The sequence below is a fragment of the Malania oleifera genome, chromosome 9 (assembly GCF_029873635.1).
Source record: "Malania oleifera isolate guangnan ecotype guangnan chromosome 9, ASM2987363v1, whole genome shotgun sequence".
Taxonomy (NCBI): domain Eukaryota; kingdom Viridiplantae; phylum Streptophyta; class Magnoliopsida; order Santalales; family Ximeniaceae; genus Malania; species Malania oleifera.
This window is the reverse complement of record NC_080425.1, coordinates 86,014,742-86,086,830: the sequence shown is the minus strand read 5'-3', so window position 1 is coordinate 86,086,830 and position 72,089 is coordinate 86,014,742. Positions and strand designations below refer to the sequence as shown.

At 35.3% G+C, this 72,089-nt stretch overlaps 3 protein-coding genes across 5 annotated transcripts; 1 reads left to right on the top strand and 2 right to left on the bottom strand.

Moving 5' to 3' along the window:
* The first annotated feature begins 36,797 nt into the window (after positions 1 to 36,797).
* On the top strand, positions 36,798 to 38,099 carry LOC131164202 (transcription factor MYB3-like). Its single transcript, XM_058121218.1, has 3 exons — positions 36,798 to 37,022; positions 37,175 to 37,304; positions 37,682 to 38,099. The coding sequence occupies exons 1-3, from the start codon at positions 36,863 to 36,865 to the stop codon at positions 38,019 to 38,021; spliced, it is 630 nt and encodes a 209-aa protein (XP_057977201.1). The 5' UTR covers positions 36,798 to 36,862; the 3' UTR covers positions 38,022 to 38,099.
* Positions 38,100 to 49,270: 11,171 nt separating this feature from the next.
* On the bottom strand, positions 49,271 to 53,008 carry LOC131164250 (ubiquitin-like protein ATG12). 3 transcript variants are annotated; one of them, XR_009139235.1, is made up of 6 exons: positions 52,772 to 52,889; positions 52,590 to 52,648; positions 51,352 to 51,420; positions 51,203 to 51,265; positions 50,988 to 51,081; positions 49,610 to 49,734 (listed from the first exon to the last, which is right to left on the bottom strand). XR_009139235.1 is itself a non-coding variant. In XM_058121297.1 (5 exons), exons 1-5 carry the CDS (start codon positions 52,806 to 52,808, stop codon positions 49,675 to 49,677), a joined length of 288 nt encoding a protein of 95 aa, XP_057977280.1. In that variant the 5' UTR covers positions 52,809 to 53,008; the 3' UTR covers positions 49,271 to 49,674. The 3 variants fall into 3 exon arrangements, 2 of the variants coding, with proteins under 2 accessions (XP_057977280.1, XP_057977281.1); XM_058121297.1 differs by lacking the exon at positions 50,988 to 51,081 and having other exon boundaries at positions 49,271 to 49,734; positions 52,772 to 53,008; XM_058121298.1 differs by having other exon boundaries at positions 49,271 to 51,081; positions 52,772 to 52,924.
* A 7,898-nt stretch (positions 53,009 to 60,906) lies between these two features.
* LOC131163548 (transcription factor MYB1-like) lies at positions 60,907 to 64,716 on the bottom strand. Its single transcript, XM_058120141.1, has 2 exons — positions 64,616 to 64,716; positions 60,907 to 61,495 (listed from the first exon to the last, which is right to left on the bottom strand). Exons 1-2 carry the CDS (start codon positions 64,714 to 64,716, stop codon positions 60,907 to 60,909), a joined length of 690 nt encoding a protein of 229 aa, XP_057976124.1.
* Between the last annotated feature and the right edge of the window lie 7,373 nt (positions 64,717 to 72,089).

The following is a 72,089-nucleotide window of genomic DNA, read 5'->3' as shown; positions in this document are numbered from 1 at the left end:
CTACTGAGTCCGATTTCAAAAATAACCGATATAAACACAATTCCCTTTACCTTTTCCCCGAATAGTAAATCCTGAACTCTAAGGTCCCTAAACAGCGAACCGAGTTCCAAAACTTGCAAATCATAGTACATAATATACTCACAAGACTATTCCCTAAAAAACTATCGGATCATAATTGAAAATCGAGCCTTACCTCGATTTTTTGCCAAAACCCAAAAATCTTCGAAATGGGATTCCGATCCATAGAACTTGTAGAGAATCCTTCCACGATCCTCGTGATAACTTCAGATTCACGATTCTAGTGACGAACGACGAAGAAATCTAGAGAGATAGAGAGTAGGGAGAGTTTTGGAGAGAGAGAGAGAGAGAGAGAGAGAGAGAGAGAGAGAGATAGGATTTAGTTTTCTTAGCTTGGAAGTAATGAAAACTTCTATTTATAGCCCTTTGACCCGACCACTTCTTGTGGATGAATTGCGTCCTCGTCGATGAGGCTCTATAGTCTTCTCGTTGATGAGACCAAGACCTCATCGACGAGTCTGGGATCTCTAGTTTTTTTTGAAACCCCTCGGTTTCTCCTCGTCGACGAGCCTCCGAACTTTGTCAACTAGGCTTACATGGGCTTCGTTGACAAACTATGGCTTCATCGACGAATCTTGCTAAATTTCCAATTTGCCCCTCTCTTATTTATTTAAACCCATATATCACGGTTTGGGTTCTTACACATGAGCTTCAAGTAACAGAGCTGAGCCATTTCAAGGATACATCAATTTTTTTCTCTCAGCCGCACCATTTTGCTAAGGAGTTTGTGGGCATGTGGTCTTATGAATATGACCATGATGCTAAAAATAAGCACGAAATTGGTGGTTGACATATTCACCACCATTATTGGAGCGAAAAATCTCAACCTTCGCTGAGAATTGGATTTGAACCATTGTATGAAAAGACTGAAAAACACTTAGTACTTCATCTTTACATTTAAGTAAATAAAGCCAAGTCATGCGAGTACAATCATCAACAAAATATAACAAACCAATGGAAACCAGATATAGTTGAAATTGGGTAAGGACCCCATACATCAGAGTGAATTAAAGAAAAATGAACATCACTTTTATTCATACACAAAGGATATGTAGTTCTATGACTTTTAGCTAGAATGCAAGTGTCACATTTGAAGTTCAATTTTGACCTATTGGAAAACAAAGCAGGAAATAAATGTTTCATATAACCAAAAGATGGATGTCCTAATCGATGATGCCAAAGCCAAAGTTGTCGCTCTTGTTTGTCAATCAGAGGATGCATGTGATGTGCATGATCCACACTGAAAGCCTCCACATAATATAACTCCCCTCTCTCAGTAACACACCCAATGATCTCCTTGGTAAGAACATCTTCAACCAGACAAAAGGTAGGGTACATGAGTACAACACAATTCAAGGTTGTGGTAACTTAAATAACAAATAGCAAATTATGGGAAAGAGAGGGAACAAGCAAAGTATGGGATAGTGATAAAGTGGGTGATAGCTTCATTATGCTAGCCCATGTGACTGGAGACAGAAACCCATTGGCATTTGCAATGCTAGTGCACCGTGGAGAGGAAGTTTGTGTGAAATTAGCAGCATCAAAGGTCATGTGGTCGGTTGCTCTAGAGTCTAGTAGCCAAGCACTGTCATTAACATATTAAGAAGAACTACAGAGGGGGTAGTACCATATTTACCTGGATTGATGATAGGTAAATCTCCCTGAGAGGTATCGACGTGAGGGGATAAAGAGAGACTTGGTTCTGTTGTGGCTTCTGCAACCTTACCTAGTCCTCCATCATGGTGTTTTCAAGCTTGAAGGTCATTCCACCAGTCAGGATACCCATGTAGTTTGAAGCAGGTGTCACGAGTATGTTTCAGATTACCACAATGGGAACACTTGGCTCCATAAAATGAGGTTCGCAGTTTGGGGGGCATACCTGATTTTCCATTGTCCATAGAGAGAGACTCAGTAGAGAGCGAAGTGGACTGCCTTGGTGTCAAACTTTTTTTAGGTAGAAAATGCACCCAGAGTGTTCGTGTGAGCACTAGTGGTCATGATAGTTTGCCGGATAGCTTCTCAGCGAACATGAGCATACGCCTGCTTAATCGTGGGAAACGGTTGCATTTGTAGTACATCACCTCGAACCTTATCAAGTTGATCATCAATGACATTCAATAATACATATAATTGGTCTTCCTAAAGCATGTCGTTGTAGTGTTGAATATTAGAAATGCACTCCATGGCGTTTGGACAACAAAAATTAATTTCACGCCATAATCCTTGGAGGTCAGTAAAATATTTTTCAAGAGAACCATCAACTTATTTTAGGTGCATCACACGTTGCCGGAGGTCATATACTTGAGAAGTATCACTTCCATCAGAGTAGGTAGTAGCAATTGGATCCCACACCTGTTTCGCAGTCGGGAATCGAATGAAGTTGCTGATCAGCAATGGGTCATGGAATTAATCAACTATTCCTTGACAATGGCATTGTTTGTGTGTCAATTTTGAAAGGATGGGTCGGTTTGTGGAGGTTGGTGGAAATCGCCATTGATGTATCCCAACTTATCTTTGCTAGAGATGTACATCTTAATCACTTGGGACGAAAGAGCATAGTTGGTGTCGTCCAACTTGATGTTGTTTGGAAGAGTGAAAGTTTCAGTGGTCTGGGTTGGGGCTAAAGCTTTGGTCAAGACTTTTATCATTCTGTTGGTCAATTCGGTGATAATGGATGTTGGTTAGTGTTGGTTTTGGGGTTCAATGGTTTGATTGATGTCGCCGGTAGTTGCCATGAGAAGAGATGAGGCGAAGGAAAAGAAAGAAGGAATAACAAAAGAAGGTCGGCTAGGTTAAGGCAGGTATGACTAGAGAAGGGCAGTAGGGCGTATGATCAGAACCTACTCTAATACCATGTTTCAATTCATGGAAAAAATATTTTCCTTTCTTCTTGTATATTTTGTACATGACTTAGTATGTATATATAGCAAAGAATTCTGTCTATTCTAGGCTATACTTAATTCTATGTTAGAATTAAGGTTGACCCTTATGTCAAAGTATTTACAATTTGAATTAACTCTATAATCTCTCTAACGACAACTCACGCCAACATATATTGCACCGAAAAAAAATAAAAATAAAACACCATACATAATGAGTCCAAGTGTGAAGGGAAAAACAAGTGCAACACGTGCACTGCATGTGGACAAAACTAGTTTAATAAAAAGAAGCAAATCTTTTATGAGATTTCAAAAATTTTGTAAACATTTTATTACTAGATCATTTATACCTTCTTATTCCACATTAACAAAAATCAAAGTTCCCCTAATTTATTGTATATTTGTATTCACTAGTCCATGTTTTTAAAAATAAAACAATAAGTTAAAAATAAAGAATAATCTAGAAAATACTAAAGGTATCAGTCATTGTAATTTAATAAATATATGCACATGAAAATATAAAATATTATTTATATTTAGGGCAAAAGATTCTCTACCTCCCCTGAAATAAAAGACGGACACTTCTCTTGAGGTTTCAAAAATATCAAACATTTTCTCAAGTTTCAAAAATATCACATACCTCCTCTAAGATTTATGAAAAGGACGCATACCTCCTATCGAAAAACTTGTTTCTTTATACAAAATATAAGGGGAGGTTTGTGCCATTTTAAGGTTCTTGTGGAATCTTAAGGGAGGTTAGAGTTTTTGCCCTTATATTTAAATTTTTCATTTTGGTTTTCTTGTAAAGGCTAAACTCATGAAATTGAAAAATTGAATTGACAGGTTTTCTTTTTTTAAATACTTTTTTCCTTAAATATTTTTGAACGAAGAATAATTTTTTTACGAGTCATTGCGAAGCCTCTGAAGGATGTAAGTGTACTTTTTTGGCTTGTGCTGGCCTCTATCACAGGCTGCTGAGCCGACAACTTTCCAGCAAAGGCCCATTAACATCGTCTTAGCAAGAAGCCCATGATGTAAAGCCCATAAAACCTAGCGCCCATTCTCTGTAGTAGGCTGAACTGGTAGAGGCGTAACTTGGGCTGAGTTTGTAGACTTAGGATTTGGGCATGGGCTTACATTCCCCAGCTGACCCTGTGACCCAGTCTCCAGCTGGTCTCTTACACAGTTATTAAATTAGAAATATATAATTGCCGTTTATAACTGATAATTTTTAATTTTTTTTAAAAATTAAATTTATTTTATTATCTCAATTTATTTTTAATTTTTTTTACTAAAGCCTGTAGTATTTTTGAGGTAGACTTTTATTTTTGGGTTCAATATTCACATTCAATAAACATTAAAATATTAAAAATATAAAATTCAGTACGATTTAAGAATGTCTAGTATGACTTCCAAAGAAAGAGAATCTTATTAGATAAACCCTCATTAGAACGGTTCTAAGTGAGGCTGAATGGAATCTTAATAGATAAACCTCTCTCAAAGTGATTATCTTTACCCTTTATTTTATCACCGAGACACACGTGCACATGCAAACAAAGCACGATATACACAAATATTAAATATACAAAATGATTATGCTAATACATCAAATTTAAGTAAAAAGGATCTTCAAAACATTCCCAGATTTTCAAAAAAAAAAAAAATTCATAAATTTTTTTTGAAATTCTTATTTATTTTTGATATTTTATTTTATTTTTTCACTTTTTTGGTTCCCTGCGTAAAAAATGACTCAAAGAATTTTATTTTATTTTTCTTGATTTTTTTCTAATTTTTCCTAATTTTTTTAAAATTTTTTTATTATTGTTTCCATTTTTTTAATTAAAACTGAATTTATAAAACTTAAAAAAAAAAAACAAGATGTTGAGGATGGGTTTGTCACCCATTAATTACATGAGGTGCTATATGGCAACAACTGGACATTTTTTTTTTTAATTTCTATTTTTTTGAAATTAAGAAATAACACATGATAGGGTGGCGTCAACGTGATGTCACTTGCCACGTGACAGAGGGTGATGGGTACAGGGAGTCAGAAACGGATCGCTAACATAGTATTGATCCAACTGTTCATAGAAAACACAATTTAGACAATCATGATCGTGCCAAGTTATCATTTGAAACTGCAGTTTTGATGATGCCACGTGTCATACGGTATCACATGTCTCACAAACGATTTTTTTTTTCCCCCCTGAAGATTGAATGGAGAATTATGTTAATACTCAAATTGATATTAACCAATATTTTAAAAATCATTCCAATTTTACAAATCAAACACATTCTGAAAATTCTGCAAGTATATTTTGTTACACATTTCTCCTTATTTCTCAATCATTTCATATCATTTGCTTAATCAAACCCAACTTTAATAAAAAAGATTAGAATCATATGCATAGATGAGAAATTAAGGGTATTTATCCCTTAGACTTTTTCCTCTCCATCCATCCATCCATCCATCGGCGCCCTCCATTCCTACCTCTTAGACTTTTTCCTCTCCAGCCATCATCTTTATGAGCGCCCTCCTTTCCTTTGAAGAGCTCTATTTATAAGTCAGGGAGAGAAGTACCAATTAATTTTGATTGATTAATTAATCTTTATTAAAATTTAAACAACTCAGCTTTTTATTTTTTTCAAATTAAAATTTATTAGTCTTACAAAAAATGAAAAGAAAAGAAAAGAAAAAGAAAACCCATCTCTCGTTTCATATCACATCTCCTCCATCTGAACTCAAAAATGTATGCACTAAACTAAGTCTGCTCTTTTCTAATAAAGAGGCTTGTGGATGTGACAGTGAGAGACTTTCTTAATGAATGTGCGAAAGACGAGCGCCTACAACATTACAAATTTTCCCAAGGCAGTGGCAAATTTCAATTTCGTTGTGCCAACACCACACTTGGGTGGACCCAAGTTTTCACAGAAATTTTAAGCCCAAACAAAATCCAAAGTTCTTAGGAAAAAGACAAAAGAAAAAAATTAAAATCACATGAATTAATTCTAGGGATTTGTGCAGGCATATTATTGTGACTTTATTATTATTATTAAAAAATATTATCTTCTATATATGTTCATTTACTTTTTCGATATTGTTGATTAATTCTGCGATGGTGATATTTTCATATTTTTTGAAGACTGAAATTTTTTTAATAATTTTTATAAAATATTAGGAAAAATTTAAAAAATAATTGAATTAGTTCCTTTCGATTTAGTATGTTTGCTTACGTAAGATGTTTGTTTTTACTGCATATCTTTATTAGGTACTAAACAAATGATAATAGATTCGAACTATTAGTCTTCGAGCATGTTTGTTTTTACTGCATATTTTTGTTAGGTACTAAATAAATGATAATAGATTTGAACTATTAGTCTTTGAGCGAACAATGTTCTGATTTAATATATCTCCTCGGATGAAAATTTTCTATGAATTTGTACAAAATAGCATCATGACAAAGAGAAATTTTTCAAAGAAACAAATACTAAATAAGTGTTGGTAAGTTTTGTTTCATCATTTTTTGTTATATTCAACTGTGTCATGCTGACTTATTTATTTTTATAATGGATAAAGGAAGGTTAAAATGCTGTAATAACTGTGAGGATGAAATATTTCAAGGATTTCTATGGCATGCTAGGAAGATTCTAAGAACTTAACAAGACAAAGCCTTATTAAATCATTTAATTTTTTTTTGTTTTGTCGCCATCAAAGTTGGATGACTACTGTATTCTTACTTGGCTTTTAAATCATTCAATGAAGTCAAAGAAAATACAGGAACGTGCGTTAGGAATGATTGAGGAGAAGTCTTGTATAGTTGATTGAAATATAAAAAAGTTATGGGGCATATTAAGATTGAAATATTTAAAAAAATTTCTTTGTAAGATCTCATTTTTTTTTTTTTTTAAATTTCGTTCTCTTATGTATCAATATATATATATATATATATACTAGTTTGAAAACGAGTTATCGAGACACTAAATCTTTTTTTATGCATAATTGTGCTTTCAATTAAACTTTAACAATGTAAATTGAAATTTTTTACTAACCTAGTCGAGCTTAATAATTCATTAAATATGACAGTTAGTTAGGCAATGCTTATGAAATTTTTATTGAATTGATTATGTGGACATTAATACAAGTTGGTTGAGGGCTATCAAGTGAGGTGATGTAAAGATCCAAAGAATTATGATATTTAAATAATAAAAAAGGGAGAAAAAAGAAATTGTAAAGGGGCTCACAGCAGCGTTCGTCGACGAAGTGACTTATTGGAATCGTCAATGTGGACACGTGTCTCGTCGACATGAAGATACCGAGAGATTATTTTCAGCTCTGAATTTTGTCGACGAGTAATAAGCGTTTGTCGACGAACTTTCTTTGTGGCCTCGTCGACGAAGTGACGTGGCTCATCGATGAGTGTAGGTGTATAAATAGTTTAAATTCGATTTTTTTGCAAAAAAAATTCACGAAAAATCATACACACACACACTCTCTCTCTCTCTCTCTCTCTCTCTCTCTCTCTCTCTCTCTCTCTCTCGCGCTCTCACTCTTGTTCATCCCTTCCTCCTTCTTTCTAAGATTTTAGGTCGGATTCTTACCCGTTTGATGATCTGAGATCACCACGACATTTTTGGGAAAGTTCTCTTCAAATTTGTTGGAGTGAATCTGTAATAACCCCAAAAAGGGATATAAAAGATTAGCGGAGTGGTTCAAAAAAAAATAATTAATTAATTAATTAATCGAATTTATAAAAAAAAAATTAAAATTTATTTTTATTTTTATTAATAAAATATATTATTATTAATATTAATTAAATACATTATTATTATTATTATTATTATTATTATTATTATTATTATTATCTTGAAGTTAGAAGCTTCAGGAGATTTGTTTTTGTTTCTTTTGGTTTTTTTTTTTCTTTCTTTCTTCTTCTTCTTCTTCTTCTTCTGTTTTCCTTTGCGCACAGACTCTCTCCCTCCTCTCATTCTCTCTCCCTATTTCCTCGATTTCGTGACGAATTTTTGCCCGATCAAAAATCAAAAGATACCATTGGACTCCATTTTCCGCTGCTGTCATTTCTACCGGAGCGGATCGGTGGTAGGAGCGGCGTAAACGTATCTTCTAGGGCAAGCCAATTTTACATTTTTCTTTAATTTCTTACAAATTATAAGCCCAATCGACGAACAGACACCACTACGAGAATTTATGGATGATTCTTTACAAGTCTAACGGGACGGAATTCTCGTGGAGTCATCGTGGGCAAAACCCCAAATTTGGGGTACGAGGGTTATTAAGAGACTTATTTTTAATTAATTAATATTAATTTAGAAATGTTAAAATGTTGAACATTTGGAGTTGAAGTAGAATTTTCAGAATTTAGGGCCTGGGTGAGCATCGTGGGTGTAATTTTGGGTCTCGCAGGTAAAATTCAGAAAATTAAGTGGGGATATCAAATATTAGTTTAAATGTTAATTTGAGGTATATGGAGCCTAGGGAAGGTTAGATAGGAATTATTTTTGAGAAATAAATTAATTAATCTGGAAAAAATGTAAATTTCAGGAGTTGAATTTCAAGCCCTAAGGACGTGAGATTTTGGGTCCTAATGAGACTCTCAGTAAATCAGGTAAGTGGAATAAATTATAACAGTATTTTTAAAATTACTGTTTAAATTAATATGTGAAAATGTGCTTATGGTATTTTGTTTGGAAATTATTACGATATAAACATCAGATAAATTGTGTGGTAGTTGAGTGATTTTAAATTGTGATATTTTGGAGTGTGAAAATAATATGTTATGAATATTAGATGAAAACTGTGTGACACATAACATGTGTTGAAAAATGTGAAATATAACGATGGGTATTTTTTGAGAAAATATTGAAATGAGAATAATTGATGTGATCAGTGAAAAATAATGAAATGTCATATTTATATGTGAGTGAAAATTATTTGCATGAGAAATGAGTTTGTACAAATTACTAGTATGAGTATTTTGGAAAAATGTGAAAATACGTGAAATATGATATATATTATTATGAGATGATGAAATGTGCATAGAAAATGATGAGAATATTTATGTTGAACTGAATTGTGATATATTAAAATATGATTGATGAAATGTCAATACCGCATAATGATTGCAGGTATGTGGTAGTGGACCCTGATGGATGGTTATGATATTGAGCACGGTACCATTGCTAGTGGTGTTAGTGCAACCACACGGACTCTTGGAGTGTGTGGCGTGACAGTCAACTAAGCCATTTTGTAGGATTGTTGGGCCCCCTGAGTCCGGATCAGGGTTATAGGCCGGCCAATCGTACTACAAACGCGATATGTGATGTGATACTTTAATCTAACCGGGTCGACCAACTGCGGTTAGATCTAACCTTCGGGCCGCACAAACTTGACCATGGGGGGAAGCATGGCGTGGATAGAAAGATCCTCAGGGTGACCATGAGTTACAGACGCGATGTTAGTATTTGATACCAAAGATACTCATGAGCTGGAAAGTAAAATGAAAATGGAAAGTGAAAGAATAATAAAATTGGCTAAAATGAGAAATGAAAGAAAGAATGGAAATTGAGAAATAAAGAATGTTAAATATGAGAAATAAACTGTGTAAGTTAATGACATAAATAATTGAGATGAAGTAAAACTCTCCGCCTGAGGAGTTACTGAGTAAGGTGAGTACCCTAATAGGTATCAGATGTGGCCATACCCAGCTGTATAACGTGTTAGGGCAGAGGGAAGCTACCTATATGGGTAGGTAATCTTCCATATTTTCAGGAATTTCGTGGATAATTATGTGTTGGAAATCATTGAATTTGAGAAATGGTTTTAAAGCTTATAAAAGCTTGTATTGTATATCTATATGATTATGAGAATGTAAATATCAGTATATTTTCTCAGATGAAATGTTGTTTTGAAAAGTAAAACATGTTATAACTGAACTTAGATGGCCACCCACTGTAAATAATTTATTCCTTCTTACTGAGATGTGTCTCACCCAATTTATCTAAATTTTTCAGGAAACAGAGATCAACTGGGTGATAGAGCTCTGTGATAGTAAGGAGCTGGAACCCTGATATACAGGGTGAGTTTAGACTAGGGAGGTGTGATTCCCTAGGGTTGTATTGTTTTTGGGTATGAGATAGTATTGTGTATATGTGTATATTGATACTATGGGTATTATATTCTGACTGATATGTATATACTGTCTTCCACTGTTAGGTTATATAAATAAAATGACCTTTTACCCAATACCCAATGCGAGTCGGGTTGTATGAATGGTAATAGGGTTGTTGATGTGGCCGATTTGTGGATGTTGTCGATGACGTGTAAATTATTTATTTATTATTGAAAAAAAACTATTGTACAAAAATTGAGGCGTCACAGGATCATTGGTGGGGCTGACTTAAACTCCATCCCAAATTAAAGGTAAGACTTTTTATTTGATATTTGGCTTTATCACAGTTGTAGGAAATATAGTACTCGAAGAAATACTGAACTTTTGTTCAGGGAGATATTATTTTCAGGATGTTGAACGAAAAGTCTTGCTAGTGTATGATTAGACACTGTAGGGGCTTTTCAGCAGTCAGGTAAGAGAGTAAACTAAAGGAGTAATTTTTCACGAAAATTATCATTGTTTACTAGTAGATTTATGTTTAGAAAATATATATTATATATAAGCATATTTGTAAAAATGTATATTTGGAAAAATATTGCTGTTATACAGGAATATGTATTTTTAGTATGAAATGTCAAAAAATATGATTTCAAAACAGAATTCATGATTTTATTCAGTATTGTGTGACATGAATATTATTTTACGTATATCGTATTATGTTAAGCCAATTTTACAAGAAAAAACATGTTTAATTATTTTCAAGAATAACATGATAATACAGTAAACCATGATTTCAAAATATATGATAAATAATACATTTATTCAAATCAGTATGTATGTTATGTTCGGCGCAAGATCGTGATCGATGGCCGGCACAAGGCCGCATTTATGAATGTATTCGGCGCAAGACCGTAATTATTTATGTTATTACAGAAATAAGAAAATGCTATCAATCTATTTATGTTTAAACAATATATTATCATGTATTATATGTTATTAGAACCTGGATGATAGTTCAGATCAGTTATCAGGAGCACGGTACCGTAGTTATACAATTCAGTTCAGTTCAGACTTGTGCTAACCGCCCCTACTAGTAGAGAGGGTGGGAGATGGATAGTCGATGTGATTTTCAGTATAGAGTTGTAGACATCCACCTGACAGTCCAGACCGAGGTGTGGCGGGCCCATCGTACTTACAGACATTTTTGACTTGACAGTGGTCAGCCAACCAATGTCAGGTCCCGCCTTCGAACTGCACAACCCGTAATACATGACATCCATTAGCTATTCATCTTAGGTAAATTTTAGAATTACTAGTTATATCAAATGATTTTATGAACAGTTAGATACAATATGTGTAGTAACATAGAAAATAAATAAATAAATAAATATTAATTATTAATTAATTGATTAAATATTATTAAGAAAATTAATTAAATTAAGAAATCTGTGGGTTATGTGTGTGTGTGAATATATATAGACTTAAGTATATATAAGGATAAATTATTATATATATATATATATATATATATATATATATATATATATATGTAAAAGTATAAAGTAAGGGATAAAGGAAAAAAAAGAAGAAGAAAGCTTAGTGCCTAAGCATCCTAGAACAAAGCAGGAAGAGGAAAGAAAAAAAAAAAAAAAAAAAACTTGTTATCACGCAACATAACAAAAAAAAAAAAAAAAAACTCTCATGCTCTCCACTTCTCTCTCTATGATTTCACGGCGGATTCCCGCCCAATTGAAAATCCGAAAATACCATTGGACTCTATTCTTCGCCACCGAAATTTTTACCGAAGTGGATTTGTCATAGGAGTAACGTAAGCATATCTCCTGAGATAAGACAAATTCTCACTCTTACCTCAATTTTTCTTAAATTTTAAGCTAAATTGACGATTGGACACTGCCATGAGAATCTAGGGATGATTTTCTATAAGTCTAGTAGAGCGGATTTCTCGTGAGGTCGTTGTAAGCATAGCCCCAAAATTAGGATAAATTGGTTATTTAGAAATTAATTATTATTTAATTATTGTAAATTAGGAAAGATTAAAATAATATTTTATTGTGGTTGATTTGATTGAATCAGGATTCAGGTAAGCGCTGTTGGTATAATTTTGAGAACCCTACAGGCGTGGTTCAGGAAATCAGGTAAGGGGGAATAAAATTATATTAGTATTTTATTAAGGTGAATTGATTATTTACGAGCATATAAAATTTATTATTTATCTATATGATTTTTTTTTTAGAACAACTTGAGTACTGGAAAATGATGATTTTGTTTAAGGTTTATATTTGGAATAATTGCATATGATATTAAATTCGTGTGACATGGGAACAAATTCTCCTAATAAATTGAATATGAATTACTGTGGTATTTGAGTTTGCATGTGGGGATGTTTGGAATGATTATGACATGATGAATGAGTTGTTGTGTTTGACTAATGTGCGGAAATGTATTAATCTGTTGGATACCTGTGTGGTAATGCATTGATGTGTCTGTGTGAACTAACTGATATGATTGTTCATATGCATGTCAATATAACGTTGACATGAGGAGATTGTTATATTGCCTAGATATAAGTCATGATATGACGTTGGCAGGTCGAGGAGCTCGTCATATTGTCATTTATATAGGGTAAGACATTGGCAGGTGAAGGAGCTTGTTCTACTGATGTACTACGGGTAGGTCATGGGGATTGGATATTGGTGAATAGTGGTGCCTGTGTGGGCCACGTGTGGCGGAAGCTGGAGTGTTGCCTGTGTGGGCCACGTTATATCCTGTGTGGATAATGGCGTCTGTGTGTGCCATGTTATGTATCATACGTGGATGGTGTGCCTGCGTGGGCCATGTTATGTACCATGTGTGGGTAGTGATGCCTGTGTGGGCCATGTCGCGACGTCTTGGAGCGCGTGTATCCCAGAGTCGGCGAAATAAAATGTGATTTAATATTTTCGAGGAAAACAAGGAATATCAGAGTCGTCACTAACCTTTTAGTGTGGTTAGAACACATGATTACTACCCCGTTAGGAGTAGAATGGGTCTATGTTACCAGAGATGGGCTCGGGAGTTCGGTTACGCGAGGGGAAGGTACGAGCACCCCCTACGCGCCCGTTCTTATGAACGGTACCTTATTAATTCGGAATTATCCCTAAGTTAATCTAATAAGTCTTTCAAATTACCCCTCCATTAGTAGACTTACAAATGTATATGCAGTATAAATAAATAAATAAATGGATAAATAAATAAATAAATAATACAAAAATATATGCAATATAAGAATATTTACATATTCCCTCATAACTAAGGGTAAGTGGAGCCCGAAGGCTCATACCCTAACATTAAAATCATAGGGATAAACATACATGAAAATAAATAATACTATAAAATAATAAAAATAAATATCATAATACATGATACAAAATATAAATATACTCAAGGAACAAAAATACTAAAAATATTTAACATTAGTAATAATTAAAAGTGATGACAATATTGACAATAATATCACTATAATAGTAGTTCTATACTAATAATATCATATTAATATTGCGACGCTACACTATAATAGTAGTATATAATATCATAATAATACCATACTAATATACGAAGTAAATATAATAGTAATAACAACGAATAAATAATAATAGTAAATAATAAATATGATAATAATAGTAAGTAATAAATGATAAGGATAATAATAAATAATGATAGGAATAATAACAATATTTATGGTAATAATAATATACATATTTTATTTACCTTAATATTGACACCCAGTTAAAAATTCAATACACAAGTATATCAGCAATTAATTAATGAAAAAAATTAGATTAAAGACAAACAAATAATGAACTTATGGAAACCTATTCAAGCTATTACCAATATGTAAATAATGAGTATGGTAACTTCTAGACTTATAGTAATAAATCAAATCAAATTCGATATACAATCCTAAATAGTTAACATGATAATAATACAATATTATATGTTCAATCATTACATTACGTACAATACAAAATAATGAATTATATCATATACATGATAATAGAAACAAAATAATAAACCTTAATATACCTAAATTATATATGCATAACAACCTTATAACCTAATAAACCATAATAATAAAAATACTATGAAATAATATATTACCATATTACCTAAATATATACATGACAAAAATACCAATAAACAACAATATTACAACATACCCTAAAGAGCTATGGCTTAAATAACACAAATTCAATAATAATATTTAAACATCAAGCAAACATCCAATATGAACAAAAATCCTGTACCCAAGAAAAATAAACCAATTAGTATTTGATATGCTTAAACAAAAACAATAAAAATTTAAATATGAACAAAAATCCTGCACCCAAAAAGAATAAATCAATTAGTATTTAATATGCATAAATAAAAATAATAAAATTTTAAATTTGAACAAAAATCCTGCACCCAAGAAGAATAAATGAATTAGTATTTACCATTGAAAAAATGATATTAAAGATAATATTAATATATTGATTATCTAACAAGTATAACAAGTAAAATAAAAAGAATAAATAATAACAATAAAAACTTAACTAAATAATAATAAATAAAGGTCACTGTGTGCATATACAGCATGCATAAAAATAAAAATAAATAAAAATAAAAATTTCAACTTTATAAAACAAACTGAACCTATATATATTCATGTGTGTGTGTGTATGCAGATACAGCAAGGGCTTACCACCGGAGGTGATGGGAGTGTTCACAGGAGGGGAGCAGTGCCTCGGCTGGCTGCTGCTGTTGGGCGAGCTGTGGTTGTCGTCGAAGATACTGGAGGCTGGCCGGAGGTTTTGGGTTGTCTAGTGTGTGGTCGGAGAGAGGAGTTGCGGCAGAGTCGCTGGGATGCCCGGAGTTGTTGCAGACGTGGAGACTCTCGGGTGTTCTGGAGCAGGAAATGGGTGGTTGGGTTCAGTTGTGGTTGCAAGGACGCAGGGGATTGCTGGACTAGATCTGGGAATGGTGTGGTGGCTGGAGGCTTTGCAGGCAGCCGTGAAGATGGCTGGGTTGTCACTAGAGTGAATGGTTTGGAGTGGGTGTGAGGTTGGGAGCGAGAGTCCTCTCTGCGTGTATGGCTGGAACTGGAAGGCTTGTGGGGAGGTGGCTGCTGAGTGAGGTTGGCCGTGGGGCACCGCCGGAATTAGAAAGAGAGATTAGCTAAGGTTTTTTTTTTTTCTCTGCCCTCTTGGCTCTCTGCGCCCCCCCTCCGTGCTGTGTGCTTTGGCCTCCTATTTATAAAAACACAACCCTAAAAATCCCTCTTTTCTTTTCGTTTTTCTTTTTATTCTTTTTATACTTTTATGGTAATAATAGATACAGTAATAATGATAATAAAAATAATAATAATTAGTAAATAAAGTAATAATACTAATATTAAAAGCAATAATTAATTATAATAATAATAATAGCAAAATAATAGTAATAATAATAAAGTACTAATAATAATGTAGGAAAATAATAATAATAATAATAATAGTGAAAATAATAATAATAATAATAATAATAATAATAATAATAATAATAATAATAATAATAATGTATTGAGCCTTGGGCAAAAATAGGGTGTCTACAAGCCATATATAGATAAGAAGTGCCTAGGTGCCTGTGTGGGTCACGTACGGATATGTACGCAATTGCTCTGTGTGGGCCACGTACTAAGGACATTAGAAGACGAAGTATAAGTTGCATGATTCCTGTGTGGATGTGTTGTGCATGTGAATCTAATTATAGCATACTAATAATGATATGACATATTGTGAATGCATGTGTGTGCATGCAGCGAGGTAAACATACCGCCGGGGGCTTGCTGAGAAAGGCGAATGCTCTACTAGGTAATTTCTTGGTATCAGTGTAAAGGGATGTTACTTGTATTGGTGGGTAGACATCCCGATTCCCAGAAACCTTCGCCTTTAAAATAATAAAGATGTGTATACCGGCAGCGAGGTAATTCTTCACCTGAGGGCTTACTGAGTAAGGTGAGTGCTTTGGTAGGTTTTAGTACCAGAGCAGAGGGAAGCTACTTATATGGGCGGGTAATCTTCTTTATCCTCGGGGACTTTTGCTTATTTAAAAATTATGTACTTGTGCATTTTGGATGTGTGTATGATATCAGATGTCAGTGATGTTATTAATGATACATTTTCTCAGTTGTTATTAATATTATATAAGAAGCAGTTTATTTTGATATATAAATATTAAAACTCATTTGTCACATACTATTATAATTTATTCCACCATTACTGAGAAGTGTCTTACCTTAGTGGATTAACAACTTTTCAAGTTCTTTTGGAGATCGGGTTTGAAGGCCTAGGCTAGGATTATTTTTGGTAGTTTCTTTTTGGGATATTGTGAGATACAGATATATTTGTACTGGACTATGTTTTAAATGCTGGTCGTGGATATGGATATCTGGATGTTGCAGTGTTTGTTTTTGGGTTGTTATATAGAACTTTGGTATTTATTTGAGGTTATTTATTTATATTCTGCTACGTGTATGTTAATTATGGTATCAGATATAAGTGATTGGAACACGTGGCACCCGGACCCCACTTGGCAGGTTCAGGGCGTCACATTGTGGTATCAGAGCATTAGGTTATAGGTTCTTCAGACTTTATGATTGATTAATACTAGAGTATAGGTATGAATGAGGATAAGGATAGGAATGGGTAGATTAAGATGTTTAGGAGATTTTGAGTTTTGTTTTGTAGCTTAGAGGCAAAAATCCCTTGATGGACTTCTGTGAGTTTTTGAATCTGGTCAGTTTTTGAAAACTACGGTAAGTCCATTGACGATGATGTTTCTGAGTAGAGAGACTGAAACTCAGAATTAGAACTTGATGGTTAGGTTAATTTGGGGATAAGCTGGTTGTTTGATGTTTTAATTGAGGATTTAAGTGTTAATGTAACGACCTGCTTAATTAACTGATTTGATTTTTTGATTTTTTTTTTATACTGCAACAATTAACATACTCTGATACCACAACACTAACCTAAGCAGCGAGAAGCAGAATCATATAAACATATCCATAAACATTATATACAATGCAAAAACCGATACCACACAATACCAGAGTACTACATGTTTTCCAAAATATATATATACATACATCTCTTCCCCAAAAATACCCTCAACTAACTAGGGTAAATGCAAAAATCCTCCATTGTACTCACTTTGCTGACAGGGCACTATAGATGCCCCTCTATCTGCAAGCCTCGTTTGCTCGCCTACTTGGATCACCTGAAAAATATTTCAACACTAGGATGAGCCATCGCTCAGTAAGAAGAAATATGCTATTACTAGTGTGTGGAAAATGAGCTACTATATATATCATGAAATTTGTTTCATATAAACATGAATAACTAAGTACCCAAGAACAAATAATAAAGTACACCACTCCTTTTTCCCTATTGTTGAACATATTTGTATTATGGTTATAATTCAAAATACTTCTAGTGTACATAAGTAGGATCTCTGTTTCTGTAAATCAATACATAAGTAATAGTAACTGAAACTGTTCCCTATGGCTATCTGTGTCATGACATGCCCCTCATGACGAGATTGTGCGGCCCATAGGCTGGATTTACCTTGACTGGCCAATCAGGAATAAATCACTGAACTCTATCAGTCGACCTGCTCACCTTAACCCATATCTGGATGGGGAGCCTAACCTCTTCAAGGGCTTAGGTGGTTGACCGTACCACGTATTATCTGAATAGGTGGTTGCACTCATGAAGTTATATAGTATCTGTAGCGACGGTACCGTGCTCTGTAACTGCAAGTCCGATAGGGTCTGATATCATATAATATATTTCTATACATATCTATCTGATTTACCATGATTTTGTAGTAATCATAATAACCATGATGCTGCATAACGTACTGAAATTTGAATAATCATAACATGGAACTACATTTTCGTAATATTGGAATTCGTATAATCATGGTACTGAGAGTCGTACAATCATGGTACTAAAATCCCTAAAATCATGGTACTGAAGTTCACATAATCATAGTTCTTAAATTCGTAAAATCATGGTACTGAAATTCATAAAAATCATGAAACTACAATACGTAAAACATATCCCCGTACTACATACATATACACAAGTCACACCATAGTTTAATACATAATTTTCGTAAATAAATACACTGTACAATATTTAAAAATTTCCTAACATAGCATATTTCCCTTACCTGACTAGTGGAAAGCCCCTTTGGAACAATAGCCTAACCCCCGCAGGGCCTCCTACACAACATCCTGAAACCAACATATGCCAGAACATAATATAAGTATTTTTCTGTCTACATCATTTCCTATAACTATTAGGAAGTCAATAACTGGATAAAAGTCCTTATCCTGAATTTGGGATGAAATCCACCTTTATTTTCCTGACGATCCGCTCCGGCCGTCTTGCAGAAAACTCTGCCAGGAGCGTCGTGGTAACCTCGGATCGTCGATCTGGTGACTGGTGGGGCCGAAAACAAAGAGAGAAGGGAGGGAGAGTCGTAGGAGAGAGAGAGAGAGAGAGAGAGAGAGAGAAAGAGAGAGAGGAGAGAGAAAGAGCGACGAGAGAAATGAGAAATATCCCGGTTTTTCTCCTTATATACTGCCAGATTCGTCGATGAGACACATCATCTCGGCGACTAGTCCTTCATTAAATTCGTCGACGAAGCCCTGTATTCGTCGATGAAATTCAGGCTGCCTCGGAACCCCTCTCGGTACTTTCTCATCGACGACACCCTGTGTTCGTCGACGAAATTCTTAAACCTTCGTCGATGAAACTCTATGCTCGTCGACGAAGCCTGGAAATTTCCTTAAAATTAAATTAAATTATTTTATTCTTCAAAATGCAATGTCGTCGACAAAGTCTACGGCCTCCTTCCGTTTCTGTTTCTATTTTCTCTCCCTTTTAATTATTAAAACGCTATTATTCTTCGGGTCACTACAGTTAAACTAATTCGTTGTTCTATAACTATACCTAATGTGATATGAAGGTTCTAAATTCACTTTTGTCCTGTCTACAGGATGGATTCCAGGGGAAAGAACGTTGATGCTGGAGAAGAGAATGATGTAGGAGCAACTAGTGTGGGAGAGATCGATACCTCCACTTTACTATGAGGTTCAGCTCGGCAGGTTCGGGAAGAAATTAGGTGAGATTATAAAGGCATAATTGCCCAATTGTGAACCAGAGCTGTTCAATTGACCAATTTACTCGCCTGAAACCTTTTGCATTTGCGGGCGGTGCTGACCCACTCGTAGCGGTGAGCTCGGTGCAAGAAATAGAGAAAATGTTGGCAATGTTATCTTGCTCTGAGGCGCAGAAGGTTCTCTTCGCTACCTTTAAGCTAATAAGGGAGGCCGAGCATTGGTGGCAAGCAATGAAGCTGCTAGAGGAACAGAGGGCAGTACCCACAGATATGACCTGGAATCGATTTAAGGAGTTTTTCTACGATTGGTACTTCCCTGCCACCACCAGCGCTACAAAGGCAGAGGAATTCTTCCACTAGACTCAGGGGCAACTTACTGTGTAGCAGTACGCTGCAAAGTTCGTGGAGCTTTCCCGTTTTGCACCTTTTATGGTTCCAGATGAATTATAGAAGGTGAGGTGGTTTGAGAGGGGATTGAAACCGAGAATTCATGAACAAGTGGCTGTCCTGAAGGTACAGAGCTTTCAGAGCTAGTAGATAGAGCCACCGTGGCAAAATTGAGTTTGCAGAGGAGTGCAGAGATGGATGAGCAGAGGAAAAGGCCTATGCCTCCCAGTTTTTTTGATGATGCCAGATAGGGCTCGTGGAAGAGGGAGAGATATGTTGGGAGACAGAGATATGATAGAGGCGATCGAGGACATCAGAGCGATTTGTCACCTCCCTATTGTGCTCGTTGTAACTTGAGGCATTGAGGAGAATGCCTAGCTAGGAACATTAAGTGCTATCGGTGCAGCAAATATTACCACATGGCCCGAGATTGTCGGAGACTGCCGAACAACACACCCACTCCTGATCAGCATTAGAGGAATGAGCTACTGCCTCGTGGTGGTTCGGCGCGTGTGTATACTATGGTTCCGGCTGATAAGGATATTGTTCCTGGTGCAGGAGCAAGTATGATTTTATATTAAAGATTGATTTGATTTTAGATTCATTTGCTTACTTAGAATTGTGGAGTATATTGAATTTGTGGTATAATGATGATTAAGTAATTTTAGAGTTTTGTGAAAGGATTGATTAGCGAATTTCGAGGATGAAATTCTTTAAAGGAAGGGAGAATGTAGTAACCTTGAAAAAAAATAATAAAATAAATAAATAAATAAATATTAATTATTAATTAATTAATTAATTAAACATTATTAAGGAAGTTAATTAAAATAAGAAACATGTGGGTTATGTGTTTATATATATATATATATATATATATATATATATATGTAAAAGTATAAAGTAAGGGATAAAGGAAAAAAAAAATAGAAGAAAGCTTAGTACCTAAGCTTCCTAGAACAAAGCAAGAAGAGGAAAAAAAAAAAAACTTCTTCTCACGCAACAGAACAAAAAGGAAGGCAAGGGAAAAAAAAAAAAACTCTTACGCTCTCTACTCCTCTTGTAGCGTCTTGCTTAACTTATCACATAATAAACATAAATAATAATAATATCGACCTAAACCCGTGGGTAGCAGGGATAGCTTGACATACACAGCGGAAATCTAAGCAGCAGTATTCCATCCATTACCAGAGTCTACTTCTTTCTCAAAATACATAATTTATATACAACCTCCAAAATATCAAAATAATTCTAGGATCATACAACAAAATCTACTGATCCTAGTACAAAATCTTACCCTCCTAGTGGGGTATATCACAAAGCTCAACGGCAGCCACGACCCGCCGGTCACTTAGGGTCTCCTGAAAAATCATTTAATATTTGGGGGTGAGACACTTCTCAGTAAGGGAAAATAAACTAAATACAGCTGTGTGGCAACATGAATATTTAATGATAATATAGATATACAGTACATTTCATATATCTGTGAACATTCATCATAATATATTGAATCATCATATGATTTCATATATTTGCTAATGAATCATATCGTTCATAAAACATTTATTATAACTGATAATACTGAAAACATACCCAAGATGAATAGCTAACTGATGTCATATATTACCCCCCATGACGGGTTGTGCAGCCCATAGGCGGGACTCGACAATGGCTAGCCGACCACTGCTGAGTCAAAAATGTCTGTAAGTACGATGGGTCCACCACACCTTGGTCCAGATTGCCAGGTAGACGTCTACAACTCTACAATGAAAGCCACATCAACCATCCATCTCCCACCTCCTCGTGGGGTGGTTAGCACAAGTTTGAATATAGATATCTGATCTATATGTATAGCTACGATACCGTGCTCCTGAACTGAACTAAACTAACATCCGAGTTCTGATAACATATAGTACATGATAATATAGCATCTTTCATGATTTCATAAATACGGCCTCGTGCCAAAATCATTTTATATATACATAGCCTCGCGCTGGAATCATATGTATATATACACGGCCTCGCACCAGAATCATATATATACACGGCCTCGGCCCCAGAATCATACATATACATAGCCTCACGCCGGAATCATACATATACATGGCCTCGCGCTGAAGTCATACATAAATACAGGATCGCGCCGAATACGTCATTCTGAAAATAATCATTTAATCATGTATTTGTCAGAACCATAATGTACCGTATACTTTCATAATTTCTCAAATCATACTGCTTTCATATCATTATCATATCAAAATATTTCTCCACGTAAAATAATATTCATGCCACACATTTACTGTATAAAACCATATATTGGATTCTAAAAATCATGATTTCTAGCATCTCATACATATATACACATTTCAACATAATAGTAGTAGTTTTCCCAAACGTGCATTTATTCCATAATATTCAAATATTGTAAGTATTTTCAGGAAATCAATTTGCTTGTAAATAATAGTAATTTATGTGAAAAATAACTGCTTTATTTTATTCCCTTACCTGACTATTGAGAAAGCCCATAAAATATTCTGGTCTAATCCCCGTAGGATTTCCTGATCAATACCCTTAAACTGAAAATTTTGAGTATTAAACTTCAGTATTTTCGCGTGTATATCATTTCCTATAACTACCACAAGACCAAATTTGGCTTAAAAGGCCTTACCTCAACTCAGGGATGATTTCCAACTAGCTTTCACCAACGATCCGCTCTGGCAGATTTGGAGAGAACTTCCCTAGGAGCGTCGTGGTGGCTTTAGATTGTCGAACTGGCGTAAATTTAGCTCGAAATCGAAGAGAGAGAGAGAGAGAGAGAGAGAGAGAGAGAAAACAGTAGGGAGGAGAGAGATGAGAGAGTTTGCTTAACTGTGAAGTAAAAATCAAGATTTTAGTATTTATAGAAGTGGATTTGTCGATGAGCCACGTCATTCGTCGACGAGTCCTTTAATAATTTCGTCAACGAAATCCAATCCTCGTTTACAAAATTTAGTCTGCTAAAAAACCTCTCTCGGTATTTCCTCGTTGATGAATCCTGTTTTCGTCGATGAATTCTCTTATATCCTCATCGATGAATCCCATGTATTCGTCGATGAAGCCCTGATGATTCCCTCGGTTATTCCTTTCAAAGTGCAGTGTCGTCGACAAACTCCTCCTTTTGTTACTATTTTCCATTTCTCTTCCTTTTTACTATTTAAATTCCATTTTTATTCGGGTTATCACACCTCTCTCTATGATTTCACGGCGGATTCTTGCCCAATTGAAAATTTGAAAATACCACTGGACTCCATTATCCACCACTGACATTTCTACTGAAGTGGATTTGTCCTAGGAGTAATATAGGCATATCTCCTAGGGTTAGGCAAATTCTCTTTCTTACCTCATTTTTTCTTAAATTTTAAGTCAAATTAAAAATCGGGCACCACCACGAAAATTTAGGGATGATTCTCTACAAGTCTAGCGGAGCGAATTTCTCGTGGGGTCGTTGTAGGCATAGCCCCAAAATTAGGATAAATGGGTTATTTAGAAATTAATTATTATTTAATTATTGTAAATTAGGAAAGGTTAAAATAATATTTTATTGGGGTTGATTTGATTGAATTAGGGTTCGGGTGAGCGCCGCGAGTATAATTTTGAGAACCCTGCAGGCGTAGTTCAAGAAATTAGGTAAGGGGGAATAAAGTTATATCAGTATTTTATTAAGGTGAACTTGTTATTTACAAGCATATTAAATTTATTATTTATCTATATAATTTTTTTTAGAATAGCTTGAGTACTGAAAAATAATGATTTTGTTTAAGATTTATATTTGGGATAATTGCATATGATATTAAATTCGTGTGACATGGGAACAAATTCTCCTAATAAATTGAATATGAATTACTGTGGTATTTGGGTTTGCATGTGGGGATGTTTGGAATTATTATGACATGATGAATGAATTATTATGTTTGACTCAAGTGTGGAAATGTATTGATAAGTTGGATTACTGTGTGGGAATGTAATGATCTATTGGATATGTTACGCCCCAAACCCGCAGATGGGTTCCAGGTGTGAATATAGTAACCTAACCTATCTTTGTATCAATTGAAACATACATGATATAATACAATAAGAGGGTCCGACCCCGTGGGGTACACGGATGCCCTATACATATACACATATACATCCATAATCATCAGTTACGCAGCGGAAAATGTTTCATCTATCTATATAACATACCATACCAGAGTTTGTACAAAATTAGGATACATGAACCCATACAATACTAAGGTATACAATCCCATAAATACCGTACATACTCCAGGTGTCAACAAAACCCATCATGAAAACCCAGTTACAAAACTCGTACATAAGCAAGCACAAACGGCAGCTAACGACACCCCCGCTTCCGATTGCTAGGATGCTAAATACGACTACTTGATGGACCTGAAAACATTGTACGTACATTAGAGGTGAGACACCTCTCAATAAGGAAGAAAGTAGGTTATATCAGTGTGTGGCATACCAATGTTATTTTACACAAAACATAACATTATACAATACGATACAATTCGAAAACATTTCCATACAGCTCCATACAATTCCATACAGTTCCACACAGTTCCAGTATTTTCACAAATGCATTCCAGTACATACGATACCCAAAATATACGGTCAGTGTCGTCACACTAATACGCAACTACGCTATGAAACCCGAAGTTTCACAGCGATTACATTGCCAATACGATGTAGCTCACAACAGTATGCAACTACTCCATGAATCCAAAGTTCCACAACGATTACATTGCCAACACGTAACTACTCCATGAAACTCGAAACTTCACAGTGATTACATTGTCATACAGTGTAGCTTACACCCCTCTGTGACTAGTCGGGATACGTAGTGATATTTCACACCCTCGGATATAGAGCCGGACATTCTTACCCACGGTTTTCACATCGGTACATGGCGCAGCGTACGGTAATTAGCCGCCACATAGATTTTTCGGCTTATGGTAATTAGCCTCCATTAGCCAATTTCACAAAATTTGGAATCATTTTGGAGCTCATACTCCTATACATATCAGCATACGGTAATAAGCCGCCACATAGCTATTTTACAACATACCTAGAACAATTACATACAACCATACACACCACACTTATTTGGTTTATGACAAATCATATTGTTTTCCATTTCAAGTATACAGTTTATGCAAATATGGATAACATTCATCTCAATAATACAGTTTAAACAAAACGAACGGTTTTCCAAACAAAGCAGAGATGATACACAAAATCCCTAAATTTTCTTGAAAACTGTAACCCGAAAATTTCGTATTTTTACTCAATATATTTCCCCAAATAATTTACCAAAACATATATACGATCGTAGCCTACAAGCTTATCAATCCTGATTTTGAAAATAAACTGATATAAACTGAATCCCCTTACCTTAACCCGAATTCCAACTATGAACTCTACGGTCTCCAAAACTACAAACCGAGACTTCAAAACCTACAAACCATAGTACAATACATGCTTACAATTCATACTATTACACATATTCTGAATCAGAAACAAAAACAGAGCTTTACCTCGATTTTAGCTCGAAACCCAAAAACACTCAAAACGAGATTCCGATCCACTAGAAACATAGAGAATCCTTCCTTGATCCTCGTAGTAATGTTGGATTTACGAATCAAGCGATGAACGACAAAGAAAACTAGAGAGAAAGAGTTCTTCAAGTTCTAGAGAGAGAGAGAGAGAGAGAGAGAGAGAGAGAGAGAGAGAGAGAGAGAGAGAGAGAGAGGATATTTTAAGATTACTTAGCTTAGAAGCAATGGAAACTGATATTTATAGCCTTTGACTCGGCTGCCCTCGTCAACGAATTGGCGTCCTCGTCGATGAGTCTGCCATTGCCTTCATCGACGAAGCGGTGGCCTCGTTGACGAGCCTGAGATCCCCGGTTTCCCGAATCTCTTGGCTTCTCCTCGTCGATGAGCCTCTGAATTTCCTCGACGAACTCTGGCCTCGTCGATGAATTCTGCTCAATTTACCAATTTACCCTTCTTTTACATTGTTGATCCATATATCATGGTTCGGGTTCTTACATGATACCTGTGTGGTAAGGCATTGATGTGTTTTTGTGAACTAACTGGTCTGGTTATTCGTATGCATCTCAATATAACATTGACATGAGGAGGTTGTTATATTGCCTAGATATAAGTCATGATATGACATTGGTAGGTTGATGAGCTCGTCATATTGTCATTTATATGGAGTAGGACATTGGCAGGTCGATGAGTTTGTTCTAATGATGTACTACGGGTAGGTTATAGGGATTGGATATTGGTGAATAGTGGTGCCTGTGTGGATCACGTGTCGCGAAAGTTGGAGCGGTGCCTATGTGGGCCATGTTATATCCTATATGGATAATGGCGCCTGTGTGTGCCATGTTATGTATCATGTGTGGATTGTGGCGCCTGTGTGGGTAGTGTGGGCCATGGGTAGTGGTGCCTATATGGGCCATGTGTAGATAAGAAGTGCGTAGGTGCCTATGTGGGCCACATACTTATATGTATGCAGTTGCTTTGTATAGGCCACGTATTGAGGATATTGGAAGACAAAGTATAAGTTGCATGATTCCTTTGTGGATGTGTTGTGCATATGAATCTAATTATAGCATAATAATAATGATATAACATATTGTGAATGCATGTGTGTGCATGCGGCGAGGTAAACATACTGCTAGGGGCTTGTTGAGAAAGGTGAGTGCTCTGTTAGGTAGTTTCTTGGTATCAGTGTAAAAAGATGCTACTTGTACGGGCGGGTAGACATCTCGATTCCCGGAAACCTTCGCCTTTAAAATAATAAAGATGTGTATGCTGGCGGCGAGGTAATTTTTCACCTGAGGGCTTACTGAGTAAGGTGAGTGCTCTAGTAGGTAGTTTTTAGTACCAGAGTAGAGGGAAGCTACTTGTATGGATGGGTAATCTTCACTATTCTTGTAGACTTTCACTTGCATAAAAATTATGTACTTGTGCATATTGGATGTGTGTATGATATTTGATGTCAGTGATGTTATTAATGATACGTTTTCTTAGTTGTTATTGATATTATATGAGAAGCAGTTTATTTTGATATATAAATATTAAAACTCATTTGTCACACACTGTTATAATTTATTCCACCCTTGCTGAGAAGTGTCTTACCCTAGTGGATTAACAACTTTTCAAGTTCTTTTGGAGATTAGGTTTAATGGCTTAGGCTCGGATTGTTTTTGGTGGTTTCTTTTTAGGGTATTGTGAGATACATATATATTTGTACTGGACTATGTTTTAAATGCTGGTTGTGGATAAGGATATCTGGATGTTGTAGTGTTCGTTTTTGGGTTGTTATATAGAACTTTGGTATTTATTTGAGGTTATTTATTTATATACCGCTCTGTGTATGTTAATTATGGTATCAGATACAGGTGATTGGAACACATGGCACCCGGGCCCCACTTGACGGGTTCAAGGCGTCACAGTATGATTTAGTAAAATTATGGAATTATATGTTTACTTAGTTATGATATTATGAGTGTTTTCAAACATGTGACATGTACAGTTTATCTATTACAGCACGCAAATATTCATGTTGTCACACAACTGTATTTAGTTTATTTCCCTTACTAAGAGGTGTCTCACCCCAGCTTAAACCATTTCAGGGAACCCAGAAAGATCGACGGACTGAGGCCACCGTTGAGGCAGTATTACTATCTCGCTAAGAGTGTGAGTTTTTGAACTAGGGTCAGTAGGTTTTTGATGTAAGATCCTAGTTTTATCTTTTGATGTTTTGAGGATTGTACATATACAGTATTATGGTGGAATGTAGGTAACTCTGGTATAATGTATCTTATGGTTTGGTGAATAAAATTTATATTTACTAGTACTTAGGTTTCCGGTGTGTATGACAGGTGTGTCCCTATTACCCACGGGTTTGGGTTGACTTTGTTATGTTTTAAATTAATGATAATTAATATGATTGATTATATAGTAAATTAAGCAGGTTGTTACAGGTGAATTACATTTATTGTCTTGAATTTATCTTGATACATATTAGTTAATAGGTGTATTCATTTACACGGCATTAAAGCTTTGTTTCAATGAAAGATTTTGTATGAAGAAATAAGAGAAAAATAATAATTTAAAAGAAAATCTATTTTACATTATATTTTCTCTACATATCAAATACTATTAAAATAAAAAATAAAAAACTATGTTTAATTTAATTAAAATTTTAAAATTCAAATATTAACAATGTGTAATTTAAAGTTAGTTTTTTCTTATATGATTTATTATGTATTTTATTTTTTTCACACTTCTATCAATAACCAAATAATATGAAATTTTTTTTTTCTATTATTTAATTTTAGATTTTTTCTTGATAACTAAACAATATAATTTCTTTCATACTTTACTTTCCTTTTAGTAATTTTTTTTTAATTTCTAATGTTGTGTAGGAGATTTATTTCTTACTGAGGATTCCAACGAATGTGCCCTATTAATTAAGTATATAATAAATGCAAATTGTTCTTTCTATTGTAAAACATGTATATTTATGTGGATGACTATTTAGATAATAGGTTATAACTTTTGGTATGCTAACATAATGATTCACTATGTGGTTAATCTTTGGGATGCTAATGTATTTGCCTATATAAAGACATGCTTTACAACAAAATGAGATAATAAGATAATTAGCAACATCTAGTTCTTGAAGAACTAGACTGTTGAATTTTTATAGTTTTAAACTTTTTTTTTTTGTATTCCTTTTTTATTTCATTTACAACACGTTATCAGTATGATCAAGTCTCTAATGGTATAACAAGTTTCATTGGTATTATTCTAAGGTAAGAATCTTGTTTCCTTTAACATTTGTTGTCTATATAATTTTAGCTTTTCGTCAAACTATATTTATATGTTAACTATATCTCTTATCTTGAGTACATGTCCTTAAGTATTTTTATGTTAGGATATATGTGAGAATAACATTTCCATTTAGTATTTACCTAACTTTGAATTTTTATTTGTTTTCAAATTGACTTTATGATATCAATAACCTCACAAAATTTGAATTCATTGCCATTAATATTTCTGGAAGAAATTATTTGTCATTGGTACTTGATGCTAAGATTCACCTTAATGCTATGAATCTTGGAAGTACAATTGAAGAAGGAAATCAAGCATCCTTGTAGGTTCGCGCAAAGGCAATGATTTTCATTTGACACCATTTACACCAAGAATTGAAAATTGAGTATTTTACTATTAAGGATCCATTAGTCCTTTAGAACAATTTAAAGGAGAGATATGAACACCAAAAAACGGTAATTCTTCCAAAAGTTTGATATGATTGGATACACTTGCGACTGCAAGATTTTAAAATTGCAAGTGAATATAATTCAGCCTTGTTTAAAATTAGATCTCAATTAAAGTTAAGTGGAGAAAAAAATTACCGATGATGATATGTTAGAAAAAACATATTCGACTTTTCATGCCTTGAATGTGCTCCTGCAGTAGCAATATCGAGAGTATAGATTTATAAAATATTCTGAGCTAATTTTTGGTTTACTTGTGGCTGAACAAAATAATGAACTTTTGTTGAAAAATCATTAATCTTACCCAACTGGCTCAACACCATTCTCTAAAGTAAATGTGGCTTTTTCTCAAGGTCGTGGACGAGGTCGTCGTGGTAAAAGCGGTCGTGGTAGGAAAATTGTTGGACCCATGATGATCATCTTTCAAAGTTTGAAAGCAAAGGTGCTGAAAAGACTCAAAGGGAATGTGCAAAGAATAAAGAAAGCTCTGAACAAAATAATAAAGTGCAAAATAATGACAATATTTGCTATAGGTGTGGAACAAAATGTCATTGGTCTCGAATATGTCGCACTCCTAAACACCTAGTTGATCTTTACGAGGCATCATTAAAAGGAAAAGGTAAAAATGCTGAAGTGAATTTGTCTAAACCCATTGATGCTAAGTATGAGTCTCCTTGGGATGTTGATTTTGATGTTTATGATTTTTTTTTAGGATCTTAGTGGCAAAATTGATCATTTGATTGGGGATGGAAATGTCTACTATTAAATTATCTTCATGTTTATGTTATTTTGGAAAAAATTATCTTATGTAATTTTTTTATTAAAAGTTGTACATATAAGGATGGTTGAATCAAATTTTATGCACTGGAAGTGCTCCGAGCCTAAAAGTTTTATACTTTGGCACAATCGTCTTGGCCATCTTAGTTCAATTATGATGCGACGAATCATTGAAAATATACATGGACATCCATTAAAGGATTAGAAAGTTCTTTTACCTGATGTTTATTTTTGTACTTCTCGTGTTCAAGGAAAACTACTTGTTAGACCTTCTCCATCTAAATTATCTTTAGAGTCTCCATCTTTTCTGCAAAGAATACAAGGAGATATTTGTGACCCAATCCATCCATCTTGTGGACCATTTCGATATTTCATGGTTTTAATTGATGCTTCCACTCGATGGTCACATGTTTGTCTACTTTCAACTTGTAATGTTACTTTTGCTAAATTTCTTGCTCAAATAATAAAGTTAAGATCAAGTTTTCCTGATCATCCCATTCAGACTGTCCGTTTAGATAATGCAGGTGAATTTTTTTTCCAAAGCATTTTATGACTATTCCATGTCAATAGGAATAAGTGTTGAACATTCTATTACACATGTTCATACACAAAATGGTTTAGCAGAATCCTTCATTAAGTGTTTACAATTTATTGTTAGACCTATGCTTATGCGATCAAATCTTCCTGCATCTGCTTGGAGTCATGCTATAGTGCATGCTGCATCTTTGATTAGAATTAGACCAACTGCATATCACAAGTTTTCACCTTCACAACTTGTGTTTAACCACCAACCTAATATATCTCATCTTAGAATTTTTGGTTATGCTATATATGTTCCTATTGCACCTGCACAACAAAGTAAGATGGGACCACAACGTTGGCTTGGTATTTATGTTGGTTTTGATTCTCCTTCTATCATTAGATATCTTGAATCACTAATATGTGATCTTGTTAGAGCAAGATTTCTAGATTGTCAATTTGATAGTTTTCCTGTCATTACGAGAAGGAAAAGGTAAATGATTAAAAGCACAAGAAATTTGTTGGAACACACCAACTTTGTCTAATCTTGATATATGCACAAATCAATGTGAAGTTAAAGTTCAAAGAATAATTCATTTGCAGAATGCTGCAAATCAATTGCTAAATGTTTTTACAGACACCAAAAGGGTCACTCAATCACATGTTCCAGTTGCAAATATTCGTGTCAGATTGATTGTTCCTGAAGAACACCCAATGTGTATAGCAGCTAATGAATCTAAAGTGCGCTAGTAGTGTGGTAGATCAATTGGTGCATAGGATATTGTTTCTCGAAAGAAAAAGGAAATGAATAAAAGTGACACTCCAAAAGAGTTCATTAACACTCAAGAAGAGGTTAAAAGAAATATAAATCAATAATCTCATATTTCCACAAAAGCAACACTAGAAATGGTTCCGGTACCGAAAAATTATAAGATCTCATTAAAATTTGGAAATACGCGGAGAAGAAATGAAGTTGTTGTTGACAATGTGTTTGCATATGTGATTGCTTCAGAAATTATTAATGATAATGAGTCTGAGCTTCAAAATGTAGAAGAATGTCGATATCGAAATGATTGCCCAAAATGGAAAGAAGCAATACAAGCTGAGCTAGACTCATTAGCCAAACGTAAGGTATTTTGACCAGTAGTCCAAACACCTGATAATGTCAAACCTGTTGGGTATAAATGAGTTTTTGTACATAAAAGAAATGAGATCTATTCTCCTGTTATAGATGCAGTTACTTTCAGATTTTTGATTAGTTTAACGGTTTGTGAAGGACTTGACATATGCCTCATGGATGTAGTAACAACTTACTTGTATGACTCATTGGATAATGACATATATATATATATATATATATATATATATATATATATATATGAAAATCCCTGAAGGATTTATAATGCCTGAAGCATATAATCCAAAACAACGGCAAATTTATTTTGTTAAATTACAAAGATCCTTGTATGGATTGAAACAATTTGGACGAATGTGGTACAATCGTTTAAGTGTATATTTGTTGAAAATTGGATATAAAAATAATCTTATCTGTCCTTGTGTTTTCATTAAGAAGATAAATTTTGGATTTGTTATAGCCGCAGTTTATGTTGATGACATAAACATAGTAGGAACTCCAAAAAAGATCTTAGCAACTGCTGACTATTTAATGAAAGAATTTGAGATGAAGGATCTTGGAAAGACAAAATTTTGCCTTGGTTTTCAAGTTAAACATTTAACAAGTGGAATTCTTATTCATCAATCGTCTTATATAGAAAAAATCTTGAAACAATTTTATATGGATAAATCTTATCTATTAAGCTCCCCGATGGTTGTTCATTCACTTGATATGAAAAAAGATTTTTTTCGTCCTTAAGAAGATGATGAAAAAATCCTTGGTCTTGAAGTACCCTATCTTAGTGCAATAGGAGCACTCTTGTATTTTGCAAATTGCATTATACTAGATATAACTTTTTCAGTAAATTTGCTGGCAAGGTTTAGTTCTACAACAACTCAGAGACATTGGAATGGAGTAGAACATGTCCTTTGTTATCTTCGCGGCACATCTGAAATGGGTTTGTTTTACCCAAAGGGAGTAAAGTCTGTTTTGAAAGGATATGCTGATGCTGGATATCTTTCTGATCCTCATAAAGCTTGATCACAAACATGCTATATCTTTACATGTGGTGATGCTGCTATCTCATGACAATTTGTAAAGCAAACGATCACCGCTACCTCTTCAAACCGTTCAGAAATATTGGCAGTTCACGAAGCAAATCATGAATGTGTATGATTAAGAACTATAATCCAACACATTAAAGGGACAAGTGGATTATCACTGGAGAATGACACGCTAACAATATTATATGAGGACAATGCAACATGTATTGCACAAATCAAAGGTGAGTACATAAAAGGTAATAAAACTAAATATATTTCACCAAAGTTCTTTTAAAATCATGAACTTCTAAAGAAAGGAGATGTTGACATTAGCAAAATTTGTTCAAGTGACAACTCGACAGATCTATTCACAAAAGCATTGTTAACTTCAATTTTCATGAAGCATGTACATAACATTAGAATGCGACAACTTAAGGACATATCTTAATTGATTGTATTTTTTAGGGGAAGTATGAATATTGTACTCTTTTTTCTTCGTTAAGATTTTGTCCCACGGGATTTTTCTTAGCGAAGGTTTTAACGAGACATATTGTAAGAACCCGGAAAATAGAAAAATGGATTCCTGCAGATTTCGTCGATGAAGCTAGATTTTGTCGACGAAGGCAGTAGACTTTTCGTTGACGAAATTCAGAGGTTCGTCGACGAAGAGAAGCCGAGAGGTCTGGAAAAGTTTAAATATCAAACTTCGTTGACGAGGCTGCTGACATCCGCGATGAAATCCTTGACTTTTCATCGACGACAACTGGGCAGGTCAAAGGGGGTATAAAAGGAAAATTACTTTTCTTCTTCACTAAGTTTCTCTACTCTCTCTCTCTAAACTCTCTCTCTCTCTCTCTCTCTCTAGATTTCCTGGCCGGTCGTTAATAGAATCGAAAATCTGAGGTTACCACGAGGATTGTGGAGGGATTCTCTACAACTTCTGTGGATCGGAATCTCGGTTCGAGCGTTTTCGGGTTTCGGGCCAAAATCGAGGTAAGGCTCGGTTTTTTTTTCTGATTCGATATATGTGTAGTAGTATGGATTATAAGCACGTTTAGTATTGTGGTTTGTAGATTTCGGAGTCTCGATTCGTAGTTTTGAGGGCCGTAGAGTTCGTGGTTCGGTTTCGGGTTGAGGTAAGGGGATTTTGTTTATATCAGTTCGTTTTCGAAATCAGGATCGGTAAGCTTGTAAGCTACGATCGTATGTATGTTTTGACTACTTATTTGGGGAAATCTATCAAGTAAAAACACGGGATTTTTGGGTTATAGTTTTCGAAAAAATATGGGATTTCAGGTATCATCTCTTATTTGATTGGAAAACCGTTTATATTGTTTAAACTGTATTATTGAGGTGACCGTTATCCATATTTGCATAAACTGTATACTTGAAATTGTAAACGATGTGATTTTCCGTAAACCAAATAAGTGTGGTATGTGTGTATGTTTGTATGTTGTTCGAGATATTTGTGAAAAACAGCTATGTGGCGGCTTATTACCGTACGCTGAAATGTATAGGGACATGAGTTCTAAAGTGATTCCAGGTTTTGTGAAAATCGGCTAGGGGTAGCTAACTACCGTACGCTGTGCCCTGTAACGGCTAACTACGGTGGGCAAGAGTGGCTGGCTCTATATCCGGGGTGCAAAATATCACTCGTATGATTCGGTTGGTCACCGAATGTAGCAACGGACCATAGTGGGCCTAGGTTGACGCAGCGTAGTTTGCACATGGTAACGTAATCGGGGTTAGACTAGGTGACCTTGTGTAGTTGCATGTGTAGCAATAGATTCACTATTGGGCCTGAGTCGGAAACCTTCGTAGTTTAATGTGTTGGAACGTAATCGCTGTGAGACTAGGTGACTTGTGCAGTTGTGAGTAGTGTGACGACACTGACCATATGTATGTATGTATGTATTTGAGTATCGTATGAACTGGAATGGATTTTGTGGAAATACTGGAGCTGTATGGATTTGTATGGAAATGTATGGAACTTGTTTTGAAACTGTACGTATGTGTTTCAAACTGTATCGTATGTATGTGTTATGAAGTATGAAAATGACACTGGTATGCCACACACTGATATAACATGTTTTCTCCCTTACTAAGAGGTGTCCCACCCCGAATATATACAAATGTTTTCAGGTCCTTCGGGTAGCCGAAACTAGCATCCTAGCATCTGGAAGCGGGGGGTGTGTTTAGCTACTATTAGTACCTGATAGGTACGAGTTTTGTAACTGGGTTGTCGTGATGGATTTTGTGGACACCCGTAGTATGTATAGTCTTGTGAGAATGTTTAACCTTGTATGGTATAGACTCTGGTATGGTACAGTTTGATGAAAAGAAAGACCGTTTTCCGCTGCGTATATTGATGAGTATGGACATATATTGTATGTATGTATATAGGGCATCCGTTACTAGACGGGGTCGGACCCTCTTGTATATGGTATTATGTATGTTTTATATTGATACAGAGACAAGTTAGGTTACTAAATTTACCCTTGGGTCCCGTTTCAGGGTTCGGGGCGTGACACATATTCATAATGTACTTGTCATTGAATGAGGCCAAATTTGATAAGCAAGTTGGATATTAGATAAATTCTTAATTCATATGTAGAAATTATGTTTTGAAATTACACACACACACATGGATTATGGACTGAAAAAAAGAAGTTGAAAAAGGAAATCCCAAACTTGATCATTTATTAGTATTTTTTTTTCTTGCCTATTGAGAAACTCAATAGACTAAAGTTACACAAGAGATAGTCCACCTCTTGTATACCTTTTCAAGATTAATTAAAACCTAAATTTATAATGAGAAATTATACAAGGTACTTCCTACTTTTTAAAATTATACATTTATTAAAAATAATCCTCATTTGATATTAATGAATGTAAAATCAATTTGTCCCATGTCTAACATTTAAAATATAAGCATACAGATACGTGGGGAGAGATCTCCTATATAATCTAATCTAAAAGTTTTACATTGTAACTATTATAGTTAAATGACCCGACCAACTATATATTCTCTGACGTATATCAAATTTGTGTACATTAATATTTAGTACTATATATATAAGAAGAATAAACAGCATATGCAACGTAGCAAATTCCAATCAAGACAATTCTTCATGAAGCTCTCCCTATGTACGGATCCAACATGATTTTCCTCTTTTCCATTTTTTCGGCAAGTTATGCATTACACAAACACACATATACAAAAAAAACTGTTTGCATTTATAATTGAATTCTAATATTGTATGTATCTCCCTGTCCTTACAGCACTGCTCCATCATTCCTTATCTTGTCTTTAATTCTTTTGCATTCTTTCAGCCTGCCTTGCCCTAGCTACTTCATTATTTAAATGCCCCACATGCAAAAAAGTCATAACCACACAGTGCAAAAAAGCCTATTGATGATGATTTTACTATGATACCACCATATCTAGATGATGACCTAAACCTACACTGTACATGAATTAGCTAGGCAGCTCAATTAGCTCGATCCACAGCCGTCTGATCTGCAGACCCTTTGTCAATGACTTTTAATTGTCAATTTTTTCTATCTTCCTTAATCTCTCCAAACAGCCAACTTAGATGATATTGCTATGTAGTAGCTAGTATTGGGTTTTGTAGAGTTTAGTTCTGTTTGATCCGGATGATAACCCGATTTAAAATAATGGGAGATTTTTCTAAGACTTAATTCATAGAGCGGAGACTTGAAACGAAATTTTTTGACCCATTTTATAGCTCATTGTGACCGCTGTTTTGGTGATTGGGGTTCGATTTTTAATGCAGTTTTGAGAGAGAAAAAATTGTATTGCGCACTTTGTATTTTTCCCTGATAATAATGAAATTCTTATAATTTTGTGGGCATAGGAAAACTGACTTGTGCTGTGATTATTTTCTTTTTCTTTGACATGTATTTTTTTTCTATCTTGTTCCTCACAAGTTTTTTTTTTTTTTTTGAGTTCGTGATAATTTTTCCCACAGCAAGTTGTTTAAATAATATAATTAAGGCTTTTGTGGATCCACACAGCAGCCTTTACAGGATACTGTAGTCTGTACATGTATGAACTTTATAGCTCTCTCATGCTTCAATCATCAACCTCGCCAATTACTGTTTTTTTTTATTGTGAACTTTATAGCCCATTTTCTCACGTACATATCGTATAAATGGTAGTTGATGTTCATCTCCCCGCCTGAGAAGGGTAGATGAGCGATATTAAACATTATATCGATCAGCATACAGAGGCCGCCCGGGACCCATCACCAAAGCTCCACTCACTAATTAAATAACACAAATCTTCTCTCCACCTCTCCCATTATTTAGACGTTCGTTTCTCTCTCCCTCTCTCCTCTCTCTCTCTCTCTCTCTTTCTCTCTCTGTGCTATATGGCTCCAGCTGCTGCTGCTGCTGCTGCTGGTGAAGAGTACTACGTGAAGAAAGAAGTAGTGAATAGGGGAGCATGGACGGCAGAGGAAGATAGAAAGCTAGCTGAGGTGGTGGAAGTCCATGGAGCCAAGAGATGGAAGGCTGTGGCTGCTAAAGCAGGTCATCATCTAATTCATTTCTTCTTTCACACACACACACACACATGATCAGTAAATTAAATTACGCACTATATATGAACTGGCCGGAAATTAATTAATTAGCTGGTCGATCTACGACGTTTTTGTTATATAATAATTAATTTAAATTTGCAGGTTTGAATCGGTGTGGTAAAAGTTGCAGGCTGAGATGGTTGAATTACCTGAGACCCAATATCAAGAGAGGCAACATTTCAGACCAAGAAGAGGATTTGATACTTAGGCTTCATAAGCTACTTGGAAACAGGTTAAGACTCTCTCTGTTGTTCTTTACCAGCCGCCAGCCAGCTAGCCATATAACATATCAATTAACAGTTGGGAATTTTAATTACACATTTTGGAGGGTTAACCGTACAATATATTTAGAACTCATCTCTCATCCCTTGCCATTTCTCACCTCCTCCTAAAAGGACCGAATTCAAGACCTCTAGCATGATAAATCTCGAGCTCTCTCTTAAGATTTGAACCTTAAACCTCGAATATGAAAGCTCCGAACTTTAGCTTATGCCTTTGACTGAATTTTAATGACACTTGGTATGGGTACGTGTGTGTACGTAGAGACCAGTTATTTCAATCTTGAATTTATTCATTAATTAATGTAGTATGTTTTGAATTCACAACTAGGTGGTCTTTGATTGCTGGAAGACTCCCAGGTCGAACAGATAATGAGATTAAGAACTACTGGAATTCTCATTTGAGCAAGAAAATCAAACAGAGAGAAAAACAAAATGGGGGTTCTAAACAGACCTCCCAACCCCACGAAGGAGAGGCAGTAGTACCGAAGGTGGAGGCCGCAGAAGTGATCGATCAGAGTGCATCCAAATTCAGCACGGAGGACGCAAAACTCAGCTCTAGATCCGATGAGTTCTTTGATTTCTCAAACGAGGGGCCATTGACCCTGGAATGGGTGAGCAAATTTCTTGAACTGGATGAAGGATTCGATCTGCATGTGAACTGTTCATGAAATTGAAATCTTCCATGATTGAGTACCCGATCCATCATAAGAGCTGTAAATCAATGAACAAAAAAATCTTTAAACTTATGCATAGAGTTTGGAGCAGAGGAACGCTGTGCATGTCAATCAATCAAATGGGTCTGCAGCAACGGTACAAAATGCAGCTAGCTGTGGTGTACTACTATGCACATTGAAATTAATAATTACCCTGTGATTGGGGTTCTGATGGATCCACCCATGCCATTTTATGAGAAAAATTTTCTATGCTTTTTCTTGGTTGCCAATCAAGGAGGCTAGATGGGGAAAAGAAAATCATGGGGAGCCAATTCACGCAGCTCAAAAGATGCGCAGGAGCTAGCTGTAGCTAGAGCTGGGGAACTAGTGGCTTGGCATGTTGTTAGCAAAGGGTTAGAAAGATTATTCCCTTTGATGAAAGGAGAGTGAAAAGGTAGCAGAGAAGGGTTACCAAAAGAATAGGGGGTGGAGGTGGGGGTTGCTGTGTCTGAATGATCTTGGACATGGCTTAGAGAGTTAAAGCTAGCAGCAGCTCACTAAGCTGATGAGACAAAAGGCAATTCCGGATTAACAGTATGCATCATTTTTGCCGATCAGTTTTCTTTTCTTTTCTTTTTTTATTTTATTTTATTTTATTTTCCTTTTGGGTAGCAGAGCCCAATTATTTCCACACTTTTAGCCAAGACCTGGAGGTGATGCTCACGTGCAGGATGTCTCATAAATGGAGGAGGGCCAACTTGGGCTTGGCGTTTGCTTTTAGATGCTGGCAGTGTTCTGTTCTGAGCCCCTCTCAGAAATTTTACGGAACAAAATTATTTCATTCCACACAATAAATAGCAAAGCGACAAGCTAGATTAACTGCCCCTGCCAAAAGAGTGACACTGTACCTTCACCTTGGGTTAACATTTTTTTCAAGAAATGAAGACCTCGCGTCTTGAGTTGGGAAGGGAAAATCGAAAAATCGAACAAATAGCAAAATCAAGTTAGATCAAATCAAAAAATTGATTAATCTTTTTTTTTTTTTTCAAAATTCGTAGTCTATAGTTAATCAAATCGAATTCATATATTATAAATATATAAAATATATAATTTTTAATAATTTAAATTAAAAATAATTTTATTGTTCTAAGTCGATATTTAAATTTTAATAATAAATATATTAAAATTTACATATCGGTTTTGGTTCGTATTTTTTAAGGAATCAAGATTTTAGTTAACAATTTGGAAAGTATGATTTGGTTAGTCAAACCATGCCTAGCCCCAATCGGAGTTCATAATGTCATTAGTTGACTTGATAAAAAGTGTGCGAAGTCATGTCCTACTATGTGCTTGCCATGTTAACTTGTGATATAACAGGCATGTGACAAATAACATTAATCTTTAACCTTCAAAAGAAATAAAATTTTATCGAGACTTATGATTGCTCATGCCGAGTTGAATTTAAATGATGAAATGTTTAAGTCATTGATTAATTGATATACATTAGGATAAAAACAAACGAGAATAGGGCAGCAATTAAGGTTTTCTATTTTTATTTTTTTAAAAGATAAAATAAAATAAAACAAAAAGAAGGCTACACATCAAAAGATAGTGTATAACTCATTTATTACCCTTTCTCACATTTTCCTAATATTAGAGTGAAAGAAAAGTATAATGTTCAATCATGGAGATGACAAGGTTACTAGTATAATGGGTTAAAGTTAAAAATAATAACAATAATAAAGACTTCAAGCTCATGAAGATCGAAAGATATGTTAAGATCGGAGGAGTCAGCGCCTCATCAGCCGTCACGTCACCGCCACGTCAGCTACCACGTCAGCAGTGGGACCCATAGTGGGCCCAACAGAATCTACCATCAGGTGGCCCCCATAATGCCACATCAGCAGTGGCCCCACACCCCTGCCATGTCAATAGATAGTCTGTTAACGGCGTCAGTGACGCCGTCAGAAATATTCTGCCAGTCAAAGGAATATTCCGTTATAGTTGACCAGTTTTGACCAAAAGTTTGACTGAGTGTTTTAGAGCCATTTCAGGTCCGTTTTTCGAAAGAGTTGGACCATTTTTAAGGTTTTCGATCGTTTCAGATCCAACCGTACTATCCATTTGAGTTAATTCCATATCTAGATCAGTGAATCGGGACATCAAACGAAAAGACCTCAAAGATCGAAATGTTCAACGACAACAATTTCAGTTTCTGGAAGATGCAGATTGAAGATTACTTGTTTGAGAAGGAGTTGCACTTACCATTGAAGGGTAAGCCAGCATCTATGAATGAGAACGAGTGGGAGTTGTTTGACCGGAAAGCTCTTAGAGCTATCAGAATGACGTTGTCAAAATCTGTGACATTTAATATCAATCATATATCATCTACCAAGTCTTTGATGGATGCACTTTCTAATATATACGAGCAACTGTCAACCGCTAATAAGGTACATCTTATGAAAATGTTATTTACTATGACCATGTCTGCAGGTAAAAGTTTTAGCAGGCATTTGAATAATTTTAATGAGTTGTCAGATCAACTCGCCTCAGTCAGGATTACATTTGATAATGAGATTCGTGTCCTATTGATTCTTAGTCAGTTTCCCGAAAGTTGGAATAGTGTTGTTACTGCAATCAGTAGCTTTACAAGGAAATCAAAACTAATATACGATGAAGTCGTCAGCATGATTTTGACGGAAAAAATCAGAATGTAATCAAACCATGGTTCCACTTCAAGTTCAGCCTTGAACATGGAAAGTTGAGGCAGAGGAAACAGGCATGGATGATCAAGTAACCGTGGAAAATCTAGGCCCAGGCGGTCTAGATCCAAAAATCTCAGAGGTTCTCAAGACACAGGTTCCCAGGGCACAAAAAATATTGAGTGTTGGAACTGTGAAAAAACTGGTCATTACAAGAACCAATGCAAAAGTCTGAAGAAAGAATATGAGATGAGGGCGAAGACAGAAGCAAATGTTGCTTCAGAAAATGATGATATGTTAATATTCTCTTTGGAGAGCAAAAATGAGTCTTGGGTGTTAGACTTTGGAGTTTCATTCTATACCATTTGCAGTAGAGATTGCCTAAAAGAATATACATCAGGTAATTTCGGTAAAGTATATTTTGGCAATGATCAACCTTATGACATTGCTAGCAAGGGGACAGTGAAGATCAAGATGAACGAATTAGTATGGAAGCTGAGAGATATCAGATATATTCCAGACCTAAGGAAGAACTTGATCTCAATTGGTCAATTGGCAGATGAAAGATATAACACAACTTTCATTGGTGATGAATAGAAGATTTCAAAGAGTGCATTGACAATTGCACGAGGTAAGAAAAGTGGTACTCTTTATGTAACTCTTAATGCATGCATGTCTATTACAGTTGTTATAGGAAATGATGATAGCAACATGTTAGCCCTGTCAGTTACACTATTTTGGTTTATATGTTTTGATGATATTAACCTATTTGTTGTTTCTAGTATTTTCCATCCTTACAGACCTTATCCAGTATAGGTACAAAGTGTCGGATACACAGAGGTACCAAATCAGAAGCAAAGATCGGACCTAGTAGACATCAAATAGAAAAGATCGGAAGGACACTGACTCAAAAACACAAAAGCACATCCCTGAGTTTTTATTGTGTATAAATTAATTGTAATAAGGGTTGTGTGAGTGAGTGCGTATTATAACTCTTGCGGTGTGTGTCTTGCATGATTTCTGAGTAAGAGTTGAGCCATTGCATAAGCATACTAGGACACATAAGCATATATTAGCTGCACAAAAGTAACAAACTCACAATTCATAGTTTTCAAAGTAAAAACAAAGAGTTTGTCAAAATAATCCTATACTCAATTAAGTTTTCAAAATGGGACAAGTGTTAAGTAATGTATGAGTTATAAACATTTTCAAAACTTGGTCCCGATTTTACAAAACTAGCTCTACGTCCTAAAGTCCTAAAAGTCAAGCATATTTTTAATAAAGGACATACTAAGCATATAAGATATCGAAACGAGTTTTAAAATATGTTTTCATAAAACAAGATATCTTATATTTATGGGAAAACTCACTTGGACAAGTTTTAATCTTCATTAGACTTAATATATTTCATATACTTTTGTCTAAGAATATTTTAAGTCATTAAAACGCTTTTTGACAAGGAAAAACAAAGCAATCGTCACTACCATAGTGCAGCTTTGAGTCCTGAACACCCTTAGGTATTTTAGGCATAACTTTTATTATAAAAATCCAAATGGGACGATCTTAGTGTCTATGGAAAGCTAAGACAAAATTCCACAACTTTAATGTTGATCACTTTTTTTGATTCAGGGACCTCATTGACGAACACAGTGGATTCTTTGACGAGTGCAGTGTATGGTGAGTCGATGAGTACAGGGCCTAGTCGACAAATTCAACGGGCAGAACCGCTCCAACGGGCGGAAAATGGCTAGTTTACCAAATAAAATAGTTTTTCTTCCCCCCAACGGCTAGTTAACGGCTCCTTTGGATTTTGGGCTATAAATACAAGCAATTAGACTTGTATTAACATGGTTTTGAGCATTGTTGATCATATTTGTGAAAAATATCATTTTATCCAAAACCTAAGCACTTTGCACTTTGCATTTTAGTCATTCTTCAAAAGTACTTAATCCTCTCTTGCTCACTTATCTTGTAAGATTCATTCCTTGAGAGAATAGAGTAAGGATTTGGTTGTGTTTCATATTGGCTCATTTAAGGAGCATTAAATTGTATTTCCAATCTCTTGTAAGGTTCTTTGTGAACCATTGTTGTAAGGTTCTTTGTGAACCGAAGCGAAGGCTCTTGGTGAGCGCGGTAGGGGTTTGTTCCCGAGTGTAGGGATTTGTTCTCGAGTTGTAAGGCTTCTCCGCCAGTGAAGGAATATCTTTAGTGGATTGTGGAATCCTTGGCTTGGTGCTAAGGTGTGGACGTAGGCTTGGTGTCGAACCATGTAAAAATACCTGTGTTGTTCTTTCTCTCCCTTAAACTCTTTATTTTATATATTGTGCATGATTTATATTTATATTACGATATAATTTCTCGTATCTTGCCAAGAGTTTTCATTTTGTAGAAAAATACGTATTCCACGAAAAGAATCTATTCACCCCCCCCTCTAGACTATATACTCCGGGTTGGGACTTCCAACACAACATATGACATCAACGACTCGGATACCTGAGTGAGAAGGGGCTCGGGGTGATGCACTCAAAGGGTAAGTTAAGTGATTTACAGTCGGTGAAGATTGACACATATGAGAATTGCATATTTGGGAAACAGAAGAGGGTTAGTTTCTAGACAAACATCAGTACCCCAAAGAAGGAGAGACTTGAGCTAGTCCATTCAGATGTATGGGGACCAACGACCATTTCATCCACAGGTGGGAAGCATTAATTCGTAACATTTAATGATGATTATTCATGGAAGGTATAAGTTTAGTTCCTAAAATATAAATATGATGTTTTTGATGCTTTTAAAATTTGGAAAACAATGATAAAAAATGAAATTGGTTTAAAAATCAAGAAGTTGAGAACAAATAACGATGGTGAGTATGATGATACCGAGTTTAAGAAATTCTGCTATGAGCATGGTATTTGAATGGAAAGAATTGTACCATGTACGCCTCAACACAACGGCGTAGCCGAGCAGATGAATAGAACGTTGACAGAAAAATCCAGAAGCATGCGTATGCAGTCAGACTTGCCAAAGATGTTTTGGGCAGAAGTAGTCAACACAACAGCTTATTTGATTAACAGGAGTCCATTAATACCATTAGACTATAATCTACCAGAAGAAGTATGGAGCAATAAAGAGGTAAGACTTTCACGTTTGATAGTTTTTGGTTTTGTTACATATGTACATATCAATGACCATGTCAGGAATAAGTTGGATCTGAAATCCTATAAATGCACCTTCATCGGTTATGGTAGAGATGAATATGGGTATCATATTTGGGATGATAAAAGCAAAAAGGTGATTAGAAACAGAGATGTGATTTTTGATGAAAATGTAATGTACAAAGATAGACACATAACATAACCTACAGAGTTTAAAACAAACTTTATAGATGTGGATGATGTTCTAGAAGGTGTAAGGACACGTCAGCGGAACACCGAGAATCTTTAGGCAGAGGAACCTGTGGAGCAGATTATTGCACCACCACCTCATACTCCAGCACCAGAGCTTAGGAGATCTTCTCGGTAGCTTGTACCAAATATGAGGTATATGAATCATTTACTTCTTACAAATAAAGGAGAACATGAATGTTATGTTAAAGCATGTCAGGCAGGAGATTCGAGCAAATGGGAGCTTGCAATGAAAGACGAGATGAAGTCTTTAACTCCAACAAAACATGGGAACTAGCTAAGTTGTCCAATGGTAATAAGGCTCTTCACAACAAATGGGTGTATAGGATCAAAGAAGAGCATGATGGATTTAAGAGGTATAAAGCCCAGTTAGTAGTTAAAGGTTTCGAACAGAAGGAAGGAATTGAGTACACTGATATTTTTGCACCAGTTATGAAGCTAACAACCATCAGATCTGTCTTGAGTATTGTTGCCTCATAGGGTTTACATCTTGAGCAGTTGAACGTGAAAATGACATTTCTTCACGGTGATCTTGATGAGGAAATTTATATATAATAGCCAGAAGGTTTCTTAGTTAAAAGTAAAGAGAATCTTGTATGCAAATTGAAGAAGAGTTTGTATGATCTTAAATAAGTTCCTAAGCATTGGTACAAGAAATTTGACAGTTGTATGCAAAGGAACAATTTTCAAAAGTGCAATACCGACCACTATTACTACTTCAAGAGGTATTGTACTAGCTATATTATCCTATTGTTATATGTTGATGATATACTAGCTGCGGGATAAGATATAGAAGAGATCAGAAAATTGAAGTTGCAATTGTTAAAGGAATTTGATATGAAAGACTTGGGTATTGCAAAGCATATTCTTGGGATGTGGATCTCTAGAGATAAGCAACAAGGTACATTGTGGTTATCTCAGTCAGAGTACATCGGCCGTATTTTATAGAGGTTTAACATGAGCAGAACCAAAGCTATAAATACACCATTGGCAGGTCACTTCCATCTCTCTAAGGATCAGTCTCCCCAGACAGATGAAGAAAAAGATTTCATGGCTAAGGTACCATACGTCTCAGCCGTTGGAAGTCTAATGTATGCTATGGTTGGTACCAGACCAGATATTGGCCAAGCAGTGGGAGCTGTCAGTGGGTATATGTCAAATCCAGGGAAGACACACTAGGAAGCAGTGAAGTGGATTTTGAGATATTTACGTGGCACTATTGATAAGTGCCTATGTTTTGGCAAAAGCGATTTGAAAATCCAAGGGTTTGTAGATACTGATTTTACAGGTGAAATTGATCATCGCAGAAGTACCACCGGGTGTATATTCACTGTTGGCACAACAGCTGTTAGTTGGATGTCACAGATATAGAAGATTGTTGTTTTATCTACTACAGAAGCTAAGTATGTAGTAGTGACAGAAACCAGTAAAGAGATGATTTGGTTTTAGGGTTTGTTAACGGGGCTTGGATTAAACCAAGAGAGGAATGTTTTGTACAGTGACAGTCAGAGTGCAATACATCTGGCAAAGAACTCTGCATTTCATTCCAGAACTAAACATATTAGATTGCGTTATCACTTCGTTAGATCTCTGATAGAGGACGACATGTTGACACTTGAAAAAATCCAAGGTAGCAGAAATCCAGCAAATATGTTAACTAAGATGGTGACTATAGAGAAGCTGAAGTTGTGTTCAACTTCAATTACTCTTCATGCCTGAAGACATATTTTGAGCACATCATTTATTCATATACTGATACTGGTTGAGGATGCATCTTCGTTTCCAAGTGGGAGATTGTTGTGCTAGAGCCAAGAGATGTGTGAGCTATGATCTGTAAGTTGGAGATGCGTGAGCTGTTATATACAAGTTGGAGACGCATCCATTAATTGTAAAATAATGAAATTCTTCAATTTTGATTTATTGTGATTGATTACCAGCTATCTATAAATAGAGGATCTGTTGAGAGATAGAAAATACAAAGAAGAAGGAGAGGAGTGAGGAAGAAAGAAGAGAGAAGAGAACTGCGTCTGAGAGATTGTAATTTTCCCGGTTGTATAATGAAATTGTGGTGTGCTCCGTGGACGTAGGTTGATCTAGACCGACCAACGTAAATTTGTGGTGTCTCAATTTTTCTAGTGCTTGTTTATTGCTCACAGGGTCCTAACAAGATAAATATAGATGATTTTGTGATGTTGCTTTAAAATGAATATAGGGCACAAAAAATATTAGTTGCATATATTAAACTGAATTTAGGTGGCGTTGCATATTAGTTATTTTATGATAACTATAGATATTTTTAAAACATAAAAATAAAAGTTGGTCTAAAGTTGAATTTCTCAATTTGTTTATCCTAAACAATATTTGATGTAAAAGAAAAATAAAGGATAAATCTCTTCATTTAAATAAAAATTTACATGTTTAAACTTTAATCATTTGAAAAATTTTCAGTTGTATTATAAGTTATTCAAGTGCAAAAAGTTTTGTTTGTAGTTGACAATTTAATTAGCTTGTTGTTTGGAGTTAGTGCGTAAAGTCTTGTACGAATTTTTTTTTTTTTATTTTTGCAAAATTGTTTGAAAATGTTGAAAAGGAGACCGAAGGTAGGAAGTAAAATTTTTTTTTTTTAAATTTTTAAAGGAGGAATTTAGTAGAGAAAAATGTATTCAATCATTGAAAAACAAATTGATGGAGAATTAATTTAAGTCCAATTTTTAACATCAATAGTGACACGTCATTAATTTTCTCTCTAAAAATAAAAAAGTTTCATTCTAACTGCAAATTTTGTAATAGAATTAACTACGATGATTTAAAAAATTAGCAAGTAATTTAAGAAAATTTTACGATCAATTTAGTTCTAGTCAGCGCTGATACACATAAATTAATGTTCAATGAAACTCAAACATTTTTCTTCTGATTCTCAATCTCGTGTTTGTAATTCCCACGACTCTCCAATCTCGAGAACCTAAAATTCTTATATAAAATAGGTAAAATCTTACCTAAACGTGTTATGTGTGATGGTAGCCACCTAAACTAAGATATACTAGGTATTACAATTGAAAAAGCCTACTAGTGCAAGTTATTTAGGAATCATGTTCTAGGTAAACTAAAAGTTTTTACACTAACAAATTTACTCATTAAATTCACAATCATTCCCTAGGTTTGGAAGCAACTGCTAGCCCAGTTGGAGAGGTTGAAAGCAATGCGCATTTTTTTTTCTCTTCCACTTGTGCACAAAAGAGATCATTATGTGGTATAGAAAAGTAGAGCAACAATGTCCTTGTGCTTGTTCTTGTGCGTGTTGTTTTCTCTCATATTTCTTGGGGGTTATAATTGCTCCCACCACTCAATTAATTAATTTTGTTTTTGAGTTGACTACAAAAAATATGTTGAGAAACTTAGAAATTTTTTGCAACCACCGTGATGAACTTGAGCCTTTCAATATAAAATTTTAAGAATTAAAAAATAATGCGCTATTTTTGTAATTTTTTAAAAATTATAATAAATAAAAACTGATTCTTTGAACTCAACATGCATGACGTGATTTGATGCTCTCTCTAGGGCAAAAGAGTGCCAAGAGAGAGCAACAATTTATAAAATTTTCATAAAACAATTGCATAGGTTTAATACATATGAATAAAATAAAATTTATCAATTAATTTCTTTAATTTTTTATTTTACTCCCTTTCCATCTCATTCATTCCATAATGGGAACGTAATACAAAATCTTTTGTGGGCAAATGCTTCGACAATAATTAGCAATATGATCACCAATTATATAAATGCAACAAGAACCTATGAACGCTTCAATAAATTATCAATAGGCAGAAAACACTTATCCCATCTTTGGGAATTAACATTTCAATTTTTTAAAAATTTAAATTTGTATGAATTTATAAAATCTAAATTTTATTTAAATTGACACATGCAAATCTTAAACTTGAAATTTATGCTGTTCAATATAAAAATACTTGGAAATCACCGGCCTAACAATTTGATATCAGTTTTTGAGCTGGGGTATCAACACAACCTGCACTCGTTGGTAAATCTGTAACAGCTTTAGCTGTGGACTTGTATTCACCCACCTCATTTCCTTGCACCCTTTTCTTCCTCACTAGTCGCCATTCTTGAACTCAAAACAGTTGGTGACATTGAACTTGACAGGTCCATCCCGCAGACAACAGTCACTACACACAAGCAGCTTTCATTCCCTCACCCCATATGTACTCTTGTGAATTAACATTATCATAACTACCGACTGAAAACATCCAAACAAGTTGATCTTCATATATATCTGTGTGTGTGTATTTTAAATGCTCCCACCAAACACTGACCCTAAGAAACAGAAAATTTTAAAATAGAAAAATGAAAGCAGGCTACACAGAACAGAGAAGTGGTGACCAGGAGAGAGGCGTGGAATGACACAGACAGTTTTATGTACAAGAAAACAAATCTGAAAGACAAACTCACCCTCATATTTTGCCCTGAAGCTTAAATCAGAAAGCTCAAATCAGAATACAATGAAGTGAATTCCAGATGATCATGGGAAATTAATTTCTTGAAGGACTGAGGCAAAAGTTTCATGTTTTTGGTGCATGATCTGCAGTAGAACTGTATTTTATTGCAGGAGTCAAATGAGCACAAGAATCAAACAGCTTAAGAGAACCACAGAACTTATTTTATCTCCAACTGCAGAGTCTCTTATCTTATTCTCATTTCATCATGCCATCAGACAGAGCAGGACTAAAGTCTTATTGAGTCATAAATTATCTAATAATGGGACAAAGTATTAACTTTCAACATCAAAATGTACAGGACAATTCAAAGCCACTAAGGGCATTTTTAGAGAAAAGGTAATGAAATAAAGCATCATAGGCATTAAATTAACACAGTAAAACCTCGTAAGTGCTGTCACCTCACACTGAGTGCAGGTTTGTCTTCAGTAGATGCATCATTGAAATCATGTATGTAGCCATGAAAAAAGAGAGAAGAAAACAAAGATGCAATCTCCAAATATACTTAAAGCAGAATATTTTAAGCAAATATCACATCATGTTGCATTTGTTTCAAAGTTAATATTTCTGTGAAGAAATAGGCAACTAAAGCATCAATCTACTTTTAAGAATTATATAACTTGGCATTTTTAAGAGTGACTGCCTACGCATACAACAGAATAAGCGTGGAGAATTTCTCCATCACCAGTACGAATTAGATAAAAAGTATACAGAAAGTCTGCAAGTACAATACAGTTGTAATACGTGGTAAATAGCACTCCACAACCATTTTTCTCTTCCAGAGTTTTATTTTTGACACATTTGCTTTACACATGGACAATCAGACAATAAATCATGATGAACTGAACATTTACCAAAATATGCAACGAAAAATTCCTTGCATGCAACTTCACTGCCTGCTCACTCAATTCCAAATTCCCAACGGCTAAAAGATGCAGCTGAAGTTGTGTTTTTAACTTGCAAAGTTAGTGTTGAGGTCACGAGTTTTATCTGTCAATGTTGAACTCCCAACTCACCATATGAATAGTTAAATCATGAAAACTGCTTAGACCCATCAGCCCCATGCCATGGAACAAGCATAATTAACCAGCAGTTTGCCGTCAAAACCAAAATTCTGCAATATTAAAGAAACATATTGACAAAATCAGTAATAAAATTCCATAAAATAGGAAATAGGAATGAACTAAAGCTCTGAAAGGAATAGAGAACAAAAATGAATTCAACAAGAAAATACCTTACTGGCCAAAAGACCAGCTTAAATCACATATAATTTACTGAATTGTTCTAGAGCAGTGGCTGAGAGAACAACTTCACTTCGATTCTCATGAGAGCAGGAGATATAATAATAATAATAATAATAATAATAATAATAAAAGAGCCTTTTCTCCCTCCTGTTCGTCATTTCTTTCTTCTGGTTCCAAGCTTTATTTTTCACAGGTAGAAATGTTCTAAGTGGACTAATATTAACTATTCTGTTCAATTCGTGGTATGTCCTAAAAAGAACTCAAACAACATAGTCATGTAAGTTCACGTAAAAAATGAGCAGCAGGAAAAACAATGTCCATCAAGGCTCTAGACATAAATAAAGATAATTATGAGTTCTGGTAAAAAGATAATAATAACTATCAATAGAAGATACTAGATATAACCCCAAAACTTGATCTACTTGGATTTAAACGAAGCACTCCACCTTTGAATACCCAGCCCAAACAAATGGATCCATAAAGTTCAGAATCTAGTGATGGAGGACCACCGATGGAGAATTTTAAGCATTCATATTGCAGCTACAAATTTTGAAATTTAAATTATTCTAGAATTTTTAGTTAGCTTAGGGTTATTATGATTTATGAGTATTTCTAGTTTTTAGGTGTTGTGTAATTTCTTTCCATTTAATGTTGGCTGTATAAATATTTTGTTTAACTGTGTCCTGTACATCAGAATTCAGTTGTGAAATTTGAATCAAACTTCCTTCTCTCTCTCTCTCTCTCTCTCTCTCTTCTATTTTCCTTCTTCCTTTCTCAGTTTCTCCTATCTTCTTCTCCCTTTGTATTTTCTCTACTTCCTATCAATTTCTCTCTCTAATATCCTCTATTTCTTCTCTCTCACTCTACCCTCTCTTTGCTGTCCTAATCATCTAGGGAAGCTACTGGTAATTGCCATTTCATTTAAATTCTTTGCAACCCTACTAAAAACAAACCAGCATACACAGTGTCCAGGTCCACTGCTTAAAACTTAGAATGAGATATGCGATGTGCTCAGGTGTGTCTGGGTATTTCCAATATGTTTTCTCAATACCAGACAAAATAAAAATAAATAAATACATTAGCACAAACAGCACAATAGGTAAGACACGTCTACATAACTGACCAAAATTATGACATATCTAGGTCCTCCATGGTAGCCTTGGAAAGAAGCATACATCTGGTTGATGCTCTTATGAAGTGTTGGGCCTTGTTCTTAACTGTATGCAGACACATGATATAAAAAGTAGATATCTAGTCTTGACAACTATTTTAAATTTGTGCATATGCACAAAAAAATATACAAAATACAAAATGTACAGTTGTGATCTAAAGACTTACATTATAGAGATCAATAACCAATTCATCAGGGTTTGGCGAAAAGGCACTGTTCACGTATACAAACTAAAGAACAAGTAAAAAGATATTAGTATGTCAAGATTCCAAACATACTGAAATTTTCAAGAAAAGATCATTATGAAAGAATTTACCAGTGTATCCCTGTGAAGTTGCTGGCGAAGAAAGTCAATCACTTTAGCAAATTTGTCAGTCCCAGCTATCTGTCATTTCAAGAATATTCAACACAAATTCCAACAACACGGATGGTAATAAAAAAATACACAAGAAGCTGCCAATTAATTTCCACAAAATATGCTAAATCGGCCATATTGATATTAAGTAAATAACAGAAATTCGGAATTCCAGAACCTGCTCCATTGTATTTGATTTCTTAATTTAAATATGAGTCAAAGTTCAGCACCACATCACAACAGTAATCTAGGCAAAAATCTAAAACTTAAGTAATATTAAGCTAATTGTTCTTGGGTAGGAAGCCAAAAGAGGACGGGTGTCTCCATCTGATCATGAAAATTTCAAGTTAGGTGAAATATAAACGATCATTTGTAGTTCCCATATCAATGACCATGCGATGAATGTTCAATTAATTTGCAAAAATTGCATACTTTGATTGGCTCAGGCACAAACATCAAAGCTTAAATGCACACTATGTAGGCAAGTTTTTCTAATATAAGTATCAATTCAAACATTTATAACGTATGGGCTGGAAAACTTAAAATTAGATGCGGTTGACAAACTATGCTCACACATGACTGGTACATAATTTTCGTTGTTGGACTCCAGTTGATTTTCAATGCACCACATTGGCACTGCCTTTAGCTAACATGATATCCAAGTGACTTTGTATTCTTTGTCGTCTTTCTTTAAAAAAAGGTCCATAATTCCCAAGTTGGTTCCTAATTCTGGATATTTTAGCATTATCTGGAAGGGTGATACCACCCTACGCTGGGCAACAAAAATGTGTTCAATTCAGAGAATTTGAAGCAATAAATTGCAATAATCTCTCTCTCCCTCTCTCTCTCTCTCTCTCTCTCTCTCTCTCTCTCTCTCTCTCAACTGAGGGTAATTTAGCATAACCTAGTTAAAATGATCCACTTTCAACCAAAAGTCAGAGTAAAACTATTAAAACCCACATTCACTTCAACGCAGAGAAACAAATTTGTTCTGCGAATCTACAGCAAGGAATTCGTCAACTGATGGGGAAAAAATCCAATTTATCCACAAATCCAATATGGGAGAATAAATTAATAGAGAGCCAAATAAGGCCCCAACATCCCAATCCAATCTAGGGTTTCAAACACGCCTCGCAAATTGCAATTGAAATCAAAACGTTACTAGAAACGCGCATTAACGCGTAAATCCCAACGCTCACCTTGAACTTTGCTTGCTTGAGTATTGGAGCATCTCCGGTAGCTCTCAGATGCACGACAACTGCTTCAAAAACAGAGCGAAGTCAATTGCACATTTTAGGGCATTTCATAAAATTGATTCAATTGTATAACTCCAAATGAACTGAAAGATAATTAAAGGTTCGAGGGTGATCGGAAGAATTACCTTTACGAATAGAACTCGGCGGATCTGCAGCCGCCATAGCTCCCTGGTTCGTAGAGCTACTTTGAGGGGAAATTCTCTTTCGCACGAACTTGTTTGGGCGGTTTTCGTCTATTCGTTTAAACCGGATTTAGGTATGACTAGTAATCCTTTAATAAACTATTCAATCCGATCCAACCCAATTAATAAACGGCTTAGTCAGGTTCAATTGGGCAACTATCGAACCGTTTAACTTTTTATTAAAAAATATTAAATTTTCTCAATATATATAAATTAAGATTTTTATGCATATATGATGAATAAATAGAGATAAGGTACAAGTTCTATAACAAAAATGGTAAATAGGTTATAAGTATTATTTTTAAAATTTTAATTTATTTTTTAAAAATATTTAAATAAAAAATAAATGAAATAATAAATAAGTGTTATTAATTCACTTTAGATATTAATGAGAAAGGAATAAATGAATGTTAGTTTTTTAAAAAAATATTTATCTCATTTGATAAAATTTTAAAGAAAAAATAAAATAAATTTATTATATATTTTTTAGTGGGTACTTAATGGGTAATTCATTTGCTAATTGAATATGTTTGGATTTGTGATTTATTCACCAATTTGTAAATGAACTAATTCAAACTCAACTCGTTTAGTAACCAACTATTTATGACCTGACTCAAATATGATCTATTGACCCATTTTGTCTAGGGGTGACAAAACATGTTAAAAAGTGACCTGTCACTCCCTGTTTAGAGTATATATGAGTTTAAGTTTAGGAAGAGGTGATTTGTTGATAAATGGGTCAACTCAAGCTTGACCTAGACAATAAACGAGTTGAACAGGTTTGGGTCAGGTAACCTTCAAGTGATCCGTTTACACAGACAAACAGATATATATATATATGTTTGTTTGTTTGTGTAAACGGCTGTTCACTTTTAGGCTGTTTTTTCTTTTAAAAAAAAAAAAAAAAGTGACGTTTTTTTATGAAGAAAATTAAGTCAACTTTGGTTAAATATTTTTTAAAAATAAAAATAAATAAATTTTATTTTTAAATGGGTGCTTAAGGGATACCCATTTATTAAACGGACAAATGTAAGTTTATAGATTAGTCACCCATTACTAAACGGGTTAATTCAAATCTGAACCTGTTTAATTTCCACCTGCTTGTGACCCATCCAAATCCGATCTGTCAACCCATTTTGTCACCCCTGCATATGGAAGTAGTCTAGGTAAGACAAATCATGTGTCACCAAGTCACCTTAATGATTAAATGGAGAATCGTCTAAACATGTCGTACGACAAACATACCTTATTAATTACCTAAGAGATTAAAATATGAAATTACTCGACACTCAAATTGTCAAGAAATTACAAGCAACCACTCAAGCAATAGAAGTTGCGCAATCATTAAATAACAAGACAAATAAACATTAGATAAACACGTCAAGAATAATTAAATTTTTGTCAACTATAATAGTTAGACCTTTAATATTTAGAAAATGATCCCAATTTATGATTAGACTTTTAATATTTATAAATGAATTGAGTTTATGATTAGAATTAATGACGTGAATTTATGATTCGTAACTTTAGAATTATATAAATTTGACCCTAGAGATCTTTCAACACATTCAATTCAATTCACGTAATGTGATAAATAACAATCACTTTAGCATCCACACCACTTTATCCCTCTATTTCTACTTCTTATTGTCCCTATTTCCCTAACTTATCCCTTTCATTCGCTCTCCTTATCACTTTTCTTTTCATCTCCATCATTATCTTCCCCCTTTTTATAATTTTTATGACTTGTACGACTCTTAATTACATTATCCTTATCCCTACACCTGAGGCTATTATAACGTGTTCAACATTTATATACATTGATGATCCACAACCTAATAACTTAAGTTTTTAGGTAAAGTGGTAATTTAACATAGTATTAGAATTTTGATTACCAGGAAGTCTTGGGTTCTAGTCTCGTCGTTCGCGTTTATTCTGTGGTGTTATTTATCATTTGTTTATCTTTCTACGTGCTATTGGGCTGCACATGCAAGGAATGTTAAAACTAATAGCTTAAACTTTTATATAAAGTGGTAATTTAACATAATGAGTTCATTTACATTCAAACCACGAATATTTAATATTTATAATATTTTAAGACCTTTAAATAGTTAGACCTTTAATATTTAGAAAATAATCCCAATTTATTATTAGACTTTTAAAATTTATAAATGAATTTAGTTTATGATTAGAATTAATATTTTAAATATTTAAGAAAAAAAATGATAAATATGCAAAGCTCCTTAACAACCTTTCAAAAAACGCTGGAGATGTGGTAACATGTAATATTTACAAGCTTTCCAATAAAGCTGTTATATTATTTGACTCGGGAACAACGCATTCCTTTATCTTCCGGGGATTTGTTAAACTGTGTGGATTAAAGATGCAACAATTGGGTTATGAACTGGTAGTGGCTACGCCATCGGGATCGGTAATTGTATGTAGTAAAGTAGTCTGTGATTTTCCAGTAGTGATCCAGGGAAGGGTACTATCAGTTGGCTTTATAGTATTTGACATGTATGACTTCGATATCATCCTAGGGATGGACTGGTTGTCTTCCATTTATGCTAGTATCAACTACCACAAGAAAGAAGTGATGTTTAGACCTTCAGAGAAGCAGGAATTCAAGTTTATAGGGTCGTGTGTGCGTTCTGCACCACGGATCCTTTCAGCTTTGCAGGCTAGTAGATTGCTTCGGGAAGGATGCCAAGGGTATCTGATGTTTGTGAAAGACACGTAGGTAGAAGAACGTATACTAGAGACAATTTCTGTAGTGCGCAAGTTCTCTAACGTGTTTCCAGAGGACTTGCTAGGATTACCTCTGGACCGTGAAGTGGAATTCGTTATAGAGTTAACTCCAGGTACGGCGTCGATATCGAAAGCTCTGTATCATATGACATCAGCTGAACTGAGAGAATTGAAAGAACAGCTTCAAGAGTTGCTAGATAAAGGGCACATTCGACCGAGTGTTTCTCCTTGGGGAGCACCTGTGCTATTTGTGAAGAAGAAGGACAGGTCGATGAGGATGTACATTGACTACAGAGAACTTAACAAGGTAACGATAAAGAACAAATACCTATTACCTAGGATCGATGATCTGTTTGACCAACTACAGGGCACGCATATTTTCTCTAAGATCGATCTACGGTCTGGGTATCACCAATTGAAGGTGAAAACGGAGGATGTTCCGAAAACAACTTTTCGAACTGAACACGGCCATTATGAATTTATGGTTATGTCATTCGGCTTGACTAATGCACCTACAACATTTATGGATTTAATGAACTAGGTCTTTCACGAATACTTAAACTAGTTCGTCGTGGTATTTATTGATGACATCCTAGTGTATTCTAGGAATGCTGCAGAACATGAAGTTCATCTGAGATTGGTATTGCAAGTTCTCAGGGATAAGAGGTTATACGCTAAACTGAAGAAGTGCGACATCCGACTGGAACAAATTTCGTTTCTAGGGCATGTAGTGTCCAAACAAGGAGTATGTGTGGATGTGAGTAAGATAGAGACAGTAGTGGACTGGGCGAGACAAAAGAATGTTTAGGATATCAAAAGTTTTCTAGGTCTTACAAGTTACTACCGACGGTTCATAGAATGATTCTCCAGTTTAGTAGGTCCTTTGATGCGACTCACGATGAAGAATGTGAGGTATGATTGGACTGATGAGTGCAAGCTGAGTTTCCAAGAGCTGAAATGGCAACTGGTTACTGCTCCAGTTCTAACCATTCCATCTGGGGATGGCGGATTTGTTATCTACAGTGACGCCTCTAAGAAGGGTCTTGGTTGTGTTATAATGCAATAGGGCAAAGTAGTTGCTTACGCTTCTCATCAACTCAAAGAGTACGAGAAGAATTACCTAACATATGATATAGAATTGGTAGCGATAGTGTTTGCATTGAAAATCTAGAGGCACTACATGTATGGTGAAAGGTGCGAGATTTTTATTGATCATAAAAGTCTTAAGTACATTTTCACCCAGAAAGAGTTGAACATGAGACAGTGTAGATGGCTTGAGTTGGTAAAAGACTACACATGTACTATTAGCTATCACTCAGGAAAAGCAAATGTGGTAGCTGATGCTCTGAGTCGGAAGTCAATTAATGTGTTAGTCTCTGTAGTGGGAATTCAGCATCAGATCTGTATGGACTTGGAAAGGTTGAGCTTGGAGGTAATGGAAAGGAATCATGAGGCTATTCTTGCTAGCTTGGTGGTAAATCCAACCATACAGTAAAGGATCCGAGCAGCGCAGAAGGAGGATCCACAGCTTGTTGAGATTATGGAAGGAGTCTAGAGTGGGTTAAAGCCGGATTTCAATATCTCCGGTGATAGGATTTTGAGATTCCATAACAGAGTATGTGTACCGAATGATGTCAAAATTAAATGGGTTATTCTGGAGGAGGCACACCGTTCGGTCTATTCCATACATCCTGACAGTACGAAGATGTACCGAAGTTTGAGGGAATCTTTTTGGTGGTTGAACATTAAAAGAAAGATCGCCTGATTCGTAGAGCAGAGCCTAACATGTTAGCAGGTCAAAGTAGAGCACCAGAGGCCAGCAGGGCCACTTCAACCACTTGACATCCCCAAGTGGAAGTGGGAGCACATCTCGATTGATTTTGTAACGGGATTACCTGTGGCAGTGTGTGGGCAGAATGTTATATGGGTTGTAGTTGATCGGCTGAGGAAGACTGCACATTTCATTCCTATCAGAGTCAACTATTCATTAAATAGGTTGGTAGAGCTATATGTGCAGGAGATTGTACGATTCCACAGTGTTCCTGTTTCTATTGTTTCGGATTGAGATCCATGTTTTATGTCTCGTTTCTGGAAGAGTCTATAGGATGCCTTGGGATCGCAGCTCACATTCAGTACGTCTTTCCACCCACAAATGGATGGGCAGTCTGAGAGAACTACTCATACGTTGGAGGATATGCTGCGGGCATGTGTACTGGATTTTGGTAACAGTTGTATACGGTATTTACCACTGGTTGAGTTCGCAAACTGATTCAGCAGGCCTCTGCGAAGGTCGAATTGATCAAGGAGAGAATCAAGGCAGCTCAGAGTCAGCAGAAGAGTTATACTGATACTCATCGACGAGAGCTGGAATTTGAGGTAGGAGATATGGTGTTTCTAAAGATTGCTCCAATGAAAGGGGTGATGAGGTTCAGAAAGAATGGGAAGCTAAGCCCTCAGTATGTCAGGCCTTTTAAGATCTTGAAAAGGATAGGTTCGGTTACTTATCAGGTGGCTTTACCCCCAGCACTATCCAGAGTTCATGACGTGTTCCACGTGTCAGTACTAAGGAAGTATGTGTCAGATCCATCACACATGCTAAATTACGAACCTCTAAAGATCAGTGATGCTTTATTGTATGAGGAGGTACCAGTACAAATATTAGATCAGAAAGTTTAACAGTTACGGACTAAGGAAATACCACTAGTGAAAGTATTGTGGCAGAGCCATGCAGTGGAAGAAGCTTTATGGGGTTAGAAACTAAGATACGTCAGAAGTATCCTCAATTGTTCAGAGACGGATAAGTTAGTCAGGTAAGTGAATGTATGTATGTTAGTATGTTTGGTAAGTAGTTAGGACCTTCGGAAGAGTTTTGTATGTATATTGCAAGCTTCCTAAGCTTTATGTTGTAGCCACGGTATTCCTCTACCATAAGTGAGAATAGGTAATAAATTCGAGTCGGAGCTGCTTTATAGGCAGCTGTTGACTCTTCTATAGATCTCTGACGTAAGGTAGAGTGAGTTTAGTATCGGTTTGTGAATTTGAAGGACGAAATTCTTATAAAAGGGGAGATTGTAGGGACCCGAATTCGAAAAATAAATAAATAAAAAGAGAAGGGAAATTAAAAAGGATAAAACAACAGAGCTCGTCGACGAGGCTCCATTTCTCGTCGACGAAGTCTCTTTTATGGCTCGGCGACGAGACACCGGGACTCGTCGACAAGGAGATACCAAGGGATTTTCAGAGATTCTGAAATCTCAGGCTCGTCGACGAGGTCACCTTCTTAGCCACGAGCAACCTTCTTCGGCTCATCGACGAGAACTCCGACTTGTCAACGAGGCTAGCTGGGTCAACCTAATTTTAAATGGAATATTCATTACTTCCTTACTAAGTTATCCCATTCTCTCTCTCTCTCTCTCTCTCTCTCTCTCTCTAGAACACGAACTAACCCTCTCTCTCTCTAGGATTCCATGCCGTCTGTTGCCGAAATCAATAATCTGACATCACTACGTGGATTAGGAGGAGAATCTCTACAGTTATAGCGGATCAGATTTTCGTTCCGAGGATTTTCGAATTTTTCCCTAAAATCAAGGTAAGGATATGATTTTGTTTCTGATTCGGTAGTTATGTAGTAGTCGAGATTATAGTGAAGTAAGGTTCTTCAATTTTTAGGTTTCGGGGATCTCGGGTCATTGTTTTGGATCTATCCGTTTGTATTTCTATTTTTAGGATTAAGGTAAGGGGATCTGTTTCATTAGTATTTTTAGAAAACTGAATAGCTAGAAAGATGGCTTATGCCTTTATGTACATTTTGATGGCTTATTTGCAAAATTTTACTCATTACAAATGTTATTTCTTACGATTTCATAGTTTTACGATTTTTGACAAAAATAGGGATTTTGGCATATGAATTCCAAACTTTCCAAAACTACTTTAATTGTTTAAAAACTAAAGTAGGAATTGTTTGATACCCATGTTTGCAGTCCAAATGGCATTTTTCGGGTTAAACACCGTTTATAGCTGATTTTGACAAAACAAACATGACATATGATGTGAAATGGAACATACTGAACTGTATACTGGTAAATGAACTGTGAAAACTGAAATTCCATTCTGTTATTTGAAAATGTAGAAAATAGGTGTCTGTTAATCACCGAACTTTATTATGTAAAAAGGGCTGAACCGAGAGCGTTTGTGTCGATTAACACCATTGTCTGACATAAAGAATGAATGCATGAAAGATTGTATGATTACGATTGTGAAAATACTAGAATTGCACAGGTTGTTATATTTTATTGTAAATTATATATATGATTGATTGAGACCACAACTTGTTACTAAAGGAGTTGAAAGAAACTCCGAAGGAGTTGAAAGATACTCCATATTATCTGAGGCTTTAAATAGCTTGAGACGCGGTTCCGTTGCTGATTGAGGTACAGTGCAACCACACATGTGAATCAGTGTGGGTATCGAGATAGTCGGCTTGCAGGAGTGTATGGGGTCACTGGTGAAATAATTGATCAGGTGGGGCAATCGGACTATATTTGTGATGCTTGATAGTGCCTGCACGAATAGGGCTCTGTCAGAGTTATCAGTGCACAACCCATGCCACGAGGTAATTTGGCATATTACTGAAAGTTCCAAAACTGGTCATTGTCTTAAATTTTCATATACATGATTTAAAAATTGAAATGGGCAAAGTCACATGGTTGAGTACCGTGTGGAGGGAATCGTACAGTGTATGGGCCTGTACCCTACCCTAAACTCGAGGACTCTCGCTTGTGATGATGTTGTATTATGTTTATATATCTTGTAAAGTACTATATTGTGAATGTGATAATTTGCAACTATTTTTAATTAGAATAAACTCATGTAGTCACGTGTTGATGTAATATCTTCCACCTTACTAAGAAGTGTCTCACTATGATCTTACAATCTGTGTTTTAGGTCCTACAAGAAGTCGGTCGTAGTCCTTCTAGAGGGACTTTGGCGCATATAGTCTTGTTAGTAGACATAAGTTTTTGTATCAATACTAGGTTGTTAGCCTGGTAGAATGTAAGAGAGTGTAATATGTTTATGTTTTAAACATGGATCTTTTGGACTGAGGAATATAAATAGAACTCTGGTATATGTCTAATAGAACCCTGAATGAGAATGTTTATGTTTTCCGTTATGCATGAATACATATATGTAGGAGATACACCTATTTGTCCCTATTTAGAGTGGGTTGTTTATATATGCTTATCAGATACAGGTATAACAAAGTATGTGTAGTAGCACTCTAGGTTCATATAAAGGACCGGGGCATTACACTAATTATATGTATACATTAATCAATCTTGGAGCCAATCAATTTCTGGTGACCATATTGATCCAAGAAATATTTCTTCAGGGAACAATACTAACTTTTCATTAGAACTTGGAATTGAGTGGCAACTTCTATTTCCAAATGTAGTAGTGTCGCATTCCCTTTCAAACTGACCGCTAAAACTGCAAAGTTGAGAAAAATCTGCATCAAGAAAATCAAATAGACAATTGTCATCGATCTCAAAATTCATTTTCATAGAATGATCAAACTGATCCATATTTTCCAAAGCAATATCCAATTTGGTAGCATCGCAATCATCTTTCGTTGAGTACTTTTGTGCCATTGAAGGCCCTGCTTCTACTGGCTTGTGAATGTGAACGTGTTTAGATGGCTTGGCACGTATTGCAAATGATTTTGTGCTAGTTGATGGCAAGGGGGTTGTTTTAGACGGGCTCACTATGAGAGTATCTTTTAGTTTGGATCTGTTTGATAATTGCTCATAGTTCGAGGAGTATGTTGGGTGACCTCGAACTTTCTTCTTAAGATTAGTATTCCAATAATTCTTTATTTCATTGTCTGTTCGCCCTGGAAGCCTCCTTGCTATAAGAGACCATCTGCACGTACAAACCAAACAATTTTAAGTGGGCTTAATCTCATCAATATATCTTCACTTAATCAAGATTGTTGGGGGTATGCTATTTAGGAAATTATAATTTGATGATGATTAGTGAAAATTGATGTATTATCCTCAAATCATAATCTATCATAACTCATTTTGTATTTACAAAAAACTCAACCATGAAAATATCATTAATTAAAAAAAACTTTTGAAAATATTCAAAAACACTAAGAAAAAAAGAATAATAACTATAAGAATAGTTGATAAGAAATGAAAGATTTAATTAAGGACCTGTTTCCCAAAATCTTGTGAAGCTTGATAATGAGCTCCTCCTCATCATGAGTTATGTTTCCTCTCTTAATGTCTGGCTTTAGATAATTTACCCAGCGAAACCTGCAGCTCTTGCCACATCTTTTTAGACCTGCATAGAGAGAGAGAGAGAGAGAGAGAGAGAGAGAGAGAGAGAGAGAGAGAGAGAGAGAGAGAGGGGTCAATTAAAACCAACAGAGTGTTTTAAAGAAACCAATTGTAAAAATACAATAGACCCCAACAAGTACTTTTTGTTATCTATGCTGTGTAGAAACACCAGCAAGTAGAAAGAAGACAAATAGATTAACAACCAGCATTTTTGGGAAGGTCTCTCCATTTGCCTTCACCATGTGTTTGAATGTAGTCTGTGAGAATTTTGTCCTCCAAAGCAGTCCATGTTCCTCTGTTCAACCCTACCTGTGAACAACAAGGGCGTTTCCCCATCTCTCTCTCTCTCTCTCTCTCTCTCTCTTTCTGGTACGTTTCCTTTGGGGATGTGGATTGGAGAGGTAAGCAGATTTATACTGGGGTGGGGTGGGTCTTGGTGGTTGGCATTTAACATTGGGTTACTGGAGCGTTCATGATCATGCATTTTCCAAGATTAATTTTTGAATATATAGAGAATGGTAGCTAGGTCAATAGCTCACGTTCAATTAAACTAAGTTAATAATATTGATAATAGTACAAATAATTCCAAGAACAGGTAGCAAGCAAGCTAGGTTTGTGCCGACTCTGAAGATAGCACTTTTACTTGAATCTGTGCTTGAAAACTGAATCAAACCTGTTCATGTTTGTTAGAATAACACTAATAACTTGTATATTCTGATAAAATCACTATTTTTCATTTTCATTTTTTTGGGTACTATAACTATTACCTCCTATGTCAGACCAATTAGGAAATTATTTGAATTATTTGGTTCAAAATAAATTAATTTGTTTTGTTGAGATCAACTAATACTGAAGAGTTGTAATCCATTGCCAAATTTTTTTTTTTTTACATAAAATAATAATAAAAATAAACTTATACTATTAATAAAGTCAACTTTGTAAAAAAATTAACCTATAGAAATAGATTAGTTTCCTTTTTTATCATAGACTAACTTTTTAAAAATGTAATAAAAATAAGAATCATATTTAGTTAATTTATAAATGTTTTAAGCTAAAAAATTAATAAATTTAAAATTTTAAAATATTCTAAAATCTCTTCCTCCCAATTTTCATTTTATAGTAGCAAATAGATGTAATTATTTCGATTTGTTTTGCAGTTTGGTTTAATTTTTCTTTTTTTTCTTACCTACCCCTAAATGAAATGTGTCCCAAAATATTATTTTAAAAAATATTTTTTGCATTTAATATACTATTGCTAACTTTCAATGTGATATTGAATACAATATATTTATTGAATTTTAAGAGCTATACACTAACAAGAACAAGAAACCAAGCCTAGGGGGACCAACTGTAAATCGTCAGAATTATAAATCATTTTTCCAAATTGAATTCATTTTTTTTATAATTTATTTTTTCATTCATTCATATATTGTTAAACTATATAAATTATTTTATAAAAATATTAATCCATCAATATATAAGTATATAATTTTATAACTATTTATAATTATTTGATAAATTAAACATATATTTTATATTTACTTTTAAAATATTACTTTAATGATTATAAATATAACTAAATAATAGTTATTGCATTATTAAATTTAAAATATTTATTCATTTGTATGGACTAAATAAATTTAATATAGATTATATATTTTATAAATTTACTTTAATATATTTATTTATTTACTCAAAATGAAATATATGTAAATATATTTAAATGCATTACTTATCATACATATGAGTAACTAGATGTTACTTATTTAATGAATGATACTTTTAAGCACTCAACTTATTCACAAAAATCAATAAAAAAATCCATCTCTCCATCTACCCCTCTTCATTTATACATATAATTTTATCGAAAACAAAATTAATTGAATTAACACATGTACACAAATCAAGAATAATAATCCCAAGTAAATTTTTAAGTAAGAAAGAGGAAGAAGCACATAGACAGCGAAGATTTCCCAATACTATTGTCCAAAAGGTAAATTGTAATTAACTCAACCTTATAGTAAATCCTCCACTTAATAATTGCCCGAGTTGCCATATTTTACTAAATACAAGATTGAATTATTGAAGATTTTTTCCGAGCTTAATAATTAAATCACACATATTTTTCTGCTTGAATCTCACATGACATGCATGCATGGGAAACAACTTCAACATGCACTCAATCTAGAACAAAAATCCGCATCAATTAAATATCAATATTGACTCTCTCTCTCTCTCTCTCTCTCTCTCTCTCTCTCTCTCTCTCTCTCTCTCTCTCTCTCTCTCTCTCTCTCTCTCTCTCTCTCTCCATTTATGTATAAGGAAAGGATTAATTTAATGTCGTCATAGCGCTAGCTAATTATATAGGGGCTAGTACTGCTGTCTTCTACATTCATATTAATTATAAGAGTGAAAAACACTCACTTCCCCTAAAGTTTGTCAAAAAGACAAGGAATTACCTAAAGGTTTCTAAAATTCCACGCATCTCTCCTTAAGTTTAAATTTATGGATGCCCATACCGCCTACAATGATAGATGGTTAACATCGTTAAAAAAAAAAAAAAAAAACATTAATGAGACAAATTTTCCCCTTCGAAAATCAGGGGCTGCACTTTGTTCTCCAGCGAGCACTTGGTCTCCTCTTTCCTTTGTAACTCTTAATCCTCCCCTAAATCCTCCAGTCAATCCTCCCCTCAAACCTCAACTCCATACAGCTCGTTCCACCATTGCTTATAGAAAATCGAAGTCCATCCTCCCTCTCTTTATGGCCTCTCATTGAGGAAATATTCAAAGCCCTCATTGCGTTAGGGTTTGCAGGAAGAAATCTTTCTTCTTCTTCTTTTTTTACCTTGAGGGTTTTGTGGAACAGGCGCAATTTGTGACTTTGGGGAGAATCGTTCATGGCTTAGGGGAGCATCATTCATTGGACTCTCTCAAGTGCCATCTTAATTGATTGCTATTACTCTGAAATCATAAAAGATGTTGAAGCCTCTTAGTCTCACCTCCACAAGCGATTCAAGGTCTCTCATCTTCCAAGCTCCCATTGCTGCTTAAATTGAGACTACTCATGGTCAAATTCTCATTGTTCTTCTCTGACTAGCTCGACAATCCAAGTCATGTCCTTCTCCAAAATAATCAAGTTCTGGAGGGCCTAAATTAGAGACCCTTTTCTTAATCTGAAACTAAAAGCAAAATCCTCATGTGAGAAGCTCCTCAAAGACTGATCCAATGAATCCTTTTCAATTGGACACGAGAATATCCCTCAATCAACAAAATGCCGAGATGCTAGCAATTCAGGCGACATGGAGAAAACCAGATGCTTCCCATTTTGCAACCCTAGCTAGTTGGGTTCATCAAATTATCAATTGGGTCTCTTAATTCCCCTAGACCCATCAGTAATTAATTTGCTCAGTTCCTTCTAACTTCTAAATTTTGATTTGAATAATTGCTTTGAATTTGGTAGATTCACTATCCTTTTCTTTTCTTCTTTTTGTTGCTATAGTGCCTTGTTCAGATCAATACAATTTCTTTCCTTGTTAGGATTATGATTCTTCTTCAATCGGATGGAGATAGCAAAGATGAAATGTATGCAGAGATTATATAATAAAGATGCTTCAACTGTGCTGAATTTACTTTGTTGATAGTGAAGGTCATTCTTATTTTGTGAATGTGAGCACAAAGGTAAAAATGAACCGTGCTACAGTGTACAATTAAAGGTTAAAAGATAAAAATATTTTTAAGACAAATTGTATAATATTGGCAACATATATTTAAGGTCAAAACAAGAAAAAATCATTTTTAAAGGCATTATACTAATAAAGGCAAAAAGGGAAAAAAAAAAAAAATTTCAGCACATCGTGTTAGAAAATTAGTAGCTCTTGAGGGTTGAGGGTATAATTGAAAAAAAAATATTTTTTGAACTTTCATTTGAATACTAACGTAAAGTTGACATGAAGGGATATAAGTGTTCGTAAATTCAAACTTGAAGGGAGGTTTGTAGAATTTTAAAAATCTCAAAAAAGTATTTGTCTTTTTAATTAATATGGGGAGATGAATATCTTTTGTCCTAATTATAATTATTCTCAACTTCTTGTGTTCATTGTTTATGTGGTGTAGGCATTTTTCTTCCCTTCAATTTTCTTGTTTTGTTTTCTTTGTTTCAAACAAGATTCAATGGAAACCCATCATCGTATCATCATCTTCAACTCCGTCGCTGTAAATCCCACGTCAAGCTAGCTAGCTAGGGTTACTGTTGCAGTACTTGCATGCATGCACGCATGGTACAATCCATTATTGATGATCTCATGCATGCACTATTAGTCAACAACGTCTGCTTCTTTTTCTTTGCCTGTAACATGATTTCTAGATTTCCTCTTACCTTTTTCAAAACAAAAAAGTGGCTTCTAGCCAGCAAGATCATTATATATTCAGTGTTAATTATCAAGTTGTTTACTCGTTGACCATAGTCAATCCATAATATTGCCTTGGGGCCAAATTTTCGTCGGAGGTTTCCAGTACCTTTGAAATCCGACTAGTATATAATCATTCAAGTGCCCCATTTGCCCTTTAACATTACGTCGGAATAATTATTACATGAGAAAAGACAAAATAGTATCAGTATAAAATTTAAGAATGAAGATTATAATTATTACTAATATGTATAATATTTTTTATTATTTAATTCATCATGTAATACAAAGGAATAAAAAAATTCTGGGGTTTAATTCATATATATATATATATAAATTGTTGAAATGAGAATGCTTAGATGGATGAGTGGTATATCATTGAATAATAAATTAAAGAATGAATATATTCATGATAAGTTAGGTGTAACTCTTATAAAAGATAAAATAAGTGAGAGACGACTCAAATGGTATGAACACTTGAAACGTAGGTCACATAGCGCACCTGTGAGAAAGAGTGACTTAATTACTGTGGGGGGCAGTAGAAGGGATAGGGGTAAATCTAAAATAATTTAGTAAGAGATAGTGAGTAAGGAGTTAATATCCTTAAATCTATCAATAGAAATGGTCCATGATCACATAAATTAGCGGAAAATGATTCATATAACCGACCCCACCTAGTGAGATTAAGGTTTGATTTTGTTGTTGTGTATATATATAAACTACCAAATTCTTATATTATAGCTAATTTACTCACATGAATAAATATTTCGTGAACCAAACATAACCTAAATTCCTAACTACCTCCACTAATACTAGCCCCATTGAACTATACAGTAAATCTATACTATTTACATCAAATTAACAATGGTCTTTAAGGTTCATTGAACTTTCACTCAGTTTGTGAAGAAAACAAGTTCATTGCTAGCTTTAAGTCGTCTAACTCCACTTATATTTTAAATTTTTATTTTAAATTAAACTAATACATTCAAAAAATAAGCTGATTAATTAATGAATGAATGGAAGAATAAATATATTACCAAAAGTTGGAGGGGATGGTGTTAATAAAAGTCGACTTCAAAAATTGGGGCGGCGAGATCCACAGGGCGATTGGAAACTTTGTTGGAGAGGTAATAAAGGATGATTGGCTTAGTATGATTGTGTTAGGACTCATGGGTGGGCTTGATACACATAGGTGAATACCAACTTGACCCAAAAACTTAAGCCTATTGGGTTTTGGGTCCAACCATGTATATAAGCACCCATCATCCACTCTAATTTTCCAATGTGGGACAAACTCACAAGTGGAATTCTCAACAATCTCCCCCTCAATTGTGAGTTCTAACTGCTCTCCTTTGAACGGAAATCGTCTCCCTTCTAGGAGTAAGCCTAATTCTCCAACAATTGTTCAAGTGGGCCTTACTACTGGCACCTTATGTGCGTCGGATTGCATTCCATGTGCCTCCTTTTGGGTTAAGTTGGTATTCACCCATGTGTATCAAGCCCACCCATGAGCTCCTTCGGTCCTAACAAGTGGTATCAGAGTTTGGTTCAAAGCAGAAACGCTAGATCGGATAAATTCACTGAAAACAGAGCCTTATCCAGTGTCTCGAAATTGAATTTTGAAGGAACCATCATGTTCATCTCGTCGAGACGAAGCCAACGGTGCAAATCGTAGCTCGAAAGGAGCCCATATGGCACTACACGCGCCACGCCGAAGTCCTCCGTGCCTTCACTCGCCTTCACGCACCGGCCACGCGCCCGCATGTGCTCCACGAGTCTTCCTCACCCGGCCGCTTCGACCCGACCCAATAACTCGCGCCAGACCCGGATCGTACCCAACCCGGATCCATACCGGTTGATTCAAACCCGACTAACTGACACGCAGCATTCTTGTTAGTTGCCACGTGGCAGCCGCGGCATCTGGCACGTCAGCACTGCCACGTCATCTAATGGGACCAAAACAATTTGCCAGGAGGTGGGCCCCATAGTGCCACGTCAGTAGTGGACCCTACACCCTGCCACATTAGTTGATGACGTTAGTAATGGCATCACTAACGGTAGGTATATTCCGTTAAGTTTAGGAATATTCCATTATAATTGACTACATTTGACCAGATCTTTGACCGGGCTTTTCGGAGCCATTTCGGGTCCATTTTTCAAACAACTTGAACCATTTCTAAGGTTTTCGATCGTTCTAGATCCAACCATGCTATCCATTTGAGCTAATTTCATCTCTAGATTAGTGAATCGAGATGTCGAACGAAAAGAGCTCAAAGATCGAGAATCCTCAACAGAACACCAAGAATCTTCAGGCAGAGAAACCTGTGGAGCAGATTGTTGCACCACCACCTCCTACTCTAGCTCCAGAGCTTAGGAGATCTTCTCAGCAGCATGTACCAAATAGGAGGTATGTGAATCATTTACTTCTTACAGATGGAGGAGAACCTGAATGCTATGTTGAAGCATGTCAGGAAAGAGATTTGAGCAAGTGGGAGCTTGCAATAAAAGACAAGATGAAGTCTCTTACCTCCAAAAAAATATGAGAACTAACTAAGTTGCCCAAAGGTAAGAAGACTCTTCGCAACAAATGGGTGTACAGGATCAAAGAAGAACATGATGGATCCAAGAGGTATAAAGTCCAGTTAGTAGTCAAAGGTTTCGAGTAGAAGGAATGAATTGACTACACTGATATTTTTTGCACTAGTTGTGAAGCTGACAACCATCAAATCTATTTTGAGTAGTTGGACGTGAAGATGACATTTCTTCACGGTGAACTTGATGAGGAAATTTATATGCAACAACCAGAAGGTTACTTAGTTAAAGGTAAAGAGAATCTTGTGTGCAGATTGAAGAAGAGCTTGTATGGTCTTAAACAAGCTCCTAGGCAATGGTGCAAGAAATTTGACAGTTGTATGCAAAGGAAAAATTTTCAGAAGTGTAATGCCGACCACTGTTGCTACTTCAAGAGGTATCGTACTAACTATATTATCCTATTGTTATATGTTGATGATATGCTAGTCACAGGATCAGATTTAGAAGAGATCAGAAAATTGAAGTAGCAATTGTCAGAGGAGTTTGACATAAAAGACATGGGTTCTGCAAAGCAGATTCTTGGAATGCGGATCTCTAGAGATAAGCAACAAGGTACGTTGCGGTTATCTCAGTCAGAGTACATTAGCCGTATTTTATAAAGGTTTAACACGAACAGCACCAAGGTAGTAAATACACCATTGGCAGGTCACTTCCATCTCTCTAAGGATCAGTCTCCCAAGACAGATGAAGAAAAATATTTCATGACTAAGGTACCATACGCCTCAGCCGTTGGAAGTCTCATGTATGTTATGGTTGGTACTAGACCATATATTGGTCAAGCAATGGGAGTTGTCAGCAGGTATATGTCAAATCCAGGGAAGACTCACTGGGAAGCAATGAAGTGGATTTTGAGATATCTATGTGGCACTATTGATAAGTGCCTATGTTTCAGCAAAAGAGACTTGAAAATTCAAGGGTATGTAGATGCTGATTTTGTAGGTGAAATTGATCATCACAAAAGCACCACCGGGTATATATTCACTGTTGGCACAACAGCTGTTAGTTAGATGTCACAGATACAGAAGATTGTTATTCTATCTACTACAGAAGCTGAGTACGTAGCAGCGACAGAAGCAAGTAAAGAGATTATTTGGTTTCAAGGTTTGTTAACAAAGCTCAGAATAAAGCAGGAAGGAAATATTTTATACAGCAACAGTAAGAGTGTGATACATCTGGCAAAGAACTCTGCATTTCATTACGGAACTAAACACATTGGATTACATTATCATTTCATCAGATCTCTATTAGAGGATGGAGTATTGACGCTGGAAAAAATCCAAGGTAGTAGGAATCCAGCAGATTTGTTGACAAAGGTGGTAACTATAGAGAAGCTAAAGTTGTATTCAAATTCAATTGGTCTTCATGCCTGAAGACATATTTAAGCACATCATTTATCACTGGTTGAGGAGGCGTCTCCATCTCCAAGTGGGAGATTGTTGAGTAGTTGGAGCCAGAGATGCGGTGTCGTGTGTGAGCTGGTGCCATGTGCAAGCTAGTGCAAGCCGCGTTGAGTTGTGTCCACAGCTATTAATTGCCGATTTATTGTAATTCCTCCAACACCATTTAATATAATTCCTCCATCCATCTATAAATAGAGAGAACAGAGAAAAGAGGTGTGTGTGTGTGTGTGTGTGTGTGTGTGTGTGTGTGTGTAGAGAAGAGAGTGAGGAAGAGTGCAGAGAGAGAGAGCTGCCTGAGAGTTTGAATCTTTCTCTCGGTTTCATAATGGATTATGGTGTGCTCCGTGGACATAGGTCAATCTAGACCAAATCATGTAATTTTTGGTGTCTCTTATTTTTCTGGCGTGTGTTTATTGCTCACAGATTCTAACAAGTGGTATCAGAGCCAACCGTTCGTAACTCTGGGTGAGCGACATCGTAAAAAGTCGAGATGTGAAGTTAATTCTCCTAACGTGCTAACAGTTGGAGGACCAAGTGTGTGGCTGAGGCCAATAAGGATCATCTAGGCTGTGGATGGATCCAAATAGGGTCAAGACGTGAGGGGTAGGATTGGTTCGAAGGCATGTGGAATGCAATCCAACACACATAAGGCGCCAATGGTAAGGCCCACTTGAGCAACTATTATAGAATTGGGCTTACTCCCAGAAGGGAGACAATTTCAGTTCAAAGGGGAGCAATTGGAACTCACAAGTGAAAGGGAGATTGTTGAAAATTCCACTTGTGAGCTTGTCCCACATTGGAAAATTAGAGTGGATGATTGGTGCTTATATACATGGTTGGGCCCACGACCCAAGAGGCTTAAGCTTTTGGGTCAAGTTAGTGTTCACCCATGTGTATCAAACCTACCCATTGGCTCCTCCGGTCCTAACAGATTGGTCATCTAACACTTCAATTCCTTCTATAAATACCAAAACCCCTGCCGTTACAATGTACGCAACTGCATATATCTAAACCTACCTACACTACTACGTACTCTCCTTCTTCCCCTTCACCGAAGCTGATAACGACGCTTCCTCCCTTCATTCCTTCTCTTCGGCCAGAGCCACCATGGATGACAACGATATGTTCGATTGAGGCAGCATCTGGCCCAACTTGTTGGAAGAACAAATATACACTACTGGTTTTTGTTTCTACCCTACTTATTTTGAACTCATCCTTCATTACCTCTCCAACAAAGTTGCCAATCGCCTTGTGGATCTCACCGCCCCAATTTTTGACGTCGACATTTATCAACACCATCCCCTCCAACTTTCCGGTATATATTTATTCTTCCATTCATTCATTAATTAATCAGCTTATTTTTTGAATGTATTAGTTTAATTTAGCGATACCTTTGACGATCGGTCATACAAGAAACGTGTCATACTCACTGACTTCACCAAGAAGTAACCTGTAAGCCCTACATATAACTTACCCTGCTCACAAAACTTCTTGAACAAAACCAGCTTAGTCAGTCCCAAAGTCTGACTTAAGGATCTCTGTCCTGATCTAGTACTCCACCTCAACCCTAAGTTTAACCTAGTAAACATATCAGCATCAAACTTGCGCCACATGAGATAAACCAAGACCTTTCGTGATACACCCACAAAAAACATATGTCTGCAGCATGATGCTATCCTCATTGGTCTCCAAACATCTAAATACATGTAGTCACTTATATGCCTTAGCTGCATATGCCACAGAACATCTGACTCGAATTCTACAGCTATAGC

Bases quoted from the DNA above. Each gene is read 5' to 3' on its own strand.
- LOC131164202 (XM_058121218.1), top strand. From the start codon at position 36,863: ATGGCTCCAGCTGCTGCTGCTGCTGCTGCTGGTGAAGAGTACTACGTG. The intron at 37,023-37,174 runs GTCATCATCTAA...TTAAATTTGCAG, and splicing joins GGCTGTGGCTGCTAAAGCAG to GTTTGAATCGGTGTGGTAAA. The intron at 37,305-37,681 runs GTTAAGACTCTC...ATTCACAACTAG, and splicing joins CATAAGCTACTTGGAAACAG to GTGGTCTTTGATTGCTGGAA.
- LOC131164250 (XM_058121297.1), bottom strand. From the start codon at position 52,808: ATGGCGGCTGCAGATCCGCCGAGTTCTATTCGTAAAG. The intron at 52,649-52,771 runs GTAATTCTTCCG...TTTTTGAAGCAG, and splicing joins GCCGAGTTCTATTCGTAAAG to TTGTCGTGCATCTGAGAGCT. The intron at 51,266-51,351 runs GTAAATTCTTTC...CTTGTTCTTTAG, and splicing joins AACTTCACAGGGATACACTG to TTTGTATACGTGAACAGTGC.
- LOC131163548 (XM_058120141.1), bottom strand. From the start codon at position 64,716: ATGAGGGCTTTGAATATTTCCTCAATGAGAGGCCATAAAGAGAGGGAG. The intron at 61,496-64,615 runs GTTTGAGGGGAG...TTGTACGTGCAG, and splicing joins ACGAGCTGTATGGAGTTGAG to ATGGTCTCTTATAGCAAGGA.